Here is a 63682-nt window from a genome sequence, read left to right as displayed (position 1 = left end):
TTTATTCCAATCTCAGAACACCATGTTCCCAGAGAATATTTCACTTGAATATTTCACTACATGCTCTCTCTCTCTCTCTCCCTCCCCTCCTTCTCTCACTCTCTGTCTGCACGTTATAATACTTATTTATTTCAGGAATAATTTTTTGGCGAATTACAGCAAAATGGCTACAGCTGTAATCAGAGGATAAGTAGCAGCCGACATGGCAGGTGTTTGAGGGGAGATAAGGCGAGAACCATTGTGAGACCTTGCCTCAATTCCATTTAAATGTTTTGGGGCTTCGACTTCCTTGTTTGATTTGTTACCTACAGCTTCACTGTGAGCTGTCAGGAGGGAGATAGTGAGAGTTCCTCCTTAATTTGGTTTATTGTGCTACTGTGTTTGTGCTGTCCTTCAGATGTTAGCAGTTAGATTTTGGGCATGCCTGCGTGGTGGGACTCAGAGGAGTACGTGTACATGTTCATTATTTGATTACTAGGAATCCTGGTTTAAATCATGTTTGCCCTCTCAACTTCAAAAGCAAGAGGAAAAACAGGCTGCTGCACATGTGCACATGCGTGTGCAAACCCAGTGGGGTGTGTCACGGACCATGCCCACACTCATGCAACTGCACACAGATTCTATTATGTCCACAATGACACATACAAACACACACACTTGTCTCACAGGAGGCAGTTGTTAATTATATCACTGTGCTGTTTTGTTCCACCAAGTCCTCCAGAGAAGCTAAAGCCAACGCGTTCATGTTTGATTTTGGCTCCAGCACTCACAGAGACAAAACTGTTTTCACCATGCCCTCAGTCCTCTATTATTAAGCCAATAAAGAAGCATACAATGCTATGTGAGTGTGTAGAGGGTGGTGGTGGTGGGGGTTCATCAGCTGAAGCTGCAACTGTACAGCAGTCTCATTTTTATTAGCTCCCAAGACACAATGGACGCCAAGAGAAAACATCAGAGCCTGCACTGTCCTCCACGCTTCCTTTCTTCTAAATTAAAGTGATATCTCATTGCTGTACAATAGACTAGCTGTCTAACAGCTGGGAAATGGAGAAGAATGATAGTGATGTCTGTCATCATAGAAAAGATGTGTCTGCTTTGTTTCAAACCATTTTTGGAAGAAAGTGTTCATGGAGATTTTGGAGAGGTGGAGGAATTAATTAATGTTAGTGGACCTTACAGCTCAAAGTTTGAGCCATAATCGCTTCATGTTTTAAATCAAAACACTGCCACATCATGCATCATGATGGAAGCATACCAAAATGTATTAAGTTAACTAATGTATTTTGTATGTAGACTATAGAAAGTGTGGCTTACTTTAAAAAGAGTGGGATTTGATATTATTCCCAATGGATTTCCTGGAGCCTGTCAAACTTGCTCAGGACATTCACTTCTACTGTTGGTGGTCCTGTAGCAAAAGCCTATCTGTGCCATGACTGTTCTTTGTCCTACTATACCTGTTTAGTGGAGACTGTCTCAGTTTGCATGCTACAGTACCCCTCATTTCAGCCTAATCATCAGAGCTCTGATTAAGTTTTCTGTATAAATAAACTAAATAAATATAATGAGCATGTGCCTCAACTTTCATTCTGTCCTAAAAGCTGAACTTTGTTTGCAACTAGGAGCATGCTTCATCTTCAACACCTTAAATCCCCTTTAATGTGACTGACCTAATTCAGCAGAGATCCAGCGAATTGGTGCTAGTAGTCTCACAGTTAGTGAAATGGAGATCACCTGAGTGCAGTGAATATGTCTCAAGTCACCTCTGTCTGGAACATCCAGTCACTGGTTAATCAGTACTCCTGGCTACAATAACACCATGAAGACAAAAGAACACTCCAAGCAACTCAGAAGACGTTCTTGAAAAGTAAGGGGATCATACAAAAAAGCTACAAGTTCAAGTACAAAAACTTACAAGTCACTGAACATCTCCCGGAGTAAAGTTAAATCCATCATTAAGAATTGTGGCCATGTATAAATCTGCCTAAATCAGGCCGTCTTCACAATTGTGTGAACTTGCAAGAAGGATACTAGTGAGGGAGGCCTTCAAGACACCCTTGAATATTGTGAAGGAGTTGAAATCTTCAGCAGCTGAGACAGGAGGGACTGCATACAGCAACTGTTGTCTGTGTTCTTCACCAGTCAAAGTCTCATTGGAGAAAGCCAATGCTGAAGAAAGCTCATACTAAAACTAAAGTTTGTCCAAAGGCATGTGTGATGCTCCAAGGTCAACTGTAAGAAGGTTCTTTGGTGTGATGAGACCAAAATGGAGACTTTTGGCCATCAGGCTAGACATTATTCCCAATGGATTTCCTGGACCCCGACAAACTTGCTCAGTATGGTGGTGGCAGCATTATGTTGTGGCGATACTTCACAGCAGCAGGCCCTGGAACACTTGTAAAGGTAGAGGGTAAAATGAATGCAGCACAATATAAGGAAATCCTGGAGGACAGTACAATTAAACTACAACTTGGGAAAGGATTCATTTTTCAGCAAGACAATGGCCCAAAGCATACAGGGAAAACTACACAGAAATGATTTAAAGACAACAAGGGGAATGTTCTGGAGAGGCCGAGTCAAAACCCAGACCTCAATCCAATACAGAATATGTGGCTCAAAAGGGCTGTTCACGCCGGATTCCTGTACAACCTGACAGTGACTGAACAGTTTTGCAAATGAATGGGTTAAATGGGTGACTTTTTTCGACTGGACTACGTGGAACCTGACAAACTTCTGGGAAACCTGAATACCTGACTGTTGGTTGTAGTCCAAAAAAAACCAAACCAAACCAAAACAAACAAACAAACAAAAAAACAAAACAAAACAAAACAAAACAAACCCTTTTCATCTATTCTACTATTTGTGCTGTTTGTGCCACTTGACTTGTTTACTGGAAACCAACTCATTCTCCTTCAATGCGATACCACACACTGCAGACACAGTACAGTTTCATTTCAGGATATTGTTTTGCAGAATTTGCTATTTGTTTAATGCTCCTCTACCTTTGTTATTGTTAATTAGGTTGTATGTTTATATGTTCATTAAAAGAAATACAACAGTCTGTGCTTCTACTTCTCCTCTGAAAAAACAACCATTAATTAACATATTAAGAGGAGAAAATTAGACAATAAGAAACATAACTCACAAGTCACCGGTATGTACGAGTAAATTCTGTGGTGGGACAATGACTATTATCTCACTTTGTCAATATCATCACATACTTAGAGGTTCTTTTGTCTTTAACGGGCCTACCTGTTTTGTACACTTATTCCTGTACTGGCAAAGAGTGTATTACTGAAATGTATTAAAAGACAATATTATCATTTCATTTGTAGGAAAAAGTCCAAGGCAGCCTTCAGAGTGTTTCAGCCCACTAAAAATGTTCAGTGGCATGACAAAAATATGACCAAGCCACTGATATGAAAAAGCACGACTTGCTTGTGAAATGTTTCGGATCAGAATATGTTGCAGACAAAAGAGAACCAGCATCAAAATCAAATCAGTCAATCAATCAATCGAATCGACTACTTACTTTTGCTTGCAACACCAAAGCAACTTCTTCAGACTATGGTCAAAAGACAGACAAAGGCAGACAAAGACAGATGAGTACATTTGAAAAAAAAAATCCAATATCCTCCGAGTCTTCTGTTGCAATTATCTTTAATTTGCTGCAGGCTGTTGAAGTACATAGTTTGTCATCTGTTGTCTGGCAACAGTATGAGAATTAACCAAAAACCAAGTTGGAAATGATTTTTTTTTAACTTGCTTGTTCTGTCATCTGGGTCTCATTGGATTGTATCTTGCCTTGTAAACTCTTCATAGCACAATTGTGACCTTTATGGAACATCTGAATGAGGATAAATGATGCTTAAATGCAGTACTTCCAAAATGGTAAATAAGCAGTTGACATTGTTGCCGCAATACAAACAAATCACAAGTGTCAGGGATACTTGCCATGCAAATCTAACATGCATCCCCCCCTTTGTCTTTCCCTGTTCCTTTTAATCCTCATACTTCTGAAGTCGGAACTTGAAAAGACAAAGGTTTGTTTTTAGTTGGCAGGGCTTCCTGATATCCTGCTGCTAATTGACACTCACAAGATTTTTAAGTCAGAGCAGAGGCAAACATGTCATAAAACTTTCATGATCAAACAATGTTAGGTTTTCTGTCTGACAGTTTACCGTGACGAAACCGCATCTACGCTGCAAGGCTCAGGTTCAGAACTTTGCTATTATAATTACTGTTTTTGCCTATAAGGCTGTACAGGAGTTAAGTAAGCAGTTTAAGAGATGTGTGTACACAGTTTGTGTGTGCATGTGGAGGTAATCCTCTGTAATCCTATGTGTTTAAGATGGGTCTCCCTCAGCTAAAACTCCTTTAGTACTTTAAAAGAAATTTGTGCCCAGGTGTGTGTGTGTGTGTGTGTGTGTGTGTGTGTAGGAGGAGGAAGGAGGGGTCCCTTCTGCACTAACCTCAAAAAGTCATTTTCACTAAGGCAGCTACTCCTGATGAAGGGGAATCAGATTTTGTTCCATGCCACCAGTCTTTTGCGTTTCTCGTACTTCATCTAACCCACTCTCACTAGTTCTCCATCTCTGGTTCTCCACTGCTTCTGTCTCTCTATCCCTCTCTCCCACCTCACCTGCTTCTCTCCTCACTCTCTGAAACCTCTTTGGACTCTTCTCTGAAGAAGCTCATCTGAGACACAAAGCTAGATGCTTTTTTGTGGTCGCAGGAACAAGGGAGACTCTTTGTTGCAAGACGTTACATCTTTCTCCTTCACAGAAAGTTGGAGTACACTAGATCAGTCTAGAGTTTGGCAAATAACTCTTTGGAGGTTCATCTTATATGTAGGACTATCAAAGCCAGAGTGTTCAAAACAGATATTAATATGTGCTGGATTTCACAGTCCCATGATATGTGCAGATCTCCTTTATTATGATGTCATTTCCTGTAGCACACACACACACACACACACACACAGTCATGGGGTCACTATGGACTTAGATTTATTTGCTAGAGGCTTAACCACCACCTAACCATAACAATAAACTTTACCTGCCTCATCCTAACCCTCATCTTAACCTAACCCTAACCCAGTGCTTCTCAATTATTTTCTGTTGCGCCCCCCCCCCCAGCAAGTAGAAAACAATTCGCGCCCCCCCCCCGACTATAAATAATAGTAATAATAATATGTAATAATATTAAATAATATGTAATAATAGGATGCTAACAATTCTCGCTGGTTTACTGAAGTAGCATTCACAAAGCGGGATGATTGTTGGCAATATTCGGCACGTTTTGGCTGAAAAAACTCCAGCGGCTTATCAGCATGATTGGGATGTAATGTCTTCAAGTGGCGCCTTAATTTATTTGGCTTCATGCTGTCCGCTGCCAACATTTTTAGACAGTAAACACACCGGTCTGTCGTCTCCCACTGCTGTCACAGTGAAGCCAAGCGCTACATATGCTTCGTCATATTTCCTCGTCTTAGCTTTCGGGTGAGTTACTTTTGTCTCATTATCTTCGTCTCTCTCCGCCTTTCTTCTCATCCCTGTTAAAAATTTCTTCATGTTGTCTCTTAAGGGTTCGCTTACTGCACTTCATATCGCCTGCTCGGTGCAAAAAAGCCGCTACACCATAGAGCCCCACTATTTGAGAAGCACTGCCCTAACCCAACCCTAGCCAAGTCTTAACCCAAATATTTAATGATTTATGTTGTGGGAACTTGAACTTGACCCCACAAGTAAGGCGGGTCCTGGCAATGTGAATGTGTAAAATGATTTTTTGTCCCCACAAGCACAGGAACACACATCCGCACGGACACACACTGTGTGAACCTGCATGGGGCTGAACAGCAACAGTAGAGGTCGACAGTGCAGTAATGTTTCTAATTGGAAAGCTTGCATCCAGAATTCAAATGAACCGGAAAGCCTTTTAACATTCGCTTGATATTCAAAGAGTCTTTCTGTAGGTGTTACCAAAGCTGAGTTTCAAAACACCACCTATCTCTTTTTGTCTTTTGAAGAAATTATTGTCATTTGACGGATATTATTCTGTGAAAATCACAGAGGAAACATTACGTGCTGCATGGCTTGAGTCCACCTGCCTACCAGCAGAAACATTTTAGCATATCTGAAGGTTCTGTAAATAAAGTGTGGGAGCGTTGGTTTTCTGTGATACAATTTCATTTTTTTTCACAATAAAAGACCAATAAATCTGGGCCTGTGCCCAGCTAACAGTATGTTGCTCACTGTGACGCTTTTCTTTCGCACTACATGGTGACCTTGAAAGTTCTCCATGCTCTTTTCTGCTTTTGAGCATTAAAAGATGCTTTTCCTCTTAACTTGGCGTCACACTGCCCCCATGCTCCCATGGTATTCACACACACCTCCATACAGCTTCTTGAAGTTTTTTAATTAAAGGTTTCTGTGTCATTTCTTTGACACAATGGGATGCCACTGAATGTCTGTCAAAGGCAAAAAGTGTTTAGGAGGAGGTGGCAACAGCACTCCTAGTCCTCTGTTCTGGGCTCCTGCAATGAGAGGTGACACAAAACATGTTGTAATAGAAAGGAGAGAACCGAGTTAAAGATGCAACTATAAATTTGCAAGAGAAAGTGAGAAAGCACTCAGGTTTCATTTGTTGGAAAGCCTGTACACCTGTCGAGTGTGCAATTAGCCATCAATTACCAGCGGTTTTTGTTTGACCATCTGTCCATAAGCACTGCATCCCCTCTATTATTAGAGCAGACAACAGCAGCAGCTCGAGAATGAAGTAATTCTACATGCACTGAGCCACACACACTTCTCTGTTCTTTCTGACCTCAGCAGGAGTGACAGTTTAACTGGCATAGATGTTGGTTTAACACACGCCAGGGATGTTGCAAACGGAGAAGGGATGAGGGAGGCAGGGAGGGAGGGATGTTGGGGTCAGGCCTGCCTCCTCTCCAGTTAATTGGCCTAGCTTGTAGCATGCGCTTGACAGATTGAATTATCAAGCTGCCTCCACAGTCTGCAATCCCCCCGCGGTATATCCTGGTTGACTATTAATGACCAGCTACAGCAGCCTCCTCTGTTCTGCCCAGCTCTGCGACTCTTCTCTCTGCTCTGCTCTCGTTTCTCCCCTCTCTACTCTGTTATTTAAAACCTTAAGCAGAGAAATTCTCCGCCTGTCTCCGTCCATGCTGCTGGATACCCTTTGGTCTTTCGAATTTGGTTTTCTCAAAGAAGAAAAAAGTTTCAAACCAAACTTTTTGAAGGCAAAAAAGTTTAACTTCCTCAAAGCCTAACTACCTCTTCACAGCCACCACCCTCCGTTTTGCTCTTCAGATGGTGGAGTCTTGATGAGAAGGTATGGCCAGAGCGGTGGAGCAGATAATGATAAACAGTAGAACAGGGCAGAGGTTGATCTCCTCTCACTCTGCATTCTATTGTACAGACGACTCTAATGAAAGAATCAGATTGGGTGAAATGGAAGTGGCAGAACAAAGTTGCTATGTAGAGTTCATTATGGTGCATGTCCTAAAAGGCGTTACACTGATCAAACACAAACACAGGCCTTCAACAATGGTTAATTTCAGCACAAATTTGCTGCCTGACTGGTTTACTCGTTTCGTGTTTCTCCAATTTCTGTCTTTCTTTTTTGTTTAAGATTAGTTTTACACCATTTGTACTCTTTTTTGCTATATCGCTTACAGCTGAGCAACACACACTGAATATTAAAAAACTGTTTGTACACAACACTGTAACTCGGTTGAATCTCTGGTAAAACTGTAGGTGAAGAAAATAAAGAATACCACTCATCTGTATTTAAAGCTGCTATAACAGTATTTTCATATTAACAATAGATCAGTTGACTGCTTGTGAAAAGGGTCACTCATAGAGATGAATGTGTGGAGTTTCACACTTGACTCTGCAGTTCACTACTTTCCGCTCATTGCTTCGGTTTTCTGCCTGCAACTCGACTGCAAAAAGGTGGAGTGTGGCTGGAGTGAAGGCTTGTAGAATTAAGCCTGGTTGCGGACATAACTTTGCAGCTTAGTATAGTTTAAACAAGCGAGTTGTATAAAACTTCACTTCCTGTGCAGTTGAACAAGAATATTATGAAGACATCTTTATTTCTGCCATAAAGTTAGTTATTTTAACAAAAGGGTCCATGTACGATTGACTTGCTTTTGGCTCCAGTGGTTATTCAAGGAAGTGCAGTTTTTGATACTTTGGCAGCTCAATTTTTCACCCCTGGAGTTTGCTGCGTGGCTTAAACAGCTTGCCTATTGGAGAAAACTTAAAAACGACAAATTCTTCAACAATATCATACTCTAAAAACAGTTGGTAAGCTTTTTTTCCCTGCTGTTGGCATTGTTCATACTATTTTAGCCTTTCATTATGACATTTTGTGATTGCAGTAATTCTAGGACTCATTCACTAACTCCACTAATAGTGCATCAAATTCTGTGGGAGTCAATGTTACACCTGTCTTTCCATAATATATATATATATATATATCTTTATGGGTAAAAATACATATCTTATTTTGTGAACATGAATTTAATGAGTGAGTGGTGTTGAATGTTGCAGTGTGTTATGCCAACTGTAAGTAAAAATCAAAAACCTCATAAATATAAAAGCAAACCTATTTACCTAAGTGGAAGAGTTTTTATTTGATTTCCGAGAACTCACCTCTGAGTCCAAACAAAATGATGAGCACCTCGAGGTGAAGTGTTTTTATGCAGCTCACCCTGGCAATTAAGTAGAAGTGGCTGATTTTTACTGACAGTCTGAGATCCACTCAGAATGAAATAAAATGTAGAAAAGACAGCCTTTTGTCCAGACTGGCATATTTCTCTGTTTGAAACTGAGGCTGTTATAATGGTGATGATGGTGCCACCTCCCGCTGTGGCTAAAACCAGGCTGCCTGCTGGCTTCCTGACAACCCTAGCATTACTATGTAATCGGTGCTTACCATTGCTTACACCAGGCAGATGTGCAGAAAAAACACACATGCACACTCTCATTGTATCTATGAACAAAAATGCATCAACTCATGCATAAATAGAGCAGCTCTCTGAAAACATACACTAACATACACACATTGCTCCACATGAGCACAACACAAGCTCAGCCTGACTCAGTACATGCCTCTTTCTACAAATAAGCATCCCTGATTCGCCCACTCTCTCACACACACACACTGAGCTTGTGTGTGGGCCATTGTGGGTGACAGTGAGTAGTGGCGGCAGTTATCTGTGTATGTGCCTCAGTTGGTATGTGTTGTCTTAAAATGCCAACCGTGGGCGTCTTCCTTGAAGATAAGATATTGAGAGATGTGAAGGCAAGACTTGCAGACCAAGTTCGGCACATACTTAGTGCGTCAAGATAAATGTGCAGAAGTTGTGTGTGTATGTATCTGTGTGTTTGTGTATGGGTGAACAAAAAGAGGGGAGAGTGAAGGGAAAGGAAAATGCAGGAGAGAGAATCCCATTCCAATTATTAGACCCATCCCTGTAACAAATGTCAGATAAGACTTTTGCAGTGATAAAACCTGCCTGACCCTCAGGACTTTTGACCCTCCTCAGACTTGGTAGCGCTAAGACTCTTGTTACATTGTTTTTCCTGATAGGCATTGATAGCCATTGAGCCCAGCGGAGAATTGGGATTTCTTTCCCAGCTGAATTGATTCAATAAAATAACCTTTTTCTTTTTGGACCTATTTCTATCTCTTTTTCTGTGCTTCTGTATTAGCAGTGTGGCAGTTAGAAGACCCCCCCACAGGAAAACATCCAACTTGCTGAAGTGTCATCATGCAATGCCAGATTTATGCAAGTTATTGTGATTTATGCACATGCAAATGTTTCCATATCTTTCAAACAATTTGTGCTTGATCTGCATGAAATTGATATGTGACCCGCTGAGGCAGCAGATTATACAATCAGTATCTGAGACTACTGGCTAATCAAATTTTCTAGCTAAAAGAGGTTAAAGGTGAAGCTCATTGGTGGGTATTGTGGTAGATGGAGCCTCTGATGAGTGAGGAAAAGTAAAAATCTAAATTCAAATAAAATGAAATCAAATCATTGATAAATAAAGATGTTACACCCCTGATAAAGGAGAGAAATAAACACACAAGTGATGTGATGTTTCCTCAACAAGGGCTTTAGTCTAATGAGGAAAATACTGCAATTTCCTCAAGGTACGCAAGTGAAGACAAAGGCAAAGGAATCAGATCACTTTGAAGATCACACATCAGCACTATTACTGATTAAATTAAACAATAAAGAGTTAAATGAACAGTGTAAAATAAACAAGTTTCTAGCATTTAACCATTTTAAACAAATGTGAGTTTTAACTATTTTAACATTTTTATAATTTGAGTCAATCAATGAACATTTCATCATTTTAACCCTGTCACAGGTTTTACCATTGCAACCCTTCTCATAAAGACATGCCAAAATTATTTACAAGGCCACTTTAGAGCTTTGAGCTTTGAAAAAGAACTTTCTATTCTACTATATAATAAATGAAATATTAGTTGCTAAAATTTTTAGGGAAATAAAAAGCAATGGAATCGAATCAAAAGAAAAAAATTCCATATAAAACCTAAATAGAGGGTCTTCTGATATCATAATGAAATCCCAATTTAATACTACCATCTTGGAGCCTAATTCCCTAAAATGTTCAATTAAAAAAGATGTATTCATCAAAGTGCACGAGCAATTTATTGATGGACCATGCAAGGTGTGCAAATAATGAGTGAACAGCTCTCTCAGTTCAATAAGATTAATAGCACGCATATCTGTAATGGTGAAAAATGCATCTGAAGTGTAAGGGTGTAATTTGGTGTTCTGCATTTACACTGCAATCTATAGACTACAGCTCCAGTATTTATCTTTTAAACCTTTTCTTTGACATCCTGAATATATGTATATACAGTCATGGAAAAGAGAAAAAAACTATTAGACCACCCTTGTTTTCTTCAGTGTCTTCATTTTGATGCCTGGTACAACTAAAGGTACTTTTGTTTGGACAAATAATGATAACAACAAAAAGAGTTTTACTTAAGAGCTGTTATCTAGCCATTTTCCATGGTTTTCTTGATAATAACCAGTTCTTACATCAATAGCTATGGCATTGTACTGCCAAAAAAGTGCTTTTAGGCATTCCATGTTTTCTTTTCTGTCTGTTGGTCACATGATACACACAGGAGTAAATACTTGATTGCATAACCATTGTTTTTGATGACTGCAGCCATGTGTCTTGGTATGCTCTCCACCAGCTTCTGACATTGTTCTGCTGTCACAGCAGCCCATTCCTGTTGCAAAAATTCAAACTAATTTTCTTTGTTTTGGGGCTTGTGGTTCTCCATTTTGAGTTTGATGATGTTCCACTGGTTTTCAATTGGATTTAGATCTGGTGATTGAGCAGACCAAGGCATGGTTCGAATGTTCTAGTTCTACATCCAGGCTTTAACTGACCTTGCCGTGTGGCAAGGGGCATTATCTTGTTGGAAAATCCAGTCATTCAAGGCAGGAAAGAGTTTATCAGCTGATGGAAGAAGACTGTTTTCAAGAGTAGCCCTGTATGTGACCTGGTTCATTCGCCCTTCACACAATTGCATTTGCCCTGTTCCAACCATACTGAAACAACCCCAGATCATCACCAATCCACCCCCATGTTTTACTGTAGGGGAAAGACAGTCTAGTTTGTAGGCTTCTCCAGGCTTCCTCCTAACCAGTAAGTTGGCTGGAGTGGGCATCAACTCAAAATTGGATTCATCATTGAAGAGAACCTTAGCCCAATCATCAACAGTCCAATCCTTGTGATCCCTTGCAAAGAGTAACCAGACCTTCCTCTGCCTTTCGTTGATGAAGGGCTTCTTCTGTGCCCTGTGTGACTTCAGACCAACTTCAAGAAAACAGTTTCGAACTGTCCTTGCTGAACAAGTCACATTTCTTGAGAGTGCCCAGATGAGTGCCCAGTCCTCTCATGGGGTAGAAATACATTTCCTGCCTTGACTAGCTAGCAATTTAGTATGAACGGCTGTCTTGGAGATCTTCAGTTTTTTGGCTACCTGTCTCTCACTCATGCCAATTTCCAGCAGCGCCAAGGTCTAACAGCCTCTTTTTTCTTGGGAGGTTTGTTAGAGGAGCTTTGCTTAGAAATGCATGAATTGTGATTTATCTGCTCAGTTGAGCTTTCTAACCTTTCATCAAGCAGCCTAATTTGCAATAAGTTGTTTCACTCTCTGGACTACTTTTATGTTGATTTCTACTGAGAGTGGGGTAGCCTCTCCATCTTCTGATATATTATCATTGGTACCACTTTCTGTATTGTGTCAACCTTGGCTTGCGCAGAGCTGCAACTCCTCACTGCTATCAAAGACTGAGTTTCTGATTTTGCTGTATGGATGAAAATTGCTCATTTCTGGGAGAGTTACTCAGGTAGGCTTGCAGCAGATACTGCAGTGATGTTCCCACCTCCTTGTCCCATCTTATGTCTTTCCCTGTCTTTCTGTCTGTTGTGCTGTTAGTGGGGCAACCATTTTGTTCACATTTAAATTACAGATTGTGATTTAGAATGTGAACATGTAAACACAAAAAAATAAATAAAGCTTTTTTTTTAAAAAAAATGCAATGGAACTGTCAAGATCAAAGGACCATACAAGTGAACCTTCATGAATCAAAGGATCAAAGGACAACTTCCATTCTATGGTCTCTATATAAGGAGCAGCTGTTCAGACAGTCAGATCATTTTAGTGCCTTTAGCAGGTGACCACTGTGATAAAGCGACATTCAACAAAAGAAAATCTTTCCTAGCAGACAAGTGCTACTGGAAACAACAATCAAAGAAAATGCCCGGAATGAAGAACACAAGAGGGTTCCACAGGAACACTGGGATGAGTCTAATAAGCAGGTCTCGTCAGATCAGCTGTTCATATCAACAGAACAAGGCAATGGAAAATACCCAACAGTTCAACAAGAAAAAAATACAGTTCAGGTCACCTTCTCAAGTTCACGCCCTTCGGCGTCAACTTGAGAAGGTGAGGCAACAGAATACAGTCCTGCACGAAACATATGAGGAGCTGCAAGCAGCACACACCGACAGCCAGAAGATGTTCTCAGCTGAACTCCAGAAGGAGAGGCAGAAAAACAGGCTTCTCCAAGAACAACTGGAGAAGATGAAAGTTTCATTCCAAGAGATCAGCCAAAGGTATGAAGCTGAGAATGTCAGTGTCAGACAACAAGCTGGTACCCTTCAGTGTGAATTTGAGAAGGCATGCCAGGAGAAGATGATCCTTCTAAAACATTGCGAGGAGCTGCAAGAGACACACAGACGCAGCATGGAGACAATCACTGCTGATCTCCAGATGGAGAGGGAAAACAAAGTGCTTCTTCAGAAAGAACTAGACAAAATCAAACTTTCATACCATGAGAACCACCTGAGGTATGAAACTGAGGTTGCCAATGTCAGACAGCAGGCTGGTACTCTTCATCAGGAGCTACAGTGGGAGAACCAAAAGAGGACAGTCCTACAAAAAGAATATGAGGAGCTGCAAGCAGCACACATCCACATCCAGGAGACGTCCTCAGCTGAGCTCCAGGAGAAAAACAAGCATCTCCAAGAAGAACTGGAGAAGATCAGAGATTCATGCCAAGAGATCTGCCAAAGGTATGAAACTGAGAACGTCAGTGTCAGACAGCAGGCTGGTACCCTTCAGTGTGAACTTGAGAAGGCATGCCAGGAGAAGATGATCCTTCTAAAACATTGCGAGGAGCTGCAAGAGACACACAGACACAGCGTGGAGACAATCACTGCTGATCTCCAGATGGAGAGGGAAAACAAAGTGCTCCTTCAGAAAGAACTAGACAAAATCAAACTTTCATACCACGACAACCACCTAAGGTATGAAACTGATGTCCTCACTGCCAGACAGCATGTTGACACCCTTCAGCTCCAGCTTGACAAGGAAATCAAGTCTCACTCAAACACAGTGTCGGAGGCCTGGAGTGCGGTTAACAAGCTGAGTGCTGACAAGGAAACCCTCTGTCAAAAGATAGCGGAGGTGAGAGAAACCCTGCAGCAGAAACAGACACTTTTTGAGAGAGAGCTGGAGGAGCTGAAAACTCAGCTCAACGTCCAGATCTCAGTCAACCTTGAGCTTTCCACTGAGCTTGAGGAGATAGACTCCCGGCCTCCAAGAAAAATCGCCAGACGGATGGAGAAGCATGAGGATGAGCCCCGCCCTGCATCTGCTACGGACCCATTGAAAGAAGTTAAAGTCCCTGAGGAGCTGTGGAGCAAGCAAAAGAAGTACATCTTTGATGCACCAGCCTTCAAAGTCCAGGAGGAGGGTGAGAGCTCTGAGGGGACTCTCCAAACAAAATACGCCTTCCGTCTGGCAAAGAACGGACAATAAAATTCTTAGGACCCTTTCCACAGCAGATATTTTGGCTTGTCATAGTATGACAAGCCAAAATGTCTGCAGAAAAGCGGTTCAATTTAATATACTGATAGACATCGGGTTTTCTCCGGGTGCTCCGGGTTTCTCCCACAAGACCGAAATCATTCAAGAAACTGGATGATTGAGGTATTTTGAAAAAAAAAACCACACACACACACATGCGTATATATAAATATATATATATAAATATAAATATATAAATATGTATGTATATATGTAATAAAAAAGACTAAATATAATTTCCTCATAATAAATATGCAAATAAGAACCTCTCCAATTGAAAACCAGTGGAACATCATCAAACTCAAAATGGAGAACCACAAGCCCCAAAACAAAGAAAATTAGTTTGAAGAGAGCCTTCATGTCAGGGAATAGAGAGGAGCTGAAGCTAAGGAGGAGGATCAGAGAGGGGAAAAGGTATTACAGGAAGAAGATGGTGGACCAGTTGCAGAATAAGAACATCAGCGGAGTCTGGCAGGGCCTGATGACCATCTCAAGCCACAAGGAAGCCAAGACTCTGACTGGCTGACTGGGGGGGACCAGGTGTGGGCAAACAAGTAGAACCAGTTTTTCAACAGGTTCGATGTGGTGCCTGCACCTCCCCCCACTCAGTCCCTGCTGCTACCCCCCACTTCTCCTGCTGTGAACTGCCCCCCCCCCTCCATCCCCCCTCCCCCAGCATTCAGCCCTCAGCCACTTCACATCCCATCTGCAGACATGGGCTCCCCCTCTCCGGTCCCCAGCACCCCTCCTCTCTGCTCGAGCCTGTCTGTCACAGCCTCGCAGGTGAGGAATCAGCTGAGGAAACTGAAGGTGAGGAAGGCAGCAGGTCCAGACGGCATCAGTCCCAGGCTCTTGAGATCCTGCGCTGACCTGCTGTGTGGAATCTTCCAGCACATGTTCAACCTGAGCCTGTCGCTGGCCAGAGTCCCACAGCTGTGGAAGACATCATGCCTGGTACCAGTGCCAAAGACCCCCCATCCGAAGGAGCTCAGCAGTTACAGGCCAGTGACACTGACGTCTCACCTGATGAAGACTCTGGAGAGACTCGTCCTCGCCCACCTGCGCCCGCTGGTGAGCTCATCGATGGACCCGCTGCAGTTTGCCTACCAGCCAGGAATTGGAGTGGAGGATGCCATTATCTACCTCCTGCACACATCACTATCTCACCTGGAGAGGGCTGGGAGCACTGTGAGGATCATGTTCTTGACTTCTCCAGTGCCTTCAACACCATCCAGCCCACCCTACTGGGAGACAAGCTGAAATGTGCAGGAGTGGACCACCGTCTCAGTGCCTGGACTGTGGACTACCAGGCCACAGTATGTGAGTCTGACATGCTTCTCTGTAGTACAGGTGCACCACAGGGAACAGTTCTGGCTCACTTTCTGTCCACTCTCTATACCTCTGATTTCAGGTACAACACCCCAACCTGCCACCTAAAGAAGTTCTCAGATGTCTCTGCGATAGTCGGCCTCATCATGGACGGACTTCAGCAGGCGCCAGCACACCCCACCCGCACTGGTGAACATCCAGGGAACAGACATTGAGAGAGTCATCTCCTACAAGTACCTGGGCGTTCATCCTCAACAATAAACTGGACTGGTCTGACAACACGGATGCCCTGTACAAAAAGGGCCAGAGCAGACTCTACCTGCTCAGGAGACTGAGGGCCTTTGGAATACAGGGTCCACTCCTCAGGAGTTTTTATGACTCAGTGGTGGCATCAGCCATCTTTTATGGTGTGGTCTGCTGGGCAGGCAGCATCTCTGCCCGGGACAAAAAGAGACTGGAAAATCTGGTGAGGAGGGCCGCCTCAGTTCTGGGCTGCCCCCTGGACTCAGTGGATGAGGTGGGTGACAGGAGGACGATAGCCAAGCTGTCGTCCGTGCTGGAGACCCCCTCCCACCCCATGCAGGGCACTCTGACAGCACTGGGCAGCTCCTTCAGTGACAGACTGCTCCACCCGCGCTGTGTGAAGGAGAGGTACCGCCGCTCCTTCCTGCCCACTGCTGTCAGACTCCACAACAAGCACAGCTGATAGACTGGACATTTAAGCTGTTGAATGTGTTAACTGGACAATAAATCATGTGCAATAATGGGTCAAATGGTCACGCCAGACCTGCAATAACACAGGTGTAGTAATAATTGTGCAATAATCCTTACTCATGTAACACTACTACTAGGATCAGTACATACATACTTAGTCTTTTCCTGAAACAAATCGGTACAATAATCAATCCATCCATTAATCATCTGCAGCTGCAGGTACTGCAGGTTTCCTGTGTATTTATTCTTTTTGAATGCTCATTCTTCCCTTTTTCTTGCATGCTTTGCACCCTCTATATCTTGTTTGCTGCTGTAACATTGCAATTTCCCAGTAATGGGACTAATAAAGGATTATCTTATCTTATCTTATCTTAGCTTTTTTGTTTGTCTGGTGTTTGGTGCTATGCAAGTAGGTGTATAGTGGGTTTATCAGAGGTTTTGCTGAAAACAGCTTCCTACTGTGCCTGGAAACTACTCTGATGAAAATGGAGAGAAACTAAGAAAGGAAAGAAGTATAAGGTGCTAAATCACTCTTTAGACCTGAAGGGAACCACAGAGTCAGGTAATAATTACCTGTGGCTTTTTCACCTCTGCTCATTCCTCCTCAGATTTCTCATAGCCATTTAATGCAGTGTTAATATACAGTTTTTTTCCTTATGCAGGATATTTGCTGTCACAGCAGCCCATTCCTGTTGCAAAAATTCAAACTAATTTTCTTTGTTTTGGGGCTTGTGGTTCTCCATTTTGAGTTTGATGATGTTCCACTGGTTTTCAATTGGATTTAGATCTGGTGATTGAGCAGACCAAGGCATGGTTCGAATGTTCTAGTTCTCCATCCAGGCTTTAACTGACCTTGCCGTGTGGCAAAGGGCATTATCTTGTTGGAAAATCCAGTCATTCAAGGCAGGAAAGAGTTTATCAGCTGATGGAAGAAGACTGTTTTCAAGAGTAGCCCTGTATGTGACCTGGTTCATTCGCCCTTCACACAATTGCATTTGCCCTGTTCCAACCATACTGAAACAACCCCAGATCATCACCAATCCACCCCCATGTTTTACTGTAGGGGAAAGACAGTCTAGTTTGTAGGCTTCTCCAGGCTTCCTCCTAACCAGTAAGTTGGCTGGAGTGGGCATCAACTCAAAATTGGATTCATCATTGAAGAGAACCTTAGCCCAATCATCAACAGTCCAATCCTTGTGATCCCTTGCAAAGAGTAACCAGACCTTCCTCTGCCTTTCGTTGATGAAGGGCTTCTTCTGTGCCCTGTGTGACTTCAGACCAACTTCAAGAAAACAGTTTCGAACTGTCCTTGCTGAACAAGTCACATTTCTTGAGAGTGCCCAGATGAGTGCCCAGTCCTCTCATGGGGTAGAAATACATTTCCTGCCTTGACTAGCTAGCAATTTGGTATGAACGGCTGTCTTGGAGATCTTCAGTTTTTTGGCTACCTGTCTCTCACTCATGCCAATTTCCAGCAGCGCCAAGGTCTAACAGAGCTGACAACTTCTGAGTTGTGCTATGGCTTGAATGTGAGCAGGAAACCACTCTAGGCCTTTGCATGTGCAGTGCTGCTTATGACATGAAATGGCCTCTTATATACCCTGGGAATACAGTTAAGCTTAAGCATGTCAAATAGGACATAAATATTATGGAATCAACTACAACATTTTTTGTTGTGTTCATTGTATTCTTCAGGTAATATACCTTTAGTGGTACCAGGCATTAAAATGAACAAGAAATTAAAGAAAACAAGGGTGGTCTAATATTTTTTCCATGACTGTATGTTTATAATGAATATTGTTGACCCTTCTGTCTTCTGTCTCTGCTTCTGTCTCTGCTTATGGCTAGAAACTAGTGTCCTTTTTTTATTCAGCCTTGCAGTGATACAATGAGGAAAAAGTGTTGTTTGTAGCACTGCTAGTGGTTGGTCTGATAGTGCACCACTTTTCTTAAATACAATATCTAAACAACTGTTAGAGACTTGGAAATAAAATTCGAAAGTCGTGCATGCGCTTGCAGTTTCAACTATGCATGCCTTGCATGCAGGGGTACAGCTCTTATGTGAATTTTTTTTCCAGGCTGTTACACTCTCTTGTTGTTGTTACCATACTGAATGGTGATCAAACACTGAAGAAGCAAAGATTCCATAGAGTGAATATTGTAATAGCATTGTAATACAGTTTCTAAGAGTTCTCTTAGAGAGATAGATATCCTCATGGAGAGCTGTGTTGTTATGTAACACTGAAAGTTTGATTCATGCATTGGGGCAGTTGTGAATTAGATAAATGGCTCGGTTTTTTGCATTGCATGAGTTTCCAGCCCATCATTAGATATTTTCCTCTTAGAAGTGCTGTTTAGACCTGGTGTGCTTTCGCCAGGATCAGCTGGATGGATCCCCAGCCTCTTTTTTCTTGGGAGGTTTGTTAGAGGAGCTTTGCTTAGAAATGCATGAATTGTGATTTATCTGCTCAGTTGAGCTTTCTAACCTTTCATCAAGCAGCCTAATTTGCAATAAGTTGTTTCACTCTCTGGACTACTTTTATGTTGATTTCTACTGAGAGTGGGGTAGCCTCTCCATCTTCTGATATATTATCATTGGTACCACTTTCTGTATTGTGTCAACCTTGGCTTGCGCAGAGCTGCAACTCCTCACTGCTATCAAAGACTGAGTTTCTGATTTTGCTGTATGGATGAAAATTGCTCATTTCTGGGAGAGTTACTCAGGTAGGCTTGCAGCAGATACTGCAGTGATGTTCCCACCTCCTTGTCCCATCTTATGTCTTTCCCTGTCTTTCTGTCTGTTGTGCTGTTAGTGGGGCAACCATTTTGTTCACATTTAAATTACAGATTGTGATTTAGAATGTGAACATGTAAACACAAAAAAATAAATAAAGCTTTTTTTTAAAAAAAATGCAATGGAACTGTCAAGATCAAAGGACCATACAAGTGAACCTTCATGAATCAAAGGATCAAAGGACAACTTCCATTCTATGGTCTCTATATAAGGAGCAGCTGTTCAGACAGTCAGATCATTTTAGTGCCTTTAGCAGGTGACCACTGTGATAAAGCGACATTCAACAAAAGAAAATCTTTCCTAGCAGACAAGTGCTACTGGAAACAACAATCAAAGAAAATGCCCGGAATGAAGAACACAAGAGGGTTCCACAGGAACACTGGGATGAGTCTAATAAGCAGGTCTCGTCAGATCAGCTGTTCATATCAACAGAACAAGGCGATGGAAAATACCCAACAGTTCAACAAGAAAAAAATACAGTTCAGGTCACCTTCTCAAGTTCACGCCCTTCGGCGTCAACTTGAGAAGGTGAGGCAACAGAATACAGTCCTGCACGAAACATATGAGGAGCTGCAAGCAGCACACACCGACAGCCAGAAGATGTTCTCAGCTGAACTCCAGAAGGAGAGGCAGAAAAACAGGCTTCTCCAAGAACAACTGGAGAAGATGAAAGTTTCATTCCAAGAGATCAGCCAAAGGTATGAAGCTGAGAATGTCAGTGTCAGACAACAAGCTGGTACCCTTCAGTGTGAATTTGAGAAGGCATGCCAGGAGAAGATGATCCTTCTAAAACATTGCGAGGAGCTGCAAGAGACACACAGACGCAGCATGGAGACAATCACTGCTGATCTCCAGATGGAGAGGGAAAACAAAGTGCTTCTTCAGAAAGAACTAGACAAAATCAAACTTTCATACCATGAGAACCACCTGAGGTATGAAACTGAGGTTGCCAATGTCAGACAGCAGGCTGGTACTCTTCATCAGGAGCTACAGTGGGAGAACCAAAAGAGGACAGTCCTACAAAAAGAATATGAGGAGCTGCAAGCAGCACACATCCACATCCAGGAGACGTCCTCAGCTGAGCTCCAGGAGAAAAACAAGCATCTCCAAGAAGAACTGGAGAAGATCAGAGATTCATGCCAAGAGATCTGCCAAAGGTATGAAACTGAGAACGTCAGTGTCAGACAGCAGGCTGGTACCCTTCAGTGTGAACTTGAGAAGGCATGCCAGGAGAAGATGATCCTTCTAAAACATTGCGAGGAGCTGCAAGAGACACACAGACACAGCGTGGAGACAATCACTGCTGATCTCCAGATGGAGAGGGAAAACAAAGTGCTCCTTCAGAAAGAACTAGACAAAATCAAACTTTCATACCACGACAACCACCTAAGGTATGAAACTGATGTCCTCACTGCCAGACAGCATGTTGACACCCTTCAGCTCCAGCTTGACAAGGAAATCAAGTCTCACTCAAACACAGTGTCGGAGGCCTGGAGTGCGGTTAACAAGCTGAGTGCTGACAAGGAAACCCTCTGTCAAAAGATAGCGGAGGTGAGAGAAACCCTGCAGCAGAAACAGACACTTTTTGAGAGAGAGCTGGAGGAGCTGAAAACTCAGCTCAACGTCCAGATCTCAGTCAACCTTGAGCTTTCCACTGAGCTTGAGGAGATAGACTCCCGGCCTCCAAGAAAAATCGCCAGACGGATGGAGAAGCATGAGGATGAGCCCCGCCCTGCATCTGCTACGGACCCATTGAAAGAAGTTAAAGTCCCTGAGGAGCTGTGGAGCAAGCAAAAGAAGTACATCTTTGATGCACCAGCCTTCAAAGTCCAGGAGGAGGGTGAGAGCTCTGAGGGGACTCTCCAAACAAAATACGCCTTCCGTCTGGCAAAGAACGGACAATAAAATTCTTAGGACCCTTTCCACAGCAGATATTTTGGCTTGTCATAGTATGACAAGCCAAAATGTCTGCAGAAAAGCGGTTCAATTTAATATACTGATAGACATCGGGTTTTCTCCGGGTGCTCCGGGTTTCTCCCACAAGACCGAAATCATTCAAGAAACTGGATGATTGAGGTATTTTGAAAAAAAAAACCACACACACACACATGCGTATATATAAATATATATATATAAATATAAATATGTATGTATATATGTAATAAAAAAGACTAAATATAATTTCCTCATAATAAATATGCAAATAAGAACCTCTCCAATTGAAAACCAGTGGAACATCATCAAACTCAAAATGGAGAACCACAAGCCCCAAAACAAAGAAAATTAGTTTGAAGAGAGCCTTCATGTCAGGGAATAGAGAGGAGCTGAAGCTAAGGAGGAGGATCAGAGAGGGGAAAAGGTATTACAGGAAGAAGATGGTGGACCAGTTGCAGAATAAGAACATCAGCGGAGTCTGGCAGGGCCTGATGACCATCTCAAGCCACAAGGAAGCCAAGACTCTGACTGGCTGACTGGGGGGGACCAGGTGTGGGCAAACAAGTAGAACCAGTTTTTCAACAGGTTCGATGTGGTGCCTGCACCTCCCCCCACTCAGTCCCTGCTGCTACCCCCCACTTCTCCTGCTGTGAACTGCCCCCCCCCCCCCCCTCCATCCCCCCTCCCCCAGCATTCAGCCCTCAGCCACTTCACATCCCATCTGCAGACATGGGCTCCCCCTCTCCGGTCCCCAGCACCCCTCCTCTCTGCTCGAGCCTGTCTGTCACAGCCTCGCAGGTGAGGAATCAGCTGAGGAAACTGAAGGTGAGGAAGGCAGCAGGTCCAGACGGCATCAGTCCCAGGCTCTTGAGATCCTGCGCTGACCTGCTGTGTGGAATCTTCCAGCACATGTTCAACCTGAGCCTGTCGCTGGCCAGAGTCCCACAGCTGTGGAAGACATCATGCCTGGTACCAGTGCCAAAGACCCCCCATCCGAAGGAGCTCAGCAGTTACAGGCCAGTGACACTGACGTCTCACCTGATGAAGACTCTGGAGAGACTCGTCCTCGCCCACCTGCGCCCGCTGGTGAGCTCATCGATGGACCCGCTGCAGTTTGCCTACCAGCCAGGAATTGGAGTGGAGGATGCCATTATCTACCTCCTGCACACATCACTATCTCACCTGGAGAGGGCTGGGAGCACTGTGAGGATCATGTTCTTGACTTCTCCAGTGCCTTCAACACCATCCAGCCCACCCTACTGGGAGACAAGCTGAAATGTGCAGGAGTGGACCACCGTCTCAGTGCCTGGACTGTGGACTACCAGGCCACAGTATGTGAGTCTGACATGCTTCTCTGTAGTACAGATGCACCACAGGGAACAGTTCTGGCTCACTTTCTGTCCACTCTCTATACCTCTGATTTCAGGTACAACACCCCAACCTGCCACCTAAAGAAGTTCTCAGATGTCTCTGCGATAGTCGGCCTCATCATGGACGGACTTCAGCAGGCGCCAGCACACCCCACCCGCACTGGTGAACATCCAGGGAACAGACATTGAGAGAGTCATCTCCTACAAGTACCTGGGCGTTCATCCTCAACAATAAACTGGACTGGTCTGACAACACGGATGCCCTGTACAAAAAGGGCCAGAGCAGACTCTACCTGCTCAGGAGACTGAGGGCCTTTGGAATACAGGGTCCACTCCTCAGGAGTTTTTATGACTCAGTGGTGGCATCAGCCATCTTTTATGGTGTGGTCTGCTGGGCAGGCAGCATCTCTGCCCGGGACAAAAAGAGACTGGAAAATCTGGTGAGGAGGGCCGCCTCAGTTCTGGGCTGCCCCCTGGACTCAGTGGATGAGGTGGGTGACAGGAGGACGATAGCCAAGCTGTCGTCCGTGCTGGAGACCCCCTCCCACCCCATGCAGGGCACTCTGACAGCACTGGGCAGCTCCTTCAGTGACAGACTGCTCCACCCGCGCTGTGTGAAGGAGAGGTACCGCCGCTCCTTCCTGCCCACTGCTGTCAGACTCCACAACAAGCACAGCTGATAGACTGGACATTTAAGCTGTTGAATGTGTTAACTGGACAATAAATCATGTGCAATAATGGGTCAAATGGTCACGCCAGACCTGCAATAACACAGGTGTAGTAATAATTGTGCAATAATCCTTACTCATGTAACACTACTACTAGGATCAGTACATACATACTTAGTCTTTTCCTGAAACAAATCGGTACAATAATCAATCCATCCATTAATCATCTGCAGCTGCAGGTACTGCAGGTTTCCTGTGTATTTATTCTTTTTGAATGCTCATTCTTCCCTTTTTCTTGCATGCTTTGCACCCTCTATATCTTGTTTGCTGCTGTAACATTGCAATTTCCCAGTAATGGGACTAATAAAGGATTATCTTATCTTATCTTATCTTAGCTTTTTTGTTTGTCTGGTGTTTGGTGCTATGCAAGTAGGTGTATAGTGGGTTTATCAGAGGTTTTGCTGAAAACAGCTTCCTACTGTGCCTGGAAACTACTCTGATGAAAATGGAGAGAAACTAAGAAAGGAAAGAAGTATAAGGTGCTAAATCACTCTTTAGACCTGAAGGGAACCACAGAGTCAGGTAATAATTACCTGTGGCTTTTTCACCTCTGCTCATTCCTCCTCAGATTTCTCATAGCCATTTAATGCAGTGTTAATATACAGTTTTTTTCCTTATGCAGGATATTTGCTGTCACAGCAGCCCATTCCTGTTGCAAAAATTCAAACTAATTTTCTTTGTTTTGGGGCTTGTGGTTCTCCATTTTGAGTTTGATGATGTTCCACTGGTTTTCAATTGGATTTAGATCTGGTGATTGAGCAGACCAAGGCATGGTTCGAATGTTCTAGTTCTCCATCCAGGCTTTAACTGACCTTGCCGTGTGGCAAAGGGCATTATCTTGTTGGAAAATCCAGTCATTCAAGGCAGGAAAGAGTTTATCAGCTGATGGAAGAAGACTGTTTTCAAGAGTAGCCCTGTATGTGACCTGGTTCATTCGCCCTTCACACAATTGCATTTGCCCTGTTCCAACCATACTGAAACAACCCCAGATCATCACCAATCCACCCCCATGTTTTACTGTAGGGGAAAGACAGTCTAGTTTGTAGGCTTCTCCAGGCTTCCTCCTAACCAGTAAGTTGGCTGGAGTGGGCATCAACTCAAAATTGGATTCATCATTGAAGAGAACCTTAGCCCAATCATCAACAGTCCAATCCTTGTGATCCCTTGCAAAGAGTAACCAGACCTTCCTCTGCCTTTCGTTGATGAAGGGCTTCTTCTGTGCCCTGTGTGACTTCAGACCAACTTCAAGAAAACAGTTTCGAACTGTCCTTGCTGAACAAGTCACATTTCTTGAGAGTGCCCAGATGAGTGCCCAGTCCTCTCATGGGGTAGAAATACATTTCCTGCCTTGACTAGCTAGCAATTTGGTATGAACGGCTGTCTTGGAGATCTTCAGTTTTTTGGCTACCTGTCTCTCACTCATGCCAATTTCCAGCAGCGCCAAGGTCTAACAGAGCTGACAACTTCTGAGTTGTGCTATGGCTTGAATGTGAGCAGGAAACCACTCTAGGCCTTTGCATGTGCAGTGCTGCTTATGACATGAAATGGCCTCTTATATACCCTGGGAATACAGTTAAGCTTAAGCATGTCAAATAGGACATAAATATTATGGAATCAACTACAACATTTTTTGTTGTGTTCATTGTATTCTTCAGGTAATATACCTTTAGTGGTACCAGGCATTAAAATGAACAAGAAATTAAAGAAAACAAGGGTGGTCTAATATTTTTTCCATGACTGTATGTTTATAATGAATATTGTTGACCCTTCTGTCTTCTGTCTCTGCTTATGGCTAGAAACTAGTGTCCTTTTTTTATTCAGCCTTGCAGTGATACAATGAGGAAAAAGTGTTGTTTGTAGCACTGCTAGTGGTTGGTCTGATAGTGCACCACTTTTCTTAAATACAATATCTAAACAACTGTTAGAGACTTGGAAATAAAATTCGAAAGTTGTGCATGCGCTTGCAGTTTCAACTATGCATGCCTTGCATGCAGGGGTACAGCTCTTATGTGAATTTTTTTTCCAGGCTGTTACACTCTCTTGTTGTTGTTACCATACTGAATGGTGATCAAACACTGAAGAAGCAAAGATTCCATAGAGTGAATATTGTAATAGCAAGAGTTCAAGAGTTCTCTTAGAGAGATAGATATCCTCATGGAGAGCTGTGTTGTTATGTAACACTGAAAGTTTGATTCATGCATTGGGGCAGTTGTGAATTAGATAAATGGCTCGGTTTTTTGCATTGCATGAGTTTCCAGCCCATCATTAGATATTTTCCTCTTAGAAGTGCTGTTTAGACCTGGTGTGCTTTCGCCAGGATCAGCTGGATGGATCCCTAGCCTCTTTTTTCTTGGGAGGTTTGTTAGAGGAGCTTTGCTTAGAAATGCATGAATTGTGATTTATCTGCTCAGTTGAGCTTTCTAACCTTTCATCAAGCAGCCTAATTTGCAATAAGTTGTTTCACTCTCTGGACTACTTTTATGTTGATTTCTACTGAGAGTGGGGTAGCCTCTCCATCTTCTGATATATTATCATTGGTACCACTTTCTGTATTGTGTCAACCTTGGCTTGCGCAGAGCTGCAACTCCTCACTGCTATCAAAGACTGAGTTTCTGATTTTGCTGTATGGATGAAAATTGCTCATTTCTGGGAGAGTTACTCAGGTAGGCTTGCAGCAGATACTGCAGTGATGTTCCCACCTCCTTGTCCCATCTTATGTCTTTCCCTGTCTTTCTGTCTGTTGTGCTGTTAGTGGGGCAACCATTTTGTTCACATTTAAATTACAGATTGTGATTTAGAATGTGAACATGTAAACACAAAAAAATAAATAAAGCTTTTTTTAAAAAAAATGCAATGGAACTGTCAAGATCAAAGGACCATACAAGTGAACCTTCATGAATCAAAGGATCAAAGGACAACTTCCATTCTATGGTCTCTATATAAGGAGCAGCTGTTCAGACAGTCAGATCATTTTAGTGCCTTTAGCAGGTGACCACTGTGATAAAGCGACATTCAACAAAAGAAAATCTTTCCTAGCAGACAAGTGCTACTGGAAACAACAATCAAAGAAAATGCCCGGAATGAAGAACACAAGAGGGTTCCACAGGAACACTGGGATGAGTCTAATAAGCAGGTCTCGTCAGATCAGCTGTTCATATCAACAGAACAAGGCAATGGAAAATACCCAACAGTTCAACAAGAAAAAAATACAGTTCAAAGGACAAGAGTCCCTGACAGTGAAAATAAACAATAGAACAGCAGGAAAGAGAGAGCCAAAGAGACAGTTGGCATACAATGATCCTCACACTGCAGGCGCTGCAAATATATCTCAAGTTCACGCCCTTCAGCGTGAACTTGAGAAGGTGAGGCAACAGAATGCAGTCCTGCACAAAACACATGAGGAGCTGCAAGCAGCACACACCGACAGCCAGAAGACGTTCTCAGCTGAACTCCAGGAGGAGAGGGAGAAAAACAGGCTTCTCCAAGAAGAACTGGAGAAGATCAAAGTTTCATACCAAGAGATCAGCCAAAGATATGAAACTGAGAATGTCAGTGTCAGACAACAAGCTGGTACCCTTCAGTGTGAATTTGAGAAGGCATGCCAGGAGAAGATGATCCTTCTAAAACATTGCGAGGAGCTGCAAGAGACACACAGACGCAGCATGGAGACAATCACTGCTGATCTCCAGATGGAGAGGGAAAACAAAGTGCTTCTTCAGAAAGAACTAGACAAAATCAAACTTTCATACCATGAGAACCACCTGAGGTATGAAACTGAGGTTGCCAATGTCAGACAGCAGGCTGATACTCTTCATCAGGAGCTACAGAGGGAGAACCAAAAGAGGACAGTCCTACAAAAAGAATATGAGGAGCTGCAAGCAGCACACATCCACATCCAGGAGACGTCCTCAGCTGAGCTCCAGGAGAAAAAAAAGCATCTCCAAGAAGAACTGGAGAAGATCAGAGATTCATGCCAAGAGATCTGCCAAAGGTATGAAACTGAGAACGTCAGTGTCAGACAGCAGGCTGGTACCCTTCAGTGTGAACTTGAGAAGGCATGCCAGGAGAAGATGATCCTTCTAAAACATTGCGAGGAGCTGCAAGAGACACACAGACACAGCGTGGAGACAATCACTGCTGATCTCCAGATGGAGAGGGAAAACAAAGTGCTTCTTCAGAAAGAACTAGACAAAATCAAACTTTCATACAATGAGAACCACCTGAGGTATGAAACTGATGTCCTCACTGCCAGACAGCATGTTGACACCCTTCAGCTCCAGCTTGACAAGGAAATCAAGTCTCACTCAAACACAGTGTCGGAGGCCTGGAGTGTGGTTAACAAGCTGAGTGCTGACAAGGAAACCCTCTGTCAAAAGATAGTGGAGGTGAGAGAAACCCTGCAGCAGAAACAGACACTTTTTGAGAGAGAGCTGGAGGAGCTGAAAACTCAGCTCAACGTCCAGATCTCAGTCAACCTTGAGCTTTCCACTGAGCTTGAGGAGATAGACTCCCGGCCTCCAAGAAAAATCGCCAGACGGATGGAGAAGCATGAGGATGAGCCCCGCCCTGCATCTGCTACGGACCCATTGAAAGAAGTTAAAGTCCCTGAGGAGCTGTGGAGCAAGCAAAAGAAGTACATCTTTGATGCACCAGCCTTCAAAGTCCAGGAGGAGGGTGAGAGCTCTGAGGGGACTCTCCAAACAAAATACGCCTTCCGTCTGGCAAAGAACAGACAATAAAATTCTTAGGACCCTTTCCACAGCAGATATTTTGGCTTGTCATAGTATGACAAGCCAAAATGTCTGCAGCAAAAGCGGTTCAATTTAATATACTGATAGACATCGGGTTTTCTCCGGGTGCTCCGGGTTTCTCCCACAAGACCGAAATCATTCAAGAAACTGGATGATTGAGGTATTTTGAAAAAAAAAAAACACACACACACACACATGCGTATATATAAATATATATATATAAATATAAATATATAAATATGTATGTATATAAGTAATAAAAAAGACTAAATATAATTTCCTCATAATAAATATGCAAATAAGAACCTCTCCAATTGAAAACCAGTGGAACATCATCAAACTCAAAATGGAGAACCACAAGCCCCAAAACAAAGAAAATTAGTTTGAAGAGAGCCTTCATGTCAGGGAATAGAGAGGAGCTGAAGCTAAGGAGGAGGATCAGAGAGGGGAAAAGGTATTACAGGAAGAAGATGGTGGACCAGTTGCAGAATAAGAACATCAGCGGAGTCTGGCAGGGCCTGATGACCATCTCAAGCCACAAGGAAGCCAAGACTCTGACTGGCTGACTGGGGGGGACCAGGTGTGGGCAAACAAGTAGAACCAGTTTTTCAACAGGTTCGATGTGGTGCCTGCACCTCCCCCCACTCAGTCCCTGCTGCTACCCCCCACTTCTCCTGCTGTGAACTGCCCCCCCCCCTCTCCTTCCCCCCTCCCCCAGCATTCAGCCCTCAGCCACTTCACATCCCATCTGCAGACATGGGCTCCCCCTCTCCGGTCCCCAGCACCCCTCCTCTCTGCTCGAGCCTGTCTGTCACAGCCTCGCAGGTGAGGAATCAGCTGAGGAAACTGAAGGTGAGGAAGGCAGCAGGTCCAGACGGCATCAGTCCCAGGCTCTTGAGATCCTGCGCTGACCTGCTGTGTGGAATCTTCCAGCACATGTTCAACCTGAGCCTGTCGCTGGCCAGAGTCCCACAGCTGTGGAAGACATCATGCCTGGTACCAGTGCCAAAGACCCCCCATCCGAAGGAGCTCAGCAGTTACAGGCCAGTGACACTGACGTCTCACCTGATGAAGACTCTGGAGAGACTCGTCCTCGCCCACCTGCGCCCGCTGGTGAGCTCATCGATGGACCCGCTGCAGTTTGCCTACCAGCCAGGAATTGGAGTGGAGGATGCCATTATCTACCTCCTGCACACATCACTATCTCACCTGGAGAGGGCTGGGAGCACTGTGAGGATCATGTTCTTGACTTCTCCAGTGCCTTCAACACCACTTCACCCTACTGGGAGACAAGCTGAAATGTGCAGGAGTAGACCACCGTCTCAGTGCCTGGACTGTGGACTACCAGGCCACAGTATGTGAGTCTGACATGCTTCTCTGTAGTACAGGTGCACCACAGGGAACAGTTCTGGCTCACTTTCTGTTCACTCTCTATACCTCTGATTTCAGGTACAACACCCCAACCTGCCACCTAAAGAAGTTCTCAGATGTCTCTGCGATAGTCGGCCTCATCATGGACGGACTTCAGCAGGCGCCAGCACACCCCACCCGCACTGGTGAACATCCAGGGAACAGACATTGAGAGAGTCATCTCCTACAAGTACCTGGGCGTTCACCTCAACAATAAACTGGACTGGTCTGACAACACGGATGCCCTGTACAAAAAGGGCCAGAGCAGACTCTACCTGCTCAGGAGACTGAGGGCCTTTGGAATACAGGGTCCACTCCTCAGGAGTTTTTATGACTCAGTGGTGGCATCAGCCATCTTTTATGGTGTGGTCTGCTGGGCAGGCAGCATCTCTGCCCGGGACAAAAAGAGACTGGAAAATCTGGTGAGGAGGGCCGCCTCAGTTCTGGGCTGCCCCCTGGACTCAGTGGATGAGGTGGGTGACAGGAGGACGATAGCCAAGCTGTCGTCCATGCTGGAGACCCCCTCCCACCCCATGCAGGGCACTCTGACAGCACTGGGCAGCTCCTTCAGTGACAGACTGCTCCACCCGCGCTGTGTGAAGGAGAGGTACCGCCGCTCCTTCCTGCCCACTGCTGTCAGACTCCACAACAAGCACAGCTGATAGACTGGACATTTAAGCTGTTGAATGTGTTAACTGGACAATAAATCATGTGCAATAATGGGACAAATGGTCACGCCAGACCTGCAATAACACAGGTGTAGTAATAATTGTGCAATAATCCTTACTCATGTAACACTACTACTAGGATCAGTACATACATACTTAGTCTTTTCCTGAAACAAATCGGTACAATAATCAATCCATCCATTAATCATAACTTGAGGGACTCTAGTGTGAATAGTCTTTTCTTTTCTGTACTGTGTACAGCTGCAGGTACTGCAGGTTTCATGTGTATTTATTCTTTTTGAATGCTCATCCTTCCCCTTTTCTTGCATGCTTTGCACCCTCTATATCTTGTTTGCTGCTGTAACATTGCAATTTCCCAGTAATGGGACTAATAAAGGATTATCTTATCTTATCTTATCTTATCTTTTTTGTTTGTCTGGTGTTTGGTGCTATGCAAGTAGGTGTATAGTGAGCTTATCAGAGTTTTTGCTGAAAACAGCTTCCTACTGTGCCTGGAAACTACTCTGATGAAAATGGAGAGAAACTAAGAAAGGAAAGAAGTATAAGGTGCTAAATCACTCTTTAGACCTGAAGGGAGCCACAGAGTCAGGTAATAATTACCTGTGGCTTTTTCACCTCTGCTCATTCCTCCTCAGATTTCTCATAGCCATTTAATGCAGTGTTAATATACAGTTTTTTTCCTTATGCAGGATATTTGCTACTGGTTATGAGCTGATACAGAATTATAAAAAACCATGGAAAGTTGGATTTTACCAATGTGAAGGTACATTGATAATCATCTATTTGAAACTAAAAATTTCGTCTGCTTGATTGAATGGAGTATTTGAATAAATGTATGATATACAGACCACATTTCTGCACATTATTTAAAAGTTCTTAATTGTATGGCAATAATAAATGAATAAGAAAATGAATTCATCAGGGATTCACACAAAGCATTTGAGAGAGAAGCACTTAATGAAACATAATTGAGCCTGTAAGGCTTCCTGTACCACCTGTACCACCCTCTATTGTTCTATCAACGTGCCAGACTGCAGTAAGTTCAAGTCCATATTGACAAGCTTTACAAAAGGGGACCTGAGGCAGTAGTTCCCAACCTGGGGTCCAGACCCCCTCAGCAGGGCTGCAAAGACCACAGCAAATCTGATGTACTATATGGTCAATTTCAAGTCCTCTACGTTGATCAGTCCTCTGCATTAATCATCAAAGTTTGATGGATGCACACACACACATCCAGCTGCATTCCCTTTTTAAAATAGAACAGGAGAGCACAAGGCCCCCATGTCATGGCAGCTCCCAGACCCCAGCAATTGTGTTCCAAACACCCATGGGACCCTATTACCAGTGACACCACCAGACTCGGCAACCCTACAGCAACACACAGTGACAGAAAGAGATGGAGAGAGCAAGAAAGAAAGAGAGGGAAAGCATTACAGAAAAACACAGCAGACAGACAAAACGCAAAGTAAAAGAAAGTGCTATCCAGGAAAATGAGTAGAAAAAATGGCCATGGGGGTAGGAAAAGAGGGTGGGATGGTGTGAAAAACAGTGAGGGAAATGGAGAGAATCTGGAAGACTCATGAAGTGACACAAAGAGAAAAATCAGGCGTAGAATAAAAGGACAGTGAGAACGATAGAAGGAGGCCAGAGAAGAACAACACAGATTATTCAAGTTGAAATGGTTGTGACAAAAACATTTTACTTTGGGTTAGGAGTTATTTCAGAGGATACTGTTGTGAGAAATGCCTTGAACTCTCTTTAAAGCTCTTCTGAAATTTCACGTGTTTTGCTTTAGTCTGGAGCAAATTGCAGCATAGAAGCCTTCTCCGTGTCATTAAATGGATAGTTGAGACCTGTCTCATGCTTTAATTAATGATAATTCTGATATTTTCTGCTATTCATCCTAATTTTAACACAGATCGGCATGCAGTAATTACAGTACTTCTTCCCATTTCTTTCAGCGGGCTATAATTGGCTTTTTGACACACACATTCCATAACGTGTGTGGGGGTATATTTGTGTGTCTTGCCCTCTGTATAATTGCGTTCTCTTTCCTTTCTGTAGCTGTGTGTGTCCTTAGGTCTATCTGAACATGTCATTAAGCATCTGTCTAGGTCTGATTGTGTGCTTTATGCAAGCACTTGTAAGAAAGTGTGTGTGTGTTCTGCAGTGTCAGTAGTGTGGCGGCGGCTGCAGCAGTAGTTATTCCTCCACATAATTGTGTACAGTTGTTGAGACAGTCATTACTGTGACAGATGAGCAGAAGCTTGCTGCAGTTTTTCTCTTCTCTCAAAAGGCAGATGTCTCCTCTTGATCTCCGTCTGTTGCCTTTTGTCTCGCTGCTCGCAAAGTGTTTGGTGGGATATTTTCTAAGTCAATTAGCTAACGAGCAGCTAACGAGGAGATAAGGCCAATTAAGATAATAGTGATCGTGATGATGGCAATTATGACAACGAGATTGGTGAGCCACCAGGTCAACTTCTGGAAGAGGCGAAGTAGGCTGGGATGAGAAGCAGGGGGGAAAAAAACACCACCTCCTCCTTTAGAAATAACTTGTATAATTGCAGTGGCATGCAATTAAAAAGAGACGCCAAACATCTTTCTAGTGTTTGAAGAGTTGATGCTGTTCGCGTTAACTAACACATCCACTTTGATGAGAAAGAGCTGCGTGCATTTCACACGAGGTGACAGATTCCAGTGAGCAAAAAACAAAGCTGAGCAATTAGCCAGAAAATGTGTGCAAACAAAGTACATGTGGTTTAAAACTAATCAGGCACATGATAATCTGTCAATTGAATTCTTTGTGGAAAAACAGGAGCATCACGCATCAGTCTGATTTTATGAGCTTGTAATAGTGATGGAGGTGCTATAACCCCGCAGGAGAGGGTGGGAGGTAGCAGTGTGTGTGTGTGTGTGTATGTGTGTGTGTATACGTATTCCTGTATTCGTGGGGACAATAATCTGTTTACACAGTCACATTGTGCGGACCTGCCTTACCTGTGGGGACAAAATGCAAGTCCCCACAGCATAAGTCATTAAATATTATGGTGAAGACTTGCTATAAGGTAAGGCTAAGGTTAGAGTTAGGCTAAGATGAGAGTTAGGTTAAGGTAAGGCTTAGGATTAGTCAGGTAATGTTTATTGTTAGGAAATGGATGTAAGTCTATGTTACGACCCCAAAAGTGATGGAAACATGACTCTGTGTGTATGTATATTTGTGTGTGTGCGTCTGTGAACACCTGAGGGCATTAATATGTACTCCCCAGTGGGTAACAAATATGAAATGATCATTTCTTTCCTGCACACACAAACATAAAGAGCTTCAACAGAAAATAAATGTTTCCGTGAGATGGCTGCAGTCAGATAGTGAAAGCTTATTTAAACAACATATTCAATACAAAAAAAACTTTTATTATCTGGCTTCAGCTCCACCGCTTCAAGCACAGACAGTGACACGCACACATATACCGATCTGTTATACCATAACCTCCCCTCTAACCCTTCCTAGCTCCACAAAGACACAGTAAGTGTCTCAGGTTAGAAATTGGATATGTCAGATGCTCTCTCTAGCGTGAAATACATAATAGTGAGAAATTTTCCTCCTTCCTTTTCTTCATTTTCATTTTCTCCCTCTTATTTTTATTTCGCCACACCTTCTCTCTACAGTTTGGTAAAGCCAGCTCCCCCTCCGGGATGCACTGCCTCTCACCCCTTCGTCATCCTCTCTTTGGCCTCATCACGCTCGTAGTAGCAGTTATCGCCTTTCACAAGCAACCAATAGGTGCCAATACTCCCTCACTGGCTTCCCACTCACAAACACTGCCATTTGAGCTAATTAGAATAAACAGAACTGGAGTGAAATTACAATTATCTTTGGCATTTAATGATTCTCATTTACTGGTTTCCTTGAAGTGGCTTTTACTCCTAAAAGGTGTCATTACCCTTGGCGTTCACCATCGGTTGGGTAAATGATAGATAAGAATAGTAAACTGCAGATTGCAGGCTGCTCTAATTAGTAGTAGAGTGGTAGATTCAGATCATTAGAAATGTTACTTGGATTATTATACGACTCTGAAATTCCTGTTCAGTTTGTGAGGTTAAGCTGATTAACAGCACTCCCACTTCTGAAGCATTATGGAATGTTATCTCAAAGTTTTCTGTCTCCATGATCTATTTTTATACTCTTCAATTATTAAATTAAAACAAAGGCTCAACTCTCTTGTTCTGTGGTTCCATTTTTATCATGTCTATAATCCAGTCCATCTGTTAATATGTAATACTTCCCTCATGCTGCTCCTTCTGACACACACCAGGTGTTTTTGTACTTCTTGTTGATGAAAGCAGGGAGGTATCCTGCAAGATAAAATTATAAGAGAACAAAAGTGGGATTGAAGAACGGGTCTGTATGTGTTATAAAATACTGGAGAATTAAGATTAGATCTCTTTATTCAGTTAACAACAAAGCATTTTAGGAAAATAGATTTGCACTACATAGGAGGACCGGTGAAAGATGGTATGATGGTGATGACTGAGTACTATTCCCCAATGACAAGGAAACTGACCTCCATGTGTAAAGTCAGTGGGTTGCTCCTTTAGGACTTTGTTTATGCATTAGTTCCATTCTAGAAGACCACTGTTTGACAAGGTACATGCTGACAGGCTGACATTTTCACAATCAAAGTAAAAATGCACGATAAACACTCAATGCCCCTGGATGCCTCCTTTGTAGGATGCCAGTCCTACGGCTGCATCAAGTAAGTCTACACACTAAAAAATGTAGGGTTATAGCATCATCCCAAATGCTGTGTTGAGTCTGTTTTCTGCTTTATTTCAAGGGAGCAGGGCCGTTTTTCCATTACCCACCTGCTGTGGTAGCAGTTGGGTCAGCAGTAGTAGTACTCCAAATTCCCATATCTGTCCAGTGATGATGTGTGGGTCACTGTCTTTTAACACCTGCAGTCACCTGACCGGTTATGGGAGTCAACCCACACAGCACAATGTGCAAAATATGCACCAATCAAACCTGACCCAACCTGCAAACTATCAACGTGAGACATTATAGTGGCACAGCTGTCAGGACTGAGGACTGAGTCAAGAGCGGGGACAAGACGGAGCACCTTAGCACTCTCTGTGGTGCTGATCCTTCTCCTGGGAGTAGCTGAAGACAGACTCCAGTACAGAGAGTTCTCGTTCTCTTTCCTCTTTTTCATGGCAAATTGTTCCAGATGGCGTTCTTTGCAATTGAGCAGCAAAACAAGTAACTCTTCTTTCTCTTCTTTAAAGACTTGAACTTTTTCTCTTTTTCTTTCTCAGCGCACAGATGAACGATACATCCTGTGCATCTTAACAGTGAACTTTAATAAAACTGACTTTTGTGTCAGTCTTTTCTTGCTTCTTTGAACATGAACTCTGCTTCTCTCTCTCTCTCTCTCTATCTATCTATCTATCTATCTATCTGTCTTACACACACACACACACACATACACAGAACAGTAGCCTTTTGTGCTGCTGTTCTGTATCAAGTATGTACAAGTCTACCTTTGCTGAAAGTGCACTCACTGGACTGCACTCACTTGTTGCTGGAATGCACATTACCGCTCAGACTGGCATGGACAGGAGAGGGTATGTGAAATAGTGATCTGTCCAAATGGCAGAGACATCCTCCCAGCACCCCTCAACAGTGATGTAAGTTTCAAGCTAACGCAGTACTTCTGTACATCTGTGCATCTATGTCAGCCTCCTCCCTGAGGATGCTTGATGCACTCGTCTCCTCCTTTAATGTTACAAAAGGTAACCTAAAATTAATTTGTATCTGATAGGTGAAAAATTATTATGTCAAGTAAGTCAACATCTCATTTCATAACATAAAATTGTAATAATCTAACTAAAGATGGTTGAATTCTAAAAGAAATTTATGGATTAACGCATTACAAACCGATTAAATAAAATACTACAGGCTGAAACACAACAGGTTAAGGCTTACCAGTTTGCTCAGGTTAGAGTGAAGGCTGCCATCGCTTTCTGGGCTTCAGCTTGGACTACTGAAAGGAAGGTGGCAATTTTATGGGTGGGGAGAATTTTTTAACCTTCTGCTCTAAGAGCACTTCTGTATGGCTGTGAATGTGTTGAATGCAGCATGGATCCCCACAAAGCGGGGTCAATCAACAGCTTAGCACTCGGGTTCCACTTTAGTAGGGAGCTTTCCCTGAGCAGCATTTAATGAAGCAAAACCCCGAAAGAACTGAATTTAAGATCGCAGTTTGTGTCTATTTATGGATGGAATACTGTGTTTTGGACTAAATATTTTACTCAACATCTGGTGAATTACCTGACTTACCTAGGTGTTGATTACGTAGATTTTGTGAAGACATGGATGCTTGTCTGAACTGTCCTCTGTTTACACATTCAGCATGCACAGTAGCAGTGTAATCATTTATATGGTGCTGTGTCATGGAGACCCGATGAATGTTAAATCCAATAATCACTCTACTTTTATTTCCTTTTTGATGTCCATCAAGTCGAGAAAAAAATCTCAGGAAACCTCTTTAGCTCCTAAATAGTTCACTATTCGCCAGCCTTGTTGGTAGTTTATCGCTAAAGATGTGCTGTGCAGTGGTTTTGTCAGAGCTTTTTCTACACAAGAAGCTACCTGAGCAGTGGGAATGAAGCAAACGGTAGAGTTGCTGGCCATAAAAGCAACAATGTATGGAAAACGCTAAAATGTCCCATGGAGCTGAAGGATATTGCATAGTTTAGCGCTAATTTTCTGTGGTTTTGACATCATGAACAGGTTTTACAGACAGTCATTACAGATCGCTAGTTAATATATTGATTAGTGCAGCTTAAAGGAGGTGTGTAGAAAATTCAAGAGAAACTGCCTATTTTCTTACCTAAAATTACAGAAACCATATTTGGGAAAAATTTATGTAATGTGTAGTTTGAGTTTTTAACATCACGTTTACCAAAATTTATGACCTATACAGCATCCAGCCACCGTTCCTTGTGAACGTATTATAATATAGGTGCCATGTGGGGGGAAAAAGGAGGAGACTAGTGTTATACTAGAGTAAGTATAAATTCAAAATAGAAACCATAACCATAGTCAATAGAAACCAACATACCATACAAAAATATGGTAGTCCTATGGTATCATGGCAACTCATCAGCAGCCCTTCAATGCACAAACAAGCTTGAGTGCCAAGACAGGATACCTTGCTGCTTTTCACCATATTCAGATTTATTTTCATTTTGTTTAGTAGCACAGAATTTGTAATAAACAATTATCCTGTCTTGCCTGTATGCACACTTGTAATGTTATTCCCTTGCTTTTTTGTTTTTTTATGGCAACAATACAGCAGCCAAATTAAATTCAGGATGAATGTCAGGCAACGAGAAATACTCTGAGATTGCTGCCATATCTAGTTAACAACTCCGCAGCAGCACATGTCCCAGTAATAAATTGGATGAATCATTTCGTGGTCAATGACACAAAATGAACACAATAACAGCCCAAAAAAAACAACATGCTCTCAAATACACACAACTCAAGAGGCCTCGTGAAGGCTTCAAAAAAGATAAGTGAGATCTCTTTTGACGAGAAATGGTGGCTTCAGTTTCTTGACAGTCTGAGCAAACTGGACAGATTTAGAGCACTGAATATTTATGTAAATGTATTCATAAAACGGATTCATGTAAGATGAGGGGAAAATGTAAGGATTTTCCGCAGGCTAAAGAACCGCATTTTACCATGGCACACCCAGATTCCCCAGCTGCTGAAGATCCAATAAATGTGAAAAAGGTAAAGTTCAGCTCTTCCAGGTGCTGTTGCTCCACAGTGATTATCATCCTCCAGCACGCTCTGATGGCAAAGGGAGATAGACAGCCTCCACCTTGTACGTTTTCTGCCAATATTGCTTTTAAAGGGGCGCCGTCTTTCAGTGCTCCTGAGGAGGGCCTTGACATTTCAAGGAAATGTTCTCTGAAAGGTGGTGTCTTTATTGTGATGTCTATTGAAAGTGACAACAATTCGCATTTCCTGGCCTCCCCCTAGTATCCAACTTTGGTGTGGATTGAAGTGTTTGTCTTTGACCTGCTGAATTTAATTCCACCCTGAGTCTTAAGCTATTTGTGCCTGTTACCACATCTAGGGAAAGCAGAACTTTGGGGGAAGAAATAACTTAGGGAAGATTGAAAGGATTTGGTATGAGCTTTTATAACAAACAGAAAATGCTGACCAAACAGCAAAGTAAGCACTTTTTTTATATATCTGTAAAAATAATCATGATATAGACTGTGGGATTTTTCCCATATGTGCTGTTTGGCATCCCCCAAATCAATTACACTGAATTCTCACTTTAGGCGATGAAAAATGTCAGAGAGAAATTAGCCGCGCAGGGGAGCTAATACTCCAAGGAAAAGCAAATGACAGTCTTTTACCTTCCACCTTCCTATCATACAACAAACTCTCCACTCTCCACACTGTTCCTGGGCTCATTCTGGAGCAAATAGACTCCAAAGACAAGCTCTTGTCTCATCCTTTAAAACCTCGGTGTAATTGTCCTCCTTTGCTCTAAGATGGGAGTTCACACCTCTTTCTCCACATCTTGGTCCTTTTATGTGTCTGATATAGTGGTGAATCACACTCAGCCATCTTTTATGCCCCCTTTAATAGACACTCACGGTAATTGCGCCGTTAACTTTGGGGACTTCTGGCACGGGTGCTCATGAAAGAACAGGCCTGTGTTTTGGGGATTGGATGAGATTGGATGGTGCGGCTATTTTGGGCTTCAACTGCTATAATAATGATATGCAGAGGAGGGGAAGTCAGTGTTGCATACATTGCATGACAGTTTCTGTGCTGTCACCTAACCACATTGTTTAAAAAATAGATACAGACTTCAGAGACTTTTGCACAAATTCAAATGAGACAGCTAGACTGTAGCTTTATTGTGACCTGAAATGTCCTAAACCTGCAAGGAAATATCAGGATGCCAGCATTCCCAAAAGGCAATCAGAGTAGTGTCCTCTGGCATCCAGAGTGTTAAGAGCTCATATACAGTACCCTAGTCCTGTTACGTGTCACAAGGAGGCACCCTGGAATACCAAACAAGCTTCCATCCAAACAGCTAGTTTCTCAAACTCAACATAAAGGGGGCAATCTCTGACCCCTGCTTTTCTTGCTTTTCTGCCCCATGCTGGAGGTTAAACGGCTTTAACTGGAGGGGCCAAAAGGCAGGATGGATGTGAGGGTGCAAGGGATTATTGGCAAGGAGCTGGGAGATGGGGCGGGGGGGTTTGTGGGTGCTCAGTGGTGGTGGTGTGCAGGGTGAAGTACTGGGCAGGCACCGCTGCCTGGAGTGACCCACTGCCATGGACGGTCCACCGCAGGCTAATTTCATCCTCCACTGAGCAGGGGTGCAAAGGAGACCAGGCTGTCCTAAGAGGCCCACGTCAAGGCCCCTGCTATGGACTTGGGATTGACACAGATTCCCTGGAGGGCGTCAGGTGTTGGTGGTGGTGAGAAGGTGGAGGTGATGAAGCAATGTGGCGGCCTGGGAGGAAAGAGGGAGCACAGGAGAGCACGATAGCACATAGAGGTTGATGAGAGAGGCTGAATCACTGATACTGACTGACTCTGTGGAAGAGACAGCTGATAGATACCTGGGAATAAGAGTCTGTGTCAGTGGAAGAGGAGCTTAATAGTCAGAGAAAGAAGAAAACATGGATTTAAAGGGGTGATGGATACAGAGAAATATATCATTTTTTTAGTCTGACTGGACTTGTCATTCAGCTGCTCCTCTGTCTGTACTGTTGGAAGAAGCTACATGCTGTTTAAACAAGTAAAAAATTAGTGGAAGCTACTGTGTAATAATCTGCAAAAATATATAAAACTAGATACATTTTATTGAGAGGCTGCTGTGTTTGAATAGCTGTTCTTTTGTTCTCGTGGATTGTTAATGTCAGTGTATGTTCCATATAACTTAGCTAGGTCTTTCTTGTAAAAGAGATATTTAGGCTTAATCCTGGCAGGTAAAGGAAAAATAAAGTAAGCTGTATAATTTACATTCCCACAGAGTTGGGAATGTTAATTGATAGGATTGCTAGTTCTCCTGGTGTTCTCCCTGTTCTCTACCCTCATCTCTGTCTGTTTTTTTCCCTTGATGAACTCTGGTGGTTGAGACCTGCTCATTTTTATATATACAGTTGTGTCTGCTTTGCCCTATTGTAGGTGTACTGTAACTGTGTACTGTGCAAAATGTTTGCCCTCTGTCTTGAATTTTTGAAATTTGTCTCAGCCTGTTATTCATTATGTCACATTTTTTAAAATCATGGATACATGTCTATTTATTTAGTTATGAAATTTATCTTATGGACTTTATTGCACATTTGGAGGCAGTTGTTTTAAACATGGGCTTCTTTTTGAATGGGGCACTGGGACCTTGAGTGCTTAATTTTGCTCCAACATGCGTATGTGTATGTACATGCATATTGGAATGACAAAGAGCTCTGAACCTGTAAGGTGTGTTCAGCCTGAATACAATGCAGATTTTCCTCATTCAACAATGTGCACAGCAAAAACAAATTACACTACTAGTGACTGTCTGTGTTTATTTTTCCCAAAACAGCCAGTGTATTGACTGTAAATATCTTAACCACACATTTCTGTGTTTCAGTGGCCTCTGTTCTCAAAAAGCAGCAAGAACTTTGGTACTTTTTGATATTGTCCTTCAGTCTCCTTTTTCCTCTCACCTCAGTACATTTACATAGCAACACCAGTTTCATAAAACCAAAGCATTTAAACATTTTCAGCTCATGTCTTCACCCCAGTTAGCATCACACAGATCCACTCTGTGTCTAATTGTATTCTCTTGTGTCTTCCCAATAACTCTGAATGCAATGGCATCGTAACGTTGCTGAAGAGACCTGAAGGCTTTAAATGTGAAACATCTGTACAGCGAATGAAGAAACACACAAACGTGTTCTTTTCAGCCATGCTACTTTTCCTCCAGAGCCACCAACAAAGGTTCACATTTTAAGTGTCTCAAAAACTATTGGATAGATTATCTTGAAATTTGCTTGCCTAATGCCTGCTTTTCACTTTTCTCTGTGCTCTATCAGAATATGTAACATTATGAATAGAATTTAAAATGTGGTATTAAAATTATTTTAATGTTATAGTAATGTTAAACTTATTATAAGTGAAATACTCACACACTTATAAATGTGTCTTCATATAACTTCATATTTTTTTACATGCAGAATACAGATGCTGAGCCACACTCAAAATTATTACTCAAAATCTAATCCAAATTCAATTCTAACATCAATAATAACATGGGCTGTGTAATATCCTTAGGCTCACCTTTGGCATTTGGGTAAAACCCATTAAATCGTCAAATACGAGCTGTTGCATTTTTCTGTGACACAAAGTCATTGTTGCGTTCGCTAGGTTGCGGGTGAGACACGGGAAAGCCACGGGTGATTAGTGGTAACAGGTGAACAAGTGGGAGGTTCACTTACCTGGTTGAAGCATGGGCCAGTAAACAGTTGAAACGTAGACAAGTAATCCAATAGCGGCAAACTAGAATCCGGTAATGAACGAGCACGGGCTATAAGCGGGTACGAGCACTAGTTTGGCATGTTGTCTCGTCAGGAGAGATGCGCCACCGGTAAGCTGCTGTTTACATTCTTTCAGCTGCGGTTTAAGTTTGTCTGTTGTTTGTGTTGCCGCTGTGCTGCCGTGATGCGGTTCATGTGCTTGACAACTGTGACTTTGGTCACGCTGATAAAACATTCTTAGCTGTCTGTTGATTAACGTTGCCGGTTTCATAGTATCCGTGTCTGTTTGAATTGTGGCGCTTTCACCGTCACATGAGTACACTTCCTATTTTGCGGTGCTGGTTGGGTGACGTAGTTGCTTGTAATTGGTTGTATTCCCGCAGGAATACAACCAATGGAATGCAGGCTGGGTAATGTAGTCAGTCGGTTAATACTAATAATGAATTGCTATGCTCTGCTTTACTATTTAAAACTACATTCACTGGTTGCATTTAGGACAGCACTTTTAGGCTATTGATTTAATATGTATGCATTGTGGTTTGTGTGTGGCAATACAAAGTTTAATGTTAATGTACTTTGCTTGGTCATTCAATTAACACACTATTTATATTGTGCTATTTAAAATGCTTAATAATGCTTACTGATTATTGCAATTGATGGATATGTATTTATATGAATTCATACAGTATATTTAGTCTATATTTGTGTGTTTTTTATATGGATATATTTTTGTATTATTCAGAGTTTATACAGTATGCTTACTTGGCTTTCAATATTGCTGTTTACATCATAGCCTTTTTATTCTATAGGTTTATAACCTACTGCAACCTACTGCAATTTGTGGCTACTACTACCTACTGCTATTTGTGGATGTTATCAGTGGATTAAAAACTTAAAACTGGAAAATCAAACAAAGTAAATAAAGACCACAAAGAGTTATAACAACGTGTCCTCTCCTGGCGCCCCGTTCAGTGGGGAGAATCTTAAAGAACCGAACAGCTTCAGATCACCTGTCTCTGCAGTCTTAACCATGAACGGACGATATGAAAATAGAAATGATTGCCCAACCCTCATCCTAACACATCAAGGTTAAAGGAAAAACATTAATATTATAGCATTGTCATTGTTAGCTGTGTCATTATGAGTTAAGTGATGTTAGCATTTAGACTCTTCGACTTGTTGAGCTAATGCGATCACATTAGAACAACGGCAAATTCATTTGAACTCAAATTACAGATAAAGTCCTGTCTCTCTTCAGTTTGTGTAAATAAAAGCCAACAATAAATTGAGAATTTATGCTATTTTTAAATACTTTTTCTTTCAATGAGTTCACTCATTAAAATTTTAGACCTTCACATATGAGGCTTAGATAAAACAACAGAGCATCAGTGAAACCACTGAGGTGTCACACCTCACTGAATGAATTTAAGGTTCTTATCTGTGTTACCTGAGAGCCATATTCAACCATGAACCTTTATTATCAGTGTTATTAACCACAGTCAGAAAAGCTCTTAGCTGCATCGACCTGTCCACATGGATATCACGTTGCAAATTGGAAATATATCATGTTCATCAGCCGTTAGCTCCATCTCTTGTGGCAGCCACATTTACAACCATTTCATATTTATAAATAACACAATTAGGTGGATAACCTTGAGAGGGCTCTTGGCATTGTTTTTTATGATAGCCATCCACAGTAATTACACATTGATTGAGTCTCTTGACAAATAGAAGGGTCGAATGAGAAACAGGGGCCTATCTCTTATCTCTCCCTCTATTAGAAGTGTTAAGTGTAAGGTCCCGCTGCTGTGTTCTGGTCTGAGATGAACAGCAAAGTGAGGAGGAGTCAAAAAAAGGGTGCAAGGGGGGAGGGGGTCTGAGACATGATATTTCATTAGCACCTCACATTGTTGGTTACAGATACACAGAGACAGGACAGCGGTAGCAGATAAATCAGATACCGAGGTGACGACAGGAGCTAATTGGGGCTTGATGGTTAACTAACAGCCTGGATTTATTAAACTCCCAGATAACGACCTGCCTGCACATATCCTTAGTTCATAAACTTAAGTGCAAAATTAAAAGCAGAGGAAGAAACCAGGAAACACACAGAGAGTTTGCCATTGCAAAGATACTCTGAGGAAGTTGCGTAACTTGCAATGACATTGGGATACAAAGACGGACATAAAGAGATTTAAAGCAGTTACATTCTTATCGCAATTTGACAAGAATAACAAGATACTTTTTATAAAGACAACAACATTTGAATGTAATGATATTATATTGTTCCTCTTCTTTGTCTCTTACCTATTTCATAAGGTACGCTATTTGTCTGAATACAAATCCACTGGTCGAAATTGTTTTCATTACTAACCTTAACCCTACATTACCTTTGTTCTATTGTTTTCAGCCACTTGGTGAAGAATCTATACAGAATCTGCTGGCTGAATACTGAATACACTTTTTTTTTTATAAAAGTGCTTTTGTTTTCTTTTATTAAGTTTTTAATTTAATAAAAAAAAAAAACAAAAACCCATAAATATTAAGGTTTTGACTGTAACTAAACAAACATGTATCATGTAACTGATGTCCATTCCTGTCACTTAGAATCACTAAAATCTCATATAAAAAGCTGGAGCATCACAAAGCAACATCTGACCCAAAACTAAACGACATTTCAGTCCAAAGGTCATGGAAAATTTCAGCAAACCACTGTCCTTATCTCATCTCCAGCCAGTGATTGTAATGCAATGTGTCAGTGTGGGGTTGAAGGCCCTGACACTGTTTGCAGAGATGTCACCCTTGATTCACACAAACACACAGACACATATAACATATAGCATGTCAACATAGATACAATGAACCTGACTACAGACATAAATGCATGCACTGATATACATACACGTATACTGTATTTATATTCTTCATGTATGTAAATGAGTCCATAAACAAATGTATTTACAGGAGTACACTGAGACACACACTTACGCATAAACATCCCCTTCCTATTATCTGTAGGACATTTTTGCTTGTGGTAAAATGACCCTGTTGTCATTCATCTTTACATCTCTTCCCTTGAGGGTGGACTGGAGAAGGGGAAAGAGTGAGAAAGAGAGAGAAAAGAAAGAAAGTGCCTAAGACTGCAAATCCGTTACAAAGGCGAGTCATTGATTCTGGGATGGGGAATTAATGAAGCCTCGGCCGGATATGACAGTACAGTGTCAGACAGTGAAGAGTTATGCAGGCCGCTGGGCTCTGGCAGCCATTAGCTTACAGATAGTGTGTGTGTGTGTGTGTGTGTGAGTATGGCAAAAAAGAAGCACAGCAAGTTAAAAAGGCATTCATAAAAAAGCAAAAAACAATTCCCCAGTGCAGCGTCTTCAGACACAGCTGTTGCTCTTAATGGCAGTTTTCAGTCAAAGCCGTAAAGAGTCTACTCTTATCTCAAACAAATGCCCTGTGTTGTCGTTTCATTTCTGATGAGTCACGGCTGTAATAAAGCAAGTGTAATATACTCGATAATTTTCCAGATACAAGTGTGTGTTCCAAGCTATATTAATGTTCTTTTGTCTTGATGATTTAAAAGAGATTAAATGTTACCATTATTGCTGTTACCATCATTCGACTTACTGTATGTACTCCAGTTAAATATATTTTTGTTTGGAGTGGGTAGAAGATTAAAAGTACCTAAATAAAAACAAAGTAGGACAAAGAATGAAGTGAAATGCGAGACACACTGTTATATGTATTTACTTTTTTATGCATTTACGGTTTCCTTTGGACCAGTCGGCTGCAGGTACACTATTATTGACTTTAACTGAAGTTTGTGATTGACTGTCTGCAGTTTTCAAAGCTGGACTGTGCTGCATGAAGCTGTACAATCACACACCTGGTACAATTCCTGGTAAATGTTGACAGCTAAGATATTTAGTGCTGGCAAGCTAGCAGCAGCTTAATGTTTTCACAGATTGGTTTATTGGAGGAGGATTAGCTAGTGCTAATAGATGTCTGCACGGTAAACAGTTAAAATTGCCTGAAGGGCTAAGACTACAGCAGGAATGATTTTTGCAATGCATTATTTCACTGAAGACAAACCTTATACCAGTTAAATAAATAGCAAATAGCAGGGGTGATCCTAGGATCAGCTCTTTAGGGGGGCTCAGTGCCCATGCACTCAAAATTCTATATGTGAATAAAATGTTATATCCCCCCCACTTTTTCTACTCTCTCTATTGGCAGATCTCTTTGTATCACAATAAAAAACAACAATTATAACCATTGTTTTTATTGTGATATCAGTTATATTAGTTATATCATATCAATTATTAGAGACAGAGAGCCAAGTAACCATCATTTAACAGTAAACTTGCATGAAAAGAGTACTCATGCTTCTACTCAAAAGTTCCTCTGGGTTGCAGAAAATCTTCTTCAAGGCTTTTGAGCGACATATATACACACACACACACACACACACACACACACACACACACACACACACACACACACAAAAGACAAAACTATTCGGATGGGGCTGTTTTTTAGGGGTTGGACTCGGCCCCTTACTTCCAGTGAAGGGAAATCTTAATGCTTCAGCATAGCAAAATGTTTTGGACAATACTATGCTTCCAACTTTGTGGCAACAGTTTGGGAAAGTCCCTTTTCTACTCCAGCATGACTGTTCCCCAGTGCACAAAGCAAAGCTCCATGAAGACATGGCTGGATGAGTTTGGTGTGGAAGAACTTGACTGACCCACACAGAGCCCTGACCTCAAGCCCATCCAACACCTTTGGGAAGAATTGGAACAGAGATTATGCACCAGGCCTTTTACTCCAACATCAGCGCCTAAGCTCACAAATAATCTACTGCATGAATGGGCAAAACTTCCCACAGAAACACTGAAATCTTGTGGAAAGCCTTCCCAGAAGAGTGGAAGCTGTTAGCTGCAAAGCTGTCTATGTATTTAGAATGGGATATCATTAAAGTCCCTGTTGGTGTGATAGTCAAGTGGCCCAATACTTTTGTCCATATTGTGTGTGTGTGTGCGTGTGCAAAACAAATTATTATTCATTTGGGGCACAAGCTATTTCAGATGTCAGTAGTATATTTGTTGTCTGAACTATTTTGTTTTTATTAATGATAAATTAGCTATTTGTGAAGGAAAGAATAAAAACAACAAAATAACAGATGCTTGCAGTATGATGGTGTGTAATAATGTTATTTATATTTTATTTCTTTGATTTGTTTTTATTTAGGCATTTTAAATCTTTCATTTGTGTATCTGTATGAACATTTGTGTGACTGAGCCTGTTGTGTGTTTGCAAGCCTGCAAATGTGAGTGCCTTTATCTCTGCTTGTCATGCTTAGTTACTGGCCAGAGATAAATAATAGCACAAAGCCTGGGAGCAGCACCAGCGTACATTAACCAACAGATCTGAAGTGACAAGTGTTCAAGGCAGGCAAACACACTCATGTGACAGTCAGCGGGGTTGCTGGAGATTCACTAACAGACTCACAAGTTTGCAGAGGAAATCTCAAAAGAGAACAAAGCTCCCGGGCGGCTTTGATAATATTCAGATATTAATGCCAGTATTTCATTAATGGCCTCTTAAAAATTACAACATCAGAGCTGAGAAAAAGGTGCTGCGGTTTTCGTTCCGATCACCACATGGCCGTGGGACAGCTTCAGACTGCAGCAGTTCGACAAGTAACACTCCACTTTGGAGTGATAAGCACACACTAAAAGGCTGTGTCATTGAGCAAATGGTGAAGTCTCTGTCTTCTCTTTCTGCCTGTCATGAAGGTGTCAGTGATTCAGCCAGTCAATCATCATTTTCAGGTAATATCTCAGCCACTTTATCACCTTAGGATTTCTGCTATGATTTAAACTCAAGAACAATTTAAAGGGAAGTTTGCTAACAGTCTAATCTTTGTCGAGATGAAAAATGTCAATATTCACTCCTGTCAAGAAAATATGTGACACCTGAGATTATCTCGAGAGAAATGAGTGACTGGACATGCAAGCATTTTCACCACACACACACACACACACACACACACACACACACACACAAAACCTTTTTGAGCCATGACAGCTCATTGAGGTAAGGTGGCAGCACTGATTATCTGGAGGTATTCCTGTCTGACCTGGATTCAAGGGTTATTAGGGTGAAGTGGTCCGACTGCCTAATGCCCCCCCCCTCACCCCCTCCCTCCCTTCCTTCTCTCTCATCGCAAGCCATTAATGCAGAGGCATAGCTGCGCCTGCATCTAAATGTTTCATTATGGCTAGAGTAGAGACACCAATTTCTTTGCTCATCTCTCCTCACGTCTCTCGACGCACTCCTCTTCAGCCCACCCTCCACCCCTCCACCGTACCGAGGGAGGAGACCAAAGCATGACAAATTGAAATAAATGAGAGAGTAGAAAAGGTGGTGTGGGGACAATGCTGCTCCCGACTCCTCCTCTGGTCGGAAAGAAAGACGGCAGAGAGGAGAGGAAGATGATAGGAGAAAGAGGGAGAAGACTTGTAACGATTCAGCCAAATAGATCAAGTGAGAGAAAAGGGAGGGGGGAGGATGGGGAACAGAGTGATGGTAAGAAAGACGGATTATTTATCCAACTATTATTATCGTTTCACCACCAGCTGTCCTTTCTCAGCCCACTGCTTCATCCTTTTCTCCCTTGCTCCACTCTGAGTAATGAGTGGCAGTAATTGGTGGATCTTATTGACCTTTCCAGCTCTTCATTTCTGTGTGTGTGCCTATCTGTATGCATGCGTGTGTGCCACAGGTTCCCGCTTAGGTTATGTACATTACAATATTCCCTCTTATTCGACCCAGCTCAGAACGTGCTCTTAACAATGTTTTGCCATGTAATGTGACAAATTGGGTCGACCCTGTCAGAGAAGAGGATATAGGCAATAATGGTGTCTAGTCAAACAGGGCCACTTGTGTCAAAACAATTCCAATATGGTCTGCTTTACCTCCAGCTCATTAAGAAAACTTTGGGTAAAATTAGATTTAGACTTTTTAATGGTAACTCGCTGTGTGAAGGTTGATTCTTTTTTTTTTTCTTTTTTTTTCCACTTTGTGATTTTTATTCAGTGCAATTGCCCTGTTTTTCTTGTTCTAAATCTGTCCAAATCAGATGAGCAAAAACCTAGAACTGAACAAAATATCAAAGCAATGAGCTTTACAATACAACATATAATAAAATAACATGGTAGATTTGTCCCAATTGAAAAAGTACATGGATCTGCTGTTAAATAAATTATATATTTGATCATGATAAATGAAGCTAAAAAAAACAAACAAAAGAAACCCCATAAGAAGATGTTTTTTGTATTTTTAAGAAAAGCAACATCTTTTGAAGCTGTGCTTGGACTCATGAGGTTCTTCTTACTTGTGAGTTTCACACCATCTCAACAGCTGATTGTAACTTGCATTTGTCCAGCAAAGACATCTGATATGTTTGGTGGAAAAGCATTTATTTCTTTGTGGAGTAAGAGAAATTTACAGGCGAGTGTTTGATTTGGAGATTTCTTCAAACCAAATGTGCAAAGTGAGAAGTTTGACTTTGATATTCAAAACATAAGTGCTTAAGAGACCATCTGTGTCTGATTTGCTGTCACCATACCATGTTCAACAAGTGCATTCAGGAAGTTAATGCTGTTCAAAGTGCTATATCACAGTTCTTACTGTATACTTTTATGGTTATGAATATTTACAATATACATAAGAATGATAAAATAATTTGAAGTATTATTTCAATATTTATGGTATTGGACTGAGATAAGAAGGGACATTTCCCAGACCATATTTCTTGCTTGACAAATGATGGTGTCCCATTTATTTAAGAGAACTTTCCACTCATTAGGAGTTTCCTCTGTGACGATGATGATGATTGATGTCTTTGATAATATCCTAATACGTGGCCTGAGGGCATTAAAAGAAGCCCAAACTGAAGTCATTCTATATAAATCAGCCATTGATTTTTGTATTTGCAATCAAAGCCCTTTTTGTGCAGTAGGTCAAGTCCATTAGCATGCCGTCATTTGTTTAACCCAGCCTTTGTCCCTGGGCTGTTGTTTCTGTCTTCCTTTAGGTTTTTGTAGGTGAAGAATGAATTTGTGCAACTGCGTGCACACTGAAAGCAAATCCAGAATATACCTAAGATCAGTCACCAACTAACCATGCATTCACACATGCACTCATAACTCCCTGATCCACCACTTAGTGATTTTGTATATTTTCTTACAATTTCTGTGCATATATTTTTTTCCTTTGTGTTCCAAGGACAACTATGTGCATTTCCTTTTGAAAATGTCATGGTCTAAGAAAGGGGTCATGACACTGACTGGTTAAACACAAACCTCATGACAGCTTTAATGTGTGCACAGAATTCAGTCAATCTGTTTTCACCAACTTCTAAATTCAGCCACTCAGCTACAAGCAAAAGAGCAAACAAGGGCACCAAAACACCAAAGATATTTAGTTTCCCTCTCCAACTCACCGACCGTAGTTTCCAGCTATTGTTTAAAATGTAATTGATAATTTTCTAATAAAAATCTATCCAATGTGACCCTCAGCTTAACAGAGATGCATAGCTCTGTTTTAGTTTTACTTATACTGTTTTTGCTTAATTTCACTCTCATCAGTCTCATAGCATCTTCAGCAGGCAGCTGTTTTCAGTAAAAATTAAAACATCTCACAAAAGCATTGTAATCTCCCTCCTGTGGCTTCTCCAGTGTAGGTCCAATCCCTGTCCCTCCATGTTAGCATAAGGAACATGGGACAAACTAAAAACTCAAAGTATTGTGTCATATGTGTAAGTGTCTGTCATTTTAGGTAGCTCTTGTTATACTGATCTAAACCAGTCAGCCACAACATTAAACCACTCACAGGTGAAGTGAATAATATTAATCATCTGTTTACAGTTCAGTGTTCTGTGGGGAAACCTTGCATGGTAGATGGTCTTTGACACACCACCCATGTATACATTGCAGACCACCCCCACCCCCAACGACAATGATTCTTCAGCAGCAGCCTCCTCCTTGATGGACAGCACCCCAAAACAGCTTAGGAATGTCTCAAGGACCACAACAACGGCCTGCAGACTCCCCAGTTCCCAACCTGATAGAAAATGTGTTGGACGCACTGGAATAAACTGAATCCACCCTCCCACCATGTGGGAGGCCCCACCCTCAAAGCACAGAACCCAAAGGATCCAACATTCTGTTGTCGGTGACCACAAAAAACCCCCAGAGGTCCTGTGTCATTTCTCCTGACAGCTCAGAGCTGTTTTGGCAGTACAAAGGAACCTACAAAATATTAAGCAGGTGGTTTTAATATTGTAGCTGATTGGTGTATGTTCAAGTATTTATTTTTGTGTTTAGTTTTGTTTTAATTAGTTATTTGACGTGATCGTGATTGACAGCTGAGTGGTGCTCGTGACTGGGTCAGGCAGGTGGGAACTTTCGCACAGTGGGAGGAAGTGGAGGTGCATCCATTTTTGGACATGTCAATTGTGTAATGGGTATGCATATGGTGTTTAATTGTTGCTGCATTAAAACCACTTGAAAAGGTTGGACTGTTGTGCAAGATTTCTTATAGAATTATTAAAATTTGCCCATAGAAATTAATAGAATATTGTTGTAATTTCAGTATCTAAGAATTAAAAATGCTAGGGAAAGAACAAGAAAATAATGACACATGTAGGCCTGTGCGTTTCCATAGAGGAAAAGAAGAAAGAAATCGAATCTTCCCTGTTTTAAACAACCTTGGTGGCCATTCGAGTATAGATTTCTGAGTTTATAAGGCGCACTTGAATGCACCATGAATTCCCTGTTCCCCTGTGTAAACTCTGACACAGACAGCAGAGGACAAAATGACACCAAAACATCAGATAAACTCTCAGCATCATTTTTTATTACTCGACCGTTTTTGCACAAACATTTACCAGCCAGTTGGGCAGACAGCCTTTTGAGACTTGCTTTTAAGTTATGTAATATGTAATATGTTGATGTATCAACATTAAGTCTACTAATAACAGCACAAAACATATTTTGACTGTGACACTCTGTGAGACAAGCAGTGCTCTGTCTACTCTAACAGAAAATCTGCAATTCTAAATATATACTGCAAATGTCTGAAATATGAAGCTTCTTATTTTCATCTGTCTGACAATGCAATAGTTACATCATGAAGTATTGTATTTAGATATGCTGATGATGACAGTTGGAATGCTACTGCATTGTCGGTACATATAGCCTGTATGCTAAACAGGAGGCCTGCTATAACAAGCTTATATATTCAGTGTCTGAAAGGTGAGGCAGGAAGAAAAGGTGAGGTGTGTATTTCTGGATGTACAAGAAGGTGACAGTAGCCTGTGTCCATGAAAGTGACACAACCACAGTCAGTTATTGCACCACTCCTTTCTGCATATGGTACATCTGGGTTACCAGCAGCACTGACAACTGGAGCACTGGGAGGACTGGTGTGCATGCGTGAGTGTATAAATAACATTGCGGGGAAAGGACTCACTTCACACAGCCTTGTTTTAGATACTCAACTCCCCTTTGTGGAAAAGTTTCCCAGGTTCCTCGATAAAGGTAAACCAGTATAGGGTTAAAGGAAAATGACAGTTGGAGGGTTATTTTATTGGCAGTTCTGGCCTTTAGTTCTGTCAATTATGATCAGCTTCTCAAAAATAATTGCTGACCTCTCGTATGGAGACATTGCTAGAAAAGGGAAACAACAGGCAGGACAATCAGTTGTGAACAAGCTGATTTGCTGCTGAACTTATTTGGAGGAGAAACAAAGGCAAACTTTACAGTTGTTACCCAAACCATGTGGTGCTTTGCAGACCAAATTCCTAGTTTAATGACCTTGCTATCATCCTGTGCGCTGACAGTTTCCCAGTGTAAACAGGAATTCATAGTGACATTATGGCTACACACACACACACACACACACACACACACACTTCCAGTCACGTACAAAGGTTATCCACTGCAACAACCACCAAAACTCACATCACCACCATATGGGGTTGCCAACTCTCACTCATTTGGCATGAGCCCACCCTCTTTCAAGCTCTGTCTCCCGTTCTCTCACTGGCCAAATGCAAATGAAGCCACTAAAGCCAGACCTTCATGAGAAATATAGCTGCATAAGTTATGCTGCCAGAACAAGGTCTGAACATCAGATTTTTCTCAGTGTTTTAGCACTGATATTGGTCCATAAAGAACACAGACAGTTCACAGCCTCAAACAGTCGGTGGACACACCTCACACAGGAAAACCTCTCATGTATAATGAGCTGTAATTTATGTGTAATTTATGTATTATTTGTCTGTAATTTATTGAATTAATGAGTGTTATTAGTAATGGTCACACATCACAGAAAGTAATCCGAGGTTTACAGAAACATCAGCCCAACAGTTTTGTTTGTGGCCCGCAACTATTTGAGGCTCTGTCCATTCAGTTTCACTTTAAGTAACCTGAAACCGTCAAACACCAGCAGGATTAATATGTGCGTGAAAGAGTGGCACATTTTACGCATTGACAAGAATTATTCAGATCTCCAGATACAGATACAGGATTGGTCAGGATCTAACAGTAATTGATCTTCTGCACTACGACTGATAAGATATAACACAGAGATTCAAAGTTTATACTGCCAGATAGTCTGTAAATTAGCAGCCTTCCTCAGATGAGTTCAGCTCCATCGGACTGCAGGGACATTTTTATTAGAAGTCATTCAGGGAGTCAAAATAATTTTTCTCCGTCTACACATACCAAACACAACCTCTCTAATTTAAAAACACATGCTGGACCAGGACAACTTAGAGTCATGATATTTCACTGCTTAGGATGACAAAAACAAATGTATGAGTGTATCTGTGCTTGTAATTAGACCTACAAATAGTTTGTCTTCTGCTCAGATTGTGGTTTTATTTTCACATACATTTCCAGTCAGAACATTCGTGGAATGAATAATCCCATTGTGTGAAGGCTACAGTTTATTTACATTCATTTCCAAACCCTTCCAACACTCTACACTCCTTACTTTCTGCTCCTTCCCATCTCCCTCCCCTTGTTGCCCTCATTACTTCACCCCAGACTTCACTTCTCTTATTCTGTCTTCACATCTTGCTTTCCCAGACTCACCACCATCTATCTTTCCTTCAGCTGTGACTCTTCCCACCTCTCTGCCTTCCATTTCCAACCACACCTCTCCCTGTCCTCTGTCTCACCCATTCACCTGCACCATAGCTTTTTCGTGAAGCCTCATTCCACTTCTCTCACTACCCATGATCTACTTTGGTGAAGTGCTCTGATTTCTTTGCCATCACTTTTCTTTACCCACACAAAAAAATCTTTCATTCCCTTCTTCTCCTTAATCATCACCCTGCCTTTTCTTTTCATGGTCTGTTTTTTTATTTTATTTTATTTTTTTTGCCCCTACACTTTTCACTTGGTACAACAAAAAGGCAGACTATTCAAGTTTAATTCACACTTTAAAACACTTTTCATCAATATGTATCAAAGGATCAGGGCCATTACACAAGTGAACTAAATCCAGATAATAATTTCTTACAAAGGTAAAAGCAGAGCAGACATAATTGTTAACCATGGGATTAAGGTCCTTGAAAACAAAATAAAGCCTGAAACATGAAGTATGAAAAATGAAAAATATTCTATCAAAGAAGCCAAATAACTTTTTGCAAAATTTTGAACATTTGGGCTGACTCATCTCTCCAAATACATACTGGCCCACAACTTCTAGTTTAGGTCCAAATGTTGGGGCGGCACGGTGGTGCAGTGGTTAGCACGGTCGCCTCATAGCAAGAGGGTTCCAGGTTTGAATCCCGGTCTGGGCCCTTCTGTGTGGAGTTTGCATGTTCTCTTTCTCCAGGTATGGGAGTATGGGATTGTGGGTCTTCCTCCCACAATCCCACAAACTGGCTAATCTACGTTGCCCCTAGGTGTGAGTGTGAGAGTGTGTGGTTGTCTGTCTTTGTGTGTCAGCCCTGTGATTGGCTGGCTACCAGTTCAGGGTGAACCCCGCCTCTCGCCCGTAGTCAGCTGGGATAGGCTCCAGCCCCCCCGACAGATAAATGGTAGAGAAAATGGATGGATGGATTAGACTTGCCATTTGAGCCGGGTTTCATTCACAGGGTGCCAAATACTTCACTTTTGTCCTGTCCCTTGGTCTCTCTTCCGGATGCAAAAGTTACCCTTTTGTGTCAGCATGAGATGCACTACCTCCAGTACAAACACCTCCTCGTCAGTATCGGATAATGAAAGCAGCTACACGACACAACACAGTTTGTAAAGTGAGAAAGAGCAAAAAAACTGTGGAGATCGGGGTTGAGTGGAGGGTCAGAAAACACCACCAGACCAGAGTTTATGTCCCATGTGAAAGGAAACATGTCACCATTGTTTTTCTAAACCTGACCACATAGTTCTTGTGCCTGACATTAACCAGAGTGGTATTCCATATTATGTATGTGATAAGGAATTGCGCTTCAGCCACAGACGCCAAAGGGTTCCTGACGTGATGTGAGTGCTGCTATGTGATGAGCTGAAATCAGACCGTGTGATTAACAAACATTTTACCAAAATGGGACCATCAAATCTATTATACACAAGATGATGTGACACACTTTCCCATTTATGTGTGTTAACATATTTATATAATGGGTGTCTGATTATCAAGAGACTCATTTGAAAGCAGTCCAATTGTCTTTCTTTCCTACTTATTAGATTCTTTAAAGCGTTCCGTAAGAGAGTTAGACATTCAGCATTTGCTTCAGATGTCATGTCTGCACCATCTTCAACAAGCCAGTTCTTAAAATGTAATAAAAAATATATAGAAATATATTTGCAAAGCAGCTCACAGACTCAGCTGCACAGGAAGTGGACTGGTGATATGACCAACAGAGTAGTGCTGCATGTCTTCTGTGATTATTTATCCATTTATCAGTGTTGAGAGCACTTATAGTAACAACAACAATAATTCCACTGGCAGTCCCTCTCAACCAATCAGTGGTTGTGTTTCTGACTGAGAGTCTTCATTAGGCCATACACTGTCATCCATCACTGTGTTTGTAATGAACTGTAATAAACTTGAGCTTTAATTCGCCTCTGTGAAACATTAATATTTTCTATTTTATAATGCCTGGTAAAGTAAGTTATGACTTTAACATGAAAGTAAGGAGTAATGCATTACATTTTGAATGTAACTTGACCAGTACTGCTGCACTGTTTAACAACTGAGTGCCCCAACTTTTGAAAATACATATTTAGCCTCATGGGAGTTAAGGGTTTGCAGCCTAACATGAAAACAAATCTATGATCTTGAGTATAACAATTACTCCATCTGATGAAAAGTAAACACTCACCACTTCGCTGAAAATATTTGGTTTTGCACATTTTAGTGTGTGTGAGTATATACAAGAATCTGAGTGTAACAAAGAGGGAAACAAAGAAGTTGATGAAAACAACTTCAGTGAGGTGTAATGGTTGTCCTCTGTGCAACTTGCACAGGAAATTAAAAATAACCCTCACTTTCAATAATTACTTAACCTTTAAAACATTTTCCTTTGTGGTGACTCAGCTTAAGTTTTCACTAGCACTAAGAACAATTCCTTTTCTCTTACAGCAAAACTTTAAGCATCATGCAAACAAAGATCTCTTTTTCAAGGACGCTTTAACCACACAGAACTTGTTTCAGTGTAGATCATCCACTGACAGCACAAACACTGAGAGTTCTGAGGTGCAGTGAGGAGGGACAGATCAATACTAAGAAAGACTGCTATCGTGATGTTGTCCATCAACTCCTTATAAAGATGTACTCGTCTTTGCTCAAGGTTTTAAAGCAACCTTGAAGGTTGGCTTGTACAACGTTTATGAAGAGTCAAAATAAAGGAATATACACGGGACCATGTTCCACTTGAGAGCTCTGCCAGGTCTCTGTTTTTATCCTTGTACACGTTCCTGTTTTAATTGCTTTTGAAATCTAAAAATGTTATATAATAAATACCTCTCATGATTGCTTGATTGTTGTGTTAGTGTAATTATGTTAGAGACCAGGTTGTGTCATAATGTAGATGATTTATTACATTAACAAATACTGCAACAGAGAAACTCTTTGGATATTTTTAATGGTGTGCAACGCTGACAGTCACTGCAGAAAAATATTTTACATCTTTTTTAACCATTCTCAGCACTCATGAAGAAGGTGGCTTTTGTGTCCAAGAAGAAATGCAAGAAAGTGAAAGTGCGGAAAATCAGCATCCAGTTCTTCCATTGAAGAGCAAACAGTGGTGAAGTATGTGAAGATCCACTCTTCCCCACATCCCCACACCCCTCTTCTGACGACAAAGAAAGGTTGCACTTGCAAACTCTGTACTTAAAAGCAATTATGTTGTTTAATTATAATCCTGTAATATACTCACAGCTGATATACCTCTATCATCTTTTATGTACTCTTTCCAAAACAAAAGCCACCCACACACTGGAGAAGGAGCTAATGAACAAGTGTGTTCTTGGTGATTTGACAAAGCCAGAACCCCAAATATCCGACTTGGAGATGTTCCACAGTCTGATTCTGCTGCCTGTGCCAAGAAAAGCTCTGCAGGTAGAATGTACAGCAATCTAACTCCATTTCATTTCCCAACATTTGACTTGGGAAAATACCTATGTTCACGTGACTAGATATCTTCTACCTGTTTATTTGCTGGTGGCACTTGTGGAATCTAAGTAAATGTTTGTATGTTGTATAGCGTAGCTAGAATACTTGACAGATCTGTCCCATTTGAGGCCTTACCTAATCGGATGGCAGTTCATTTAAACTTTTGGATATACCAGAATTTATAACCACATGCATTGCCTATAAAAAGCATTCACCCCCTTGGATGTTTACTTGTTTTATTACTTACTTACATTCAAAAATTAATTTTTTTTTTAGACAAAAACTTAAAAATCGTCAAAGTGAAAACAGATTTATATCACGTATAAATCTGCCTAGAGAAGGCTGTCCTTACATACTGAGTGACCATATAACACGGAGACAAGTGAGGGGGGCATGAAGGAGGAGTTAAAATCTAAAAGATCAAATGGAAAAAGGTCTGATGAGACCAAAATGGAACTTATGGCCATCAGATTACATGCGGTCAATCAAATCAGCAAAATATAGGGAAATCCTGAAGGATAATCTGATTCAGTCTGCAAGAGAACTACAATTTGGGAGAGGATTTATTTTCTAGCATATAGGGAAAGCTACACAGAAATGCTTTAAAGACAACAAGGTGAATGTTCTGGAGTGGCCGACTCAAAGCCTGGTCCTCAGTCCAAAAGAGAATATGTGACTGAGGTTCAAAAGGGCTGTTCATGCCCACAATACCCATGCAACCTGGCAGATTTTGAGCAGTTTGCATATACAGCCTTTAGGCAAGAAAAGTTACAGAGATGATGTGGTGGAATAATGGTGGTGAAAAATATTTTTCCTACCTCTTTTGCTTACTGCTATTTTCTCCTCTGCTTAAGAAACTCTTAAGCCTCTTAAAAGTCCTCTTTGCTCCTAACATTTTTTTCACCTTAAGCTCTCTTAAGGGCTAAGATGCCTTGTGAACAACTTATATCTTTACTAGGATCTAGTCTTAACTTCTAATTTAACAAAACATCATAAAATTTCATCAGTAACAGCTACTCTCTCTGGGAAGCTTTGTAAATACAGCCTCAGACAGCCAGGATCTATGACAAGTCTATGTCACCACAAATAATGAATCTGAAATAACAGAGACAGGTTTTAATTAACTTCAGGCTGGCTGAAACTGAATTCCACATTTGCACTAGTTTTGAAAATAAATACTGAGGATGGGAATTGGCCTTTCCATGTTGTTGCAAATAATGGATGGCATAACAACTTCTGGGGTGTTGAGCTGTATTTCCAGTTGGCTACACAAGAAAGAAATTCATCTAACAGCTCAGCTGTCTCAACATCTCCAGCATGGATTTTGGCTAGATGCTGGATTCTCTTGGTTGTGTCAAGATTTTTGGTATCAGAATGGAGAAAAGTTTTGCTCTTAAGTGAAAATATGTAATGCTTTTCTAAACTGTTGCACAAGGATGTCTAAGGTATGGAAATAAAATTTTACACTGAAATGTTTTATTAGGATTCTGGATCACTTCAACTTCTCCCACCTCATCATGGAAGCATTTTTGTTTTCATCTTCTCCTGCCTGTAACCTCATTGGAAGAATTACATTTCCTAGCTAGTTCTTGTCCTGGTTGATCATCTCTTTAAAAGACAAATCTGTGCACATTTCCTTGAGCTGTGCCATACAGGTGTCAATCAGCTGGACAGCCATGCTGACATCTAGCAATTCTTCTTGCCGGTAGTTGGATATGTATGTCTTTTGGAGCGTACCATTCCGGAAGCACTGCATGAATTTGAATCAGATGCGCTTACTTTAGTAAAGCCAACCCAACAGCTTAAGAAGCTGTCTTCAGTGAGTCAGATTGTGTGGCCTAGAGGCTGGAGAAGCAGCTTGTGATCAGAGGGTCGCTGGTTTGTCTTGCATTAGGAGGAACCCAGGGCCAACCGCACCAGCATACTGTCTCACAAGGGGTCTGAGGATCTCATCTCGGTACCTAATGGCAGTCAGGCTACCTCTGGTGAGCACATGGAGGGCTGTGCGGCCACCCCAAAGAAATGCCACCCCACACCATTACTGACCTACTGCCAAACCGATCATGCTCGAGGATGTTGCAGGCAGCAGAACATTTTCCACGGCGTGTCCAGACTTTGTCACGTCTGTCACATGTGCTGAGTGTGAACCTGCTTTCATCTGTGAAGTGCACAGGGCGCCAGTGGCGAATTTGCCAGTCTTGGTGTTCTCTGGCAAATGTCAAACATCCTGCACGGTGTTGGGCTGTAAGCACAACCCCCACCTGTGGACGTTGGGCCCTCATACCACCCTCCTGGAGTCTGTTTCTGACTGTTTGAGCAGACACATGCACATTTGTGGCCTGCTGGAGGTCATTTTGCAGGGCTCTGGCAGTGCTCCTGCTGTACTTCCTTGCACAAAGGCGGAGGTAGTGGTCCTGCTGCTGGGTTGTTGCCCTGCTGTGGCCTCCTCCACGTCTCCTGATGTACTGGCCTGTCTCCTGGTAGCGCCTCGATGCTCTGGACACTACGCTGACAGACACAGCAAACCTTCTTGCCACAGCTCGCATTGATGTGCCGTCCTGGATGAGCTGCACTACCTGAGCCACTTGTGTGGGTTGTAGACTCCATCTCATGCTACCACTAGAGTGAAAGCACCACCAGCATTCAAAAGTGACCAAAACATCAGCCAGAAAGCATAGGAACTGAGAAGTGGTCTGTGGTCACCACCTGCAGAACCACTCCTTTATTGGAGGTGTCTTGTTACTTGCCTATAATTTCCACCTGTTGTCTATTCCATTTGCACAACAGCATGTGAAGTTGATTGTCAATCAGTGTTGCTTCCTAAGTTGACAGTTTGATTTCACAGAAGTGTGATTGACTTGGAGTTACATTGTGTTGTTTAAGTATTCCCTTTATTTTTTTGAGCAGTGTATATATATTGCCAATAACGTGATTCTTAATTCTTCTTTTATCCTCTCCAAGGCCACAAGTATTACAGGTAGACTTTGCATCACAGTTTCATTACCTGTCCACTTGCTATTCAACAGATTTTTTAATGTTAGTATAATTCCCTCGAGCCATACGTTTGTCTTTTCCATCTCTGGGATTTTAAATCATAAAAGTGTGAGTAGAGCGATTTCAATATATTGTTACGCTACAAAACGCTACATCTTGCATACAAGACGAAGCGGTTTAGATTGTGTGCAGTTTATATTGTGTGCACACTAAAATGCCTTCTGGTAGCACTGTAGTTTCATCCTTGCCTCCAGCTCTGATAAATGACAGGGTTTTGTTCTGGCCCCATCATATGCCTGGCCCCAGATTAGTTCAAGAATCATTAGTTCAAGCAGTTATCAAGAATGCTATGAGAACATTATTTGAAAATGTACTGCATGAAAAGCATTTCTTGCGCTGATTTAAAGCATGGGTTCCAACTAAGCACTCCACACTTATGTTGTTTCTATCTCACACTGACCTTTATACTGGCCATCAGCAAGTTTGACATCACCAATGTTTAGACTGATTTCCTATAAACCTGGTGATCAGGTCAGACTGCCAGCCCTGCACCATTTTTATCTGCTATCATGTTTCCATTATGGGCTAAATTAATGAATAAATTCACACTTTAGTCCTGTGTTACTTGCTACTCTGAGGAAAACGAGGAAAAAGTTATCTGGTTGTTTTTGCAACAGTGGTGCCAACAATAATACAACTTTGAAATGATGGGGAGAGTTGTCTGTTCCCACTTAAAATATAGAGAAATGTGGCGATTGTTTTATTTTTTCTTTCACAACATTTTTTTTGAATGCTAGTTGCTAATTATATTTTAGGTTAAGATTTTATATGTTTTAGAAAAACAAACTGTGATGATAAATAAATATATATTAACTTGACAACCTATCACACTTTGCAGCTAGCAGTCCCAGTCAATTTTTTTGTCTGAGGTTCAGTGTAGTGTTTTCTCTCTTTGTGTGGCTTACTATCATGTATTCTCTATCTTGTGTTATCTCACCACATGCAGCGGTGCAGAGAGGCTGCTCCCTGCTACAACAGACGTTCACAGAGAGTGGTACCTCGGGGTGAACGCCAGAAAATTAGCCTTTGCGAATATGCATAAAATCACTTCAATAGACAGAAAGGGAAAGAGAGTGGGAGACAAAGACATTATCTTCGTAGCTGGTGTAGATTTCTTGGGATAAGACCGTCTGTAGACTTTTGTTTGAAGGTTTAGACTGTGGGTGTTTGGGGAAGCAATCATATCAATTACTTTGTGTGTGTGTGTCTTTGTGTGTGCGCTATAATGAGCCCGTTTGTCTTAAATCTTTCGCTCATTCATAAAATATAGATGCTACAGATCCCCATTAGAATTGCAATGGTTATTTATTATTTCTGTGGAATTAATAATTCAGTTTTCATTTTTGCAAATGCAGCACTCAAAAAGATGAGAACATACTAGTTTTCATTAACAGCCACACTCTCTCTCACACACACTTCCTCTTTTTGTAACTCTAATTCTTGTTTCTGATGTGACACAAAATACTTTGTATGTCCACCCCTATGACATCCATTGACCAGAGCCCAGGTCTTTATTGCCAAGGAAGAACTTTACAAAGGTTAAAAAAAAAAACTGGGCCATTTTCAGACAAACTCTTAAAACAGTATGTGAGAATTGCACTTGTTACTCTGCAAGAATTTGTCCACAACAAATTTCAAGTATAAAAGTAGGTGGCAATTTAACCTAAACAACATAGATCCAATCATTTTGTAAATTCAAGGTTCTAGGGGTTGATGACAATCAGTCACACTCATGTTAGAGTTTTCATTTTGTCTTACTTGCATGTCTTTGGGAGCACAGCAGCACAGGGCTCAGTTACCTAGTATCTTATAGCTGTAAGGCTGCTGGGAGCAGTCATTGCACTTGTATTCGCACTTGCACTTTGCTAAGGAATAGTGAAACTAAGTGAAACTGGAACATCTGGGTACGTAAGAAAAAAATTCAAAATCCCAATGACATTAAAAAAGACAGAGGATTGAGTTGTTTTTTTTTTTTGTGACCTTTAACCCACACCATTTCCCATTGTCCCCACACTGTTACAAGTTAGCCATGGCAGCTCATTCAAGTCCATGGGCTAGTCAAGAGGCCACTGATAGGTCAAAAACTGCTAAAAAATGTTACATACAGAGCTTGCATTGTGATTTTGTGAATGGGATTGAAGTCAGTCTACTCATCTCACTCTTGGCAAGAAAGCAAATACTTGTATCCAAAATGTTAAACTGTCATGTATTAGTCAAAGGATGACAGTATAAACATGTCTGATTCAACAAGCTTTTATTTTCAGCCTTGTATATTATGACCTTTCAAAGTGTGCTGGCTTTTGATATTCAGAGTAAGTCATGATCCTTTTTCTTTCTACACCTTTCCTTTTTCTCAGCACAGTGTTAATGAAAAACAGAAATTCAAAATGCCACAAAAATCACCTTTGGAAAAGTGAGATGAAAGGCCATTGCCAGTTTGAACTCTGTTGCTGTGACAGTCGCAGTGAAACATGCTTCATTTGTGCTTCTTACAATGAGTGCCATCAAAGACTGATCAGAGATTTTAACTTGGCATCAGTAACTTCTGTGTGTCATTTTTCTTTTGTTGTTCTTCTTCTGTCTAACTAAATCTTATTCATCTCTGCTTTTTAATAACCTCTCTAATTTTCATTCTGTACTGAACTTTCTGCCCTCTCTTTGCATCAGTATGTGACAGGTGAGTGGAGAATTGGAAATGGGACTACACAATCCATGTCCAAATCTCTGCCATTCTCATCATTTTGAACTCCATCTTCATTTTTCTCTTCTCATGCTGTCACATCTGTAGCCACTAAAAATGTCTACAAAGGCTGTTGAATTAAAAAACTAGTGGTAGTTGTGCGATCATTTACGCCTCTTGTCAAAGTAATGCTACATTTGCTCAATTTAACAATTTAAGATTTAAAATTGATTACCATTGACATTTGACATTTCTTACGAAAATTGACCATTATTGACCCCAGTATGAATTTCCCCAGTGCGGGACTCATAAATAAAATATTATTTTGTAGTTCCTCTCCAGGAATGTAACCCTAACCAGTCTCGCTCCTCATGCCTTTACCAAACTAGCCCAACTAACAAAGGTAACCAATCAGAAGCAGACTAAGGTAGATCTTTCCAAGAAAAGCAGCAAAATCCATAACGTATCGTTAATACACTCCGGTTCTGTCACTGTCCTGTCACCTGTCAG

The 63682-nt window shown here is 41.7% G+C and overlaps 3 protein-coding genes across 3 annotated transcripts; all 3 read left to right on the top strand.

Annotated features, from left to right (window-relative positions):
* Nucleotides 1-12635: 12635 nt before the first annotated feature.
* Nucleotides 12636-14478, top strand: LOC124064046 (rho-associated protein kinase 1-like). Its single transcript, XM_046398244.1, has 2 exons — nt 12636-13439; nt 13899-14478. The coding sequence occupies exons 1-2, from the start codon at nt 12670-12672 to the stop codon at nt 14410-14412; spliced, it is 1284 nt and encodes a 427-aa protein (XP_046254200.1). The 5' UTR covers nt 12636-12669; the 3' UTR covers nt 14413-14478.
* A 5167-nt stretch (nt 14479-19645) lies between these two features.
* On the top strand, nt 19646-21268 carry LOC124064011 (calponin homology domain-containing protein DDB_G0272472-like). The gene is made up of 2 exons (XM_046398187.1): nt 19646-20229; nt 20689-21268. The coding sequence occupies exons 1-2, from the start codon at nt 19646-19648 to the stop codon at nt 21200-21202; spliced, it is 1098 nt and encodes a 365-aa protein (XP_046254143.1). The 3' UTR covers nt 21203-21268.
* A 4443-nt stretch (nt 21269-25711) lies between these two features.
* Nucleotides 25712-30826, top strand: LOC124064009 (myosin-6-like). The gene is made up of 5 exons (XM_046398185.1): nt 25712-27715; nt 27824-28004; nt 28800-29439; nt 29531-29637; nt 30816-30826. The coding sequence occupies exons 1-5, from the start codon at nt 26225-26227 to the stop codon at nt 30824-30826; spliced, it is 2430 nt and encodes an 809-aa protein (XP_046254141.1). The 5' UTR covers nt 25712-26224.
* Nucleotides 30827-63682: the final 32856 nt, after the last annotated feature.

This window comes from Scatophagus argus, chromosome 8 (genome assembly GCF_020382885.2).
Source record: "Scatophagus argus isolate fScaArg1 chromosome 8, fScaArg1.pri, whole genome shotgun sequence".
In the NCBI taxonomy this organism is placed as follows: domain Eukaryota; kingdom Metazoa; phylum Chordata; class Actinopteri; family Scatophagidae; genus Scatophagus; species Scatophagus argus.
This window is presented reverse-complemented; position numbering and strand designations above follow the sequence as displayed.

Excerpts from the sequence above, each read along its gene's own strand:
- LOC124064011 (XM_046398187.1), top strand. The coding sequence starts at position 19,646 with ATGAAGAACACAAGAGGGTTCCACAGGAACACTGGGATGAGTCTAATA. Across the intron at positions 20,230-20,688 it reads TACCATGAGAACCACCTGAG|GTATGAAACTGATGTCCTCA; the intron begins GTATGAAACTGA and ends CAACCACCTAAG.
- LOC124064009 (XM_046398185.1), top strand. The coding sequence starts at position 26,225 with ATGAATCAAAGGATCAAAGGACAACTTCCATTCTATGGTCTCTATATA. Across the intron at positions 27,716-27,823 it reads TCTGTCAAAAGATAGTGGAG|CTTGAGGAGATAGACTCCCG; the intron begins GTGAGAGAAACC and ends CTTTCCACTGAG. Across the intron at positions 29,440-29,530 it reads GGACTACCAGGCCACAGTAT|GTACAACACCCCAACCTGCC; the intron begins GTGAGTCTGACA and ends CTCTGATTTCAG.
- LOC124064046 (XM_046398244.1), top strand. The coding sequence starts at position 12,670 with ATGAATCAAAGGATCAAAGGACAACTTCCATTCTATGGTCTCTATATA. Across the intron at positions 13,440-13,898 it reads TACCATGAGAACCACCTGAG|GTATGAAACTGATGTCCTCA; the intron begins GTATGAAACTGA and ends CAACCACCTAAG.